This window comes from Lathyrus oleraceus, chromosome 2 (assembly GCF_024323335.1).
Source record: "Lathyrus oleraceus cultivar Zhongwan6 chromosome 2, CAAS_Psat_ZW6_1.0, whole genome shotgun sequence".
In the NCBI taxonomy this organism is placed as follows: domain Eukaryota; kingdom Viridiplantae; phylum Streptophyta; class Magnoliopsida; order Fabales; family Fabaceae; genus Lathyrus; species Lathyrus oleraceus.
The window spans coordinates 411566999-411639087 of record NC_066580.1 but is presented as its reverse complement, the minus strand read 5'-3'; positions in this window follow the sequence as shown (position 1 = coordinate 411639087).

The following is a 72089-nucleotide window of genomic DNA, read 5'->3' as shown; positions in this document are numbered from 1 at the left end:
ATTGAGTTTCTTAGAGGTCAAATCGAAGTAACTCAGTTGACACACCTCAAAATTCAACTCCTCATATCTTTCTATATATGTGGAGTTAGTTAAAATTGAGGTCATATTCGTGCTCTACGCCATTTTTTCTTTCAGATGATGTCCTCCTTTTTTATTTTAGTGATGGTTGAGGGTGGACCAGTCCGGTGAGGTCCACCGGAGAAGAAGACCGGAGCTACAACTTCGGCCATGCGTTGGCACGTCTCTCAGCCACATGATCTTGCCATTTTGTTTTAATCTGAGGCGTTGGTTTTGATTACCACGCGTGTGGCGTGCTGACTAAGTTCCATCATGGAACGCGTGTTGTAGTCCACTTGATCTGCCACCTCAATTAATGAGGGAGATCAAGTGGCTCACGTTTTTTGCTATTTTCTGATTTTCATTTTAATCCTTTTATTTTCATTAATTCATATTAATTTTAATATTGATCCAAAAGATATGAGAGTTTCACCAAAAAATTTCAAATAATTTCCTCTTTCATATTCTGAATTAAAATTACTTTTTGGATCATTATTAATATTTTTCATGATTTAATTGATTTTGTGTTTATTTTTAATTGTTTAAAAATATTTTTAAGTCTTTAAAAATTCTGAAATTTGTTCTCCAAGGTCCTTTGACCTTGTTTGACCTATGATAAAATCTCATGGCCATTTCTTTGGTGTTTTGATGAGGTTTTAGGAATTTGACAAACCATATTTAATTTAAATGCCTTATTTTAGTATTTTTAATTTGAATAAATGCCAATTAATTGTGTTGACCAATTGTGATGATTTGTTTGGGTTTGACTTGTGTTGTTGGGTCTTGGTCAAGGTTGATTTGATTTTGTCAAGTTAATATCATTAGATTTAGGGGATTGATGTACATTCCATCTCCCAAAATGAATGGATGATATTAATTTGGTAAAAGTACTCCTTTGATCAATTTGAGTTTTGATCCATTCCCCTCCCTCTTCATCTTATCCCCATTCTTTATGCATTCATCTCATTTGGCCTATGATATCTCAAAGTCATAAAGCTAGTTGATTGAAAAATTAACATGAGTATGGATGAGATTAGGCCACCTATTTTGCATATTCTTTTTTGTGTGTGGTATGTTTCATGAGCATAGTCCATTATACTATGTCTCAAACATGCATTAACACCAAAATTCTATTGTCCAACCTCAAATAGTTGTGACTTCTGCATAAGTCCAATTACGATTGCTTAACATAGCGCTAAATTTGTGACACAAAAGACATACCATTCTAGTTAGTGAGATTGTATGTCTCCCCTCTTTCATGGTATTATGTGGAAACTTGGCCTTTTTTCCTTCCTTTGGAAGATGTCTTGGCTCAAGGAGCCATGCTTGTGATAAGTGGGTTGAGTGTTCTCCAAAGAATGTCTTAAAATGAAAAGCAAAAGCAAAACAATACTAACTTCTAACTCATTAACAACTAACTTTTAATTTCAAGCCATTTACTTTAATGTCATTTAATGTTAGTCCTTATTCATTTGCCATTATTCATACAATTCTAATTTTTTATGTTAATGCAATTTTCACTTTGTCCATTTGGACCATATAGTGTGATATATCCTGTTTGTGTATACTTTGCTTGTTTGTGTGGTCTTTGACCATTAATGTACATAATAATAACAAAAACCCTAAAAAACTTTTGTGTGGACTGTTGGTTTGATCTTGGACAAATGGACTTAGAACTTAGGCAACATTCCTATGATAAAGGACTTGGCCAATGCCAAAACATTTGTGGAACCAAATGCTTGCAATTTGAACTTCATCTGATACATCATTAAAGATCCCTCTGAGTTTATTTGCCACATGATCATTCTGAAGTTGTTATTTTGAACCTATGACTTGTGAAATTCATCTGTTAGATGGGCTAATTTGAAGAAGATCATGGAATGCCTAAAGCTTGGATGTGGTTATCTTTATTAGATGCCTTTGCTCTCGAAGATAATATAATAGTGCAGTTGTGTGTTGCTTGATTATTAATGTCCAAGGGAATTCTAGGTTTCTATTGACATTCTTGTCTATTGGATTGCTACCCATTGGTCAGATCTTTTCAACTCTTAACTTTTAATTTTGTGCATAGGATTAGTCTCTTCATCTTCTCCTCATCTCTTTAATTTCAAAATATCTCCCTCCCTTTTCAAATTCTTCTTTGATTGAACTTGTTATTTTCTAAATTTTGACCATTTTGCAAAATAGAAACTTTGGCCTTATGCCATTGCATTTTCAAACTTCTTTTCTTAAATCAAACTTGTAAATAGACTTAACTATACTTGACCTAAACTTTCAAAAGCAAAAAAAAAACTAACTCATTCAAACTATTTTCAGGTCTTTGTGTCTTTCAAACTTAATTTTATTAAAAGCAATGCATCCACTTTGAAATTTGTATCACGAACTACGAGGTTTTGATCCCTCATTTTTATGTTGGTACGTAGGCACAAGTACGAAGGTCTTGTCAAACACAAAAATATAATTAATGAATTCTTTTCTCATTCCCCCATTCTATTTGTTTGTAAACATCATTTTTGTACCAAATACATATGCACACAAAAAGGGCTCCCTAGGAGTACCTAGGACACTTTGGGTGCTAACACCTTCCCTCTGTGTAACCAACCCCCTTACCTGTAATCTCTGACATTTTATTAGTTTTGATTTGAAAACTTCTTACTTTTGGGTTTTGTTTGTACTTTTTCCTTGGAAACAATAAAAGCACGGTGGTGACTCTTGTTATTTGATGTCTAGCTTATCCATAGCTTGATGATAATGAATTTACCGCTACAGAAATTAAGTTGCGACTCTGCTGGGGAGTAGTCTCCAGTGGGTTTAGCCTACTTTTTGTGTGTATATTTGTATATATGTGATGTTTGTATATATGTATGTGTGATATAATCTGTTTGTTGTGCTTGGTGATCTCTGAGTGGTGAGATAAGTTCTAACCTAAACTTGAGTGAAATTAAGATAGAAGGATGGTATAGTCATGTTCGACTTATGTGGAGTAGTCCTTAACAAGTTGGCTTGAGATCCATCTGCTTAGTGGAGACTCTTTTTGATTTGGAAATGTCACACAAGTATTTGTGGTTAGGCAATACTATCTCTAATTTGGGTCTGAGAAGCTAAGGACCGTAGAACATTTACCCCCTCTTGGCCTATTTAGGACGTATTGCAGAGACTGTTCAAGTGTAGACTTGATAACAGTTGTTATGCGATACTACACTCAGACGAGTTTCTCTTGAGAATATTATGGGTTCATGAGTCAATCATCTTAACCTGTAATATCCGATAGATGGAATTAAGACTCTGGGAACTTTTTAGAACATGATCCACAGGTTTTATCCTTAGTTCACTCCTTTGGGATGGTTCTTACCCAGACTCCATGCTCGTGACTTACAACAAACCCTTGATTCTTGGTTGATCCAATCAAGTCTTGTCAATACCAATGGAACTTTGGTGTTGATAAGGTGTAAACCCTAATCCACCAAAATGCATGATTGATCTTGACAATGACTTGATTCATCCCTTGACCTTTGTTTTTCTTGTGTGTGATCCCTTATTTGTGATTGTTGCATTCATGCATTCATGCACATCATAACATTCATCACACGAAATTTTCAAGGAACTGAGGTATTATTTGCAAATATTTTCAGACCATGGATTATGGACGAAGAAACACTAAGAAGTACAGTTTCAGATGTCCCGACTTGAAAGAGTTAAGAAAGCTAGCATCTTTTGTATTAGATCCCTTAGACTTTAAACAACGTCATGGGAAGCTTTTGTCTATCTTGTCTGATGATGTGGTTGAAGGACTTCTGAGTGTGTTAGTGCAGTTCTATGATCCTCTCTACCGTTGTTTCACTTTCCCAAATTTTAAGCTTGTGCCTACCTTGGAGGAGTATTCTCATCTTTTTGGGATACCTGTTTCTAGTAGAGTGCCTTTTAGTGGATTGGAGGAGATTCCCCGATCTAGTATTATTGCTGAAGTTCTCCACTTGAAGAAGTCTGAGATAGAGGCTCATTGGGTGAAGAAAGGAGGATTGTTTGGGTTACCGTCTGATTTCCTCATCAAGGAAGCTGCTGCCTTTGCTCAAGCCGGTAGTGTGGATGGTTTTGAAGCTATCTTTGTGTTGCTCATTTATGGATTAGCTTTGTTCCATAACGTTGACAGTTTTGTTGATGTTAACGCCATTAGACTTTTCTTGATTGGGAATCCTGTGCCTACTTTGTTGGGTGATATGTATTTTTCTTTGCATCTAAGGAATTCTAAGGGTGGGGGAACTATCGTCTGTTGCATTTCTCTTCTGTACAAGTGGTTTATTTCGCACTTGGCTCAGACACCTGCTGTTGTGGAGAACAAACAATGTCTAAGGTGGTCTCAGAGGCTTATGTCTCTCACTGATGATGATATAGTTTGGTATGACCCTTCTTTGAGCAGTTTGGAGATTATTGATAGTTGTGGTGAATTCTCTAATGTACCTCTTGTTGGTATATAAGGAGGAATTAACTACAACCCTGCTTTAGCTCATCGTCAGCTTGGGTTCCCCTTGAGAGACAAACATAATAACACTTTATTAGAAGGTATTTTCTATCAAGAGGGTAAAGATCCCCAACGTTTGAAGACGCGCTTGTCAAGATGTAAAGGAGTTGGAATACGCGCTTGTCAAGACGAAGCAAGAGAAAGATATGTGGGAAGAGCGTTTTCGTGATTTGAGCAAGAAACATGAAGAGTTGCAGTTGGAGTCTAAGGACAAAGATGCACTTATTGAGCTACTTGAAGACCGAGTGACGAAGAGACAGAGAGAGCCAGAGGTTTCATCTTCTAGCATACCTCAGCCTTCCGTTGCTTGGAAGAAGATTGTTGATCAGCTTGTCCTCGAGAAGACTCAGATGAAAGCTTCTTTTGAGGCTGAGATCCATCACATTTGAAGGAAGTATGCGCCTTCAGCTAGGGCTTCCGACATTGTTGTTAGGGATCCTTAGGATGACTAGTCTCCTTTTCTCTTGTATTTTTCATTTGGTTTCTAAAATTGTACTCAGTGTAATCCTTCCAATTATATAAATGAAAAAAGATTTTTGGTCATATAAAAATTATTGCAATTGTTGATATATATGTTTGCAAATGATATAGTAAGTTCCTTGAAAATAAAAATAAATAATCAAGCATTGCATTTCATGCATCATTTGCATAAGCAAGTTTCTCTTTTGCTAGATGTCTCATTGGTGTTTCTTCTGTGCTTTAGCCAAGCTGACTCATTGATACAACACCCGCGCCAATCATCTCAGAATTATGGAGCATCTAGAGCAAGAGAACAGAGAGCTGAAGGACGAGATCGCCCGCCTAACTGCCATGATGGAGTCAGTTCTTGCTGCTCAGAGCCAAGCTTCTCCAACGTCTGCAACTCCTCCTCCTCAAAGGACTGTTATTTCAGAGGTGGCTACCTCTACCATGCCTCCTGCTACCTCTCATTTTGCGCCCACTATGCCTGCCGGATTCCCGTGGGGAATACCGTCCAACTTTATGCTTGAAGGCTTTGCGCTTACTTTTGCTTCCATGCCGACATCTAGCCCCGTCATGTCTGTGCCACCTCCCATTGTGCACACCTTACCTCGTGTAGAGGACACCATTTATCACTCCGAGCCGTCTGAGGGTCCGGATGTCTACGAGAAAATGGATGAAATGAAAGATTTGTTTCTTGAGCTGCACAAGGAATTCAAGATGCTAAGAGGTAAGGATATGTTTGGAAAAAGTGCTACTGAGTTGTGTTTAGTGCCTAACGTCAAGATCCCGGTGAGGTTCAAAGTGCCTGACTTTGAAAAGTATAAAGGAAACACTTGTCCGCTCAGTTATTTAGTGATGTATGCTCACAAGATGTTTACTCATACAAGTAATGATATACTGTTGATTCATTATTTCCAGGACAGTTTGACCAGTGCTGCGCTCTGTTGGTATATGGGGTTGAATAGTGCTAGTGTTCGTACTTTCAATGACCTGGGAGAGGCTTTTGTCAAGCAGTATAAGTACAACATGGATATGGCGCTTGATAGAGACCAACTAAGGTCTATGTCGCAGAAAGATAAGGAGACGTTTAAAGAGTATGTGTAGAGATGGAGGGAATTCGATGCCCAAATCACTCCTCCTTTGGAGGAAAAAGAGATGACAAAGATCTTTCTGAAGACCCTGAGTTCATTTTATTACGAACGAATGATTGCTAGTTCCCCCAATGACTTCACCGAGATGGTAAACATGGGGATGAGGCTTGAGGAAGGAGTCCGAGAGGGACGTTTGTCGAAAGATGAAGCATCGTCGAGTAAGAGATATGGTAGCAATTTTGGGAAGAAGAAGGACAACAAAGTGAATGCAATAAGCAGTGGGAGGCAGAGGAGGTCTCAGATCAGAAGGAATCCAACATCCCATCAACATCATCATCAAGTATCTTTAGTTATCCATGTGTTTTCTAATAAATAAGCAACACCAGTTCAACAACCACAACGTCAACAACAACAACAACGAACAAACACCTACAACAACAACAATACCACCAACAATCATCATCAACAAAACTTTGAGAGGAAGAAGGTCTCTTTCGACCCGATTCCTATGACTTATGCAGAATTATACTCGTCTTTGGTTCTCAAGAACCTAATCCAACCAAGAAACCCGCCGCAGATTCCAGAACCACTCCCATGGTGGTACAAGCCTGAGCTCCGTTGTGCTTTTCATCAAGGAGCACCCGGACATGATATAGAGAACTGTTATCCACTCAAGTTTGAGGTTCAAAAGCTGATGAAAAGTGGAATGGCATCCTTTGAGGACCGTGCGCCGAATGTGAAAGCAAATCCATTACCAGCCCGTGGAAACTCTTCTGTGAATATGGTGGATGGTTGTCCTGGCGAGTTTAAGGTTTTTGATGTGCGTTTTATCAGGAGGTCCTTGGTGTAGATGCATAAGGATGTTTGTTTGGTAAGTGATTGTGAGCATGACCATGATGGTTGTCATGTTTGTAGTGTTAACCCGAGGGGTTGTGAAGTTGTGAAAAGGGACATCCAGCGACTGATGGATGAAGGCATGATTCAAATTGTTCAATCTCGTCATGTCAATGACGATGTGAATGTCATAGTGCCCATTTTCAAGCAGCCAGAGAGATTGGTAATTCAGTACGACAAAAACAACAATAACAATGTCAGCAATAGATCAGTATCGCCGTTGGTTATACGGTTAGCGGGTCCAGTCCTATATTCATGTGATAAAGCTGTGCCATATCAGTATAATGCTACAATGATAGAGGGTGGTCAAGAGGTCCCGTTACCTATGACTAGCTCTGTGGTGAGCATTGCAGATGTTACCAAGGTGACCCGCAGTGGTCGTGTGTTTGGGCCGGTGTTCCCAAAGGATAAGGAGGATTTAGTTGTGAGTAAGAAGGTGGAAGTGCCTGTTGTAGATCCAGTTGGTGTTTCAAAAGGTAATCTGGTGAATCCAGCAGTTTGAAGGATAACGACGATGATGAGGTACTTCGGTTAATCAAAAGGAGCGAGTTTAATATGGTGGAGCAGCTGCTCCAAACCCCCTCAAAAATCTCAGTATTGTCTTTGCTCATAAATTCTGAAGCACACAGAGAAGCACTGCAGAGAGTTTTGGAATAAGCTTTTGTAGAACACGATGTTACAATGGATCAGTTTGATCATATCGTGGCGAACATCACTGAAATTCTGGTATCAGATATGAGATGTCGAAGGTAATGTCACGACACTAATATCTGAACAATACAAACAGGATAAAAGATAAAGAACAATAATGCAAGAGACACAAGAAATTGTTAACCCAGTTCGGTGCAAACTCACCTACGTCTGGGGGCTACCAATCCAGGAAGGAAATCCACTAAATAGAATCAGTACAAAGACTCTCAGTAAACAACTTCAAGTTACAGTCTTCTCACCTAATCTCTACCTGTGTGAATTCTACCTAAGAACTCTTAGATATGAGATCCCACTCACTCCCCCTCAACCACACCAGTGATATAAAACAAGAATTACAATGAAAAGAAGACACTCTTCAAAGACACACACTTGATCTTACTTAACAACTTCAATCAAGTAGACACACACTCATGCTTAAAAGCTTAGAGTGACAAATTACAACTCAAAAATCAGACCAATTCAATCATCTATGGATGAATTGAATGGCTTACAATTCACACGAACACACAAGACTAAAACCCTTATTCTCTCTCAATATTTCGTTCATTATTTCTTGTGTATCAAATCAGGTTTTCCATGTCCTTTATATAGAAGCATTTGGCTGGGCTTGGATATCATAAAACCCTAAAACTATTTTCCATTCATATCTTCTCATGACAGTTGATTAGATCTCTTTGGAAAATAAGTTAATCTCGTTGTAATTACTGATTAATAGCGTGTTCAATCATCTCATCAATCAAACATAGATTTGCATTAAAAACGCAATCACATAATACATAACATTCAGACTGAATGTTCTGTATACAAATGTCATGACATCGGGTCTGACATCTCAGTAAAATCCTGCATAATTACATTTTAAACATCCTACAGGTACATGATATCTTATATCAAGACAACACATGTGACATCTTGTGAACACTCTAGGTTTTACCAAAATTGCTGCCAACACAAGAACCAACAAACTCCCCCTTTGGCAAATTTTGGCTAAAACATATATCAGTCCATTAGTTCACAAGAAAAAAATATCAGTAGTTAAGCAGCAGCAGAAGCAATAACCACACAATTATTACTAGCTATAATAACAACTAGTAATAAACCCACAATAACCACATATGTGCTTCTTCTCCCCCTAAGTCTGTTCAACACAGACATCTCCTTCAACAACAACTGCACCTGTAACATTCAGAACCTCCTTCTGACATCTCCTTCAACATCACCTGTACAACACAAAACATTATTCTGTTCAACATCAGCTGTCACCTGTTTAGCCTAGCTAGCTACTTCAGCATATATTAACTGCATCTCTCCACATCTCCACACATGAACTGCAACTCTCCTCATATTAACTTCTCCCCCTTTTTAGGCAAAATAGACCAAAATGACCAATTAGACAAAATAAATGTCAATTAGTCCAACAGAGAATGTCACAAAGGATGTTATAACATATAAAATGTTAAACATAAATGTCAGGTGGTACATAACCATAATTATACACAACTACATTAGCTGAGATAATCAGAAATCTAGAGAACTCATAAAGAGCCCAAAAATTACATCATGGCATAAAAAAAGACTGCAAAAAAAAAACTACAAACATCAAACAGAAAACATCAAAGAATCCAAGCATCCAAGCATCCAGAACACACATCATTATAACAGGGGGACCATCATCACCACAACTCAATCTGAGGAGCTAGCATCTTCTTCACCTTCAGATCCAGAACTGCCACTAGATTTGTCTTGAGAATCAGACCTCTCACTTGAGGTATGGGCATCTGTTTCCTTGGCTTCACCAACATTATCCATCTCTCCTTACTCCAAGCTACTAGTTAGAACCTCTAACGCCTCTTTCCTAGCCTTAGCCACCCTAATCCCAGTTTCCAACTCCTTACAGGTTTCTTTTAATTCAGCAATCATGCCACCTTGAGAGGCTGGCTTCTTCATTGCAGATGTCAAGACAATGTCATTGACATGACTGCCTTCAAATAACTTGTAATGAATTGATAATGGAGGCTTCCTTCTACTGGGGATATCACTTGTGCTTAAAATACCAGGTTGCTGGCTAAGAATAATTCCATAAATAATTGAGGGAAAGGCAATTGGCAGCTTCACTGCATTAGTGGAAGCATGTCTAACAATTTGTTCAAACATGAACCTTCCATAATCAAAGTTGAGCCTGGTTCCAATAGCATATATTATCCATCCAAGAACATTAAAGATTGTTGAGATGTGGTTTGTTGGTACCCAGTTGGCTGACCCTATCTTATGCAAGATAGCATATTTTACAGTTAATTTGCCAGCAGGGAGATGTTTTTTTTTTGCTTGGCCATTCCTTGACTTGTCCAGCAGTGATAGTCCTACAGACTTCATTGTGTGTGGCCTCTAATTCAACATCTCCTTCTGTTCCTCTCCCTAGGAACTTATTGATCACAGTAGGGGAGAACCTTACACACCTTCCTCTAACAAACACTTTGCAAAACTCTTTGATGTTCTTGTCAGCAATATCCTCCAGAATGTTCACCACAAACTCCTTCACAAGACCTTCAAAACATTGGGGTAGTTCACTAACTGTTTTCTTTAAACCAGCAGACTTGATCAACTCCATAACCTCCTTCACTTCCACAACCTCCTTCCATAGCTCCCTTTCCACAGCAACTCTCCTCTGTATCACAAATTTCCACTTGGCTGCACCATCTTCCAAATGGAAGGAAATGTTATCCAAATGCACAACAACAACCTTAGCTGGAGATTTTCTAACAGTTTGCTTTTTAACGAGAGAGATGTCTGGGACATCGTCTTCGACATCATCCTCTGAATCAGAACTTTCTCTGACCTTTCTCTTCTTAACCTCTACTTTACTCCATGACTTTAAAGGACCTACAACAGCAACCTTCTTACTAGTTCTGGCTGTCATCATCTCAGCCACAGACCTGCGTTTCCCGGTCTTCATTCTCTTTGCAACACTTGGCTTCAAGTGAGGAACCAAGGTGTCATCTTCCTCATCTGAGCTCTCTTCTTCCAAATCAATCACCTTCTCAGCAGTGTCATGCTTCTTAGACTGAGAAGCATCTACAAGTTTCTTACTAGGCACAGTTTTCCCTAAAGAACACAATCCTTCTACAACAATATCTTTCTCTGACCTAGATGAATCATCATCTTTCTCATTTTGAGGTTCCACCTCAGGTGAGGGGTCCCTTCTAGACAAAGGAGTCAAAACTCCCTTGACTGAGTGTCCTTCATTTAGGATCCTTGTGACCAGATTCCTAATTACACGATCAGTATAATGCATGTCATCCTTAGGAGGAGGGTTGTCAGAACGGTTACCTTGAGAGTTTCCTGTAGTGGAAGAAGGACCAGGGGCGTCGCCTGGGATGACTGAAAGAGGAATAACTTCCAAAACGTCTTCATCCATAAAATCCATGGAGGGAGTTCTTGCTTTGTGAGTAGGTTTAGAACCAGAAGATGAAGGATGTTGTGACATTTTGTTGAACTTGTGAAATTTTTTTTGTTGCCCTAGCAGAGATAAGGGATATAGTTTGATAAAGATGGAAGTGGCTGTGCTATGGTTGCGTGTGAAAATGATATAGATGGTAGTTCCAATACTAGGTAATGATTTACCATAAATGGGGCACTTTCTTTTAAGTGGGTAGACAATATTTTTATTAACTTTTCCACTCCAAATTAATTGGTATAAATTCTCATGAATACAAATCCCTAATTTCCCTCTTAAACATTCAAATTGATTAGCATCCAAAGCTTTTGTAAATATGTCATCTAATTGCATTTCAGTAGTAACATGCTCCAGGGCTATGATTTTCTCTTCCCCTAGTTCTCTAATAAAGTGATGACGAATAGCAATGTGCTTTGTCCTGCTGTGCTGAATAGGATTCTTAGAAATATTTATAGCACTCAGGTTGTCACAGTACAATGTCATGACATCTTGTGTGACATTGTATTCAATCAACATTTGTTTCATCCAAACCAGTTGAGAATAACTACTGCTATGTATTCAGCTTCAGCAGTGGATAGGGACACACAATTTTGTTTCTTGCTAAACCATGATATCGAGTTGTTCCCTAAGAAGAAACATCCTCCTGATGTGCTTTTCCTATCATCAGCACTTCCAGCCCAGTCAGCATCACAATATCCAGTCAACATGGATCCAGAACCATGAGTATATAACATTCCATAGTCACTGGTGCCATTGACATATTTCAGTATCCTCTTCACTTGGTTTATGTGACTGACTTTTGGTTCAGCTTGATATCTAGCACAAACACCTACAGCAAAGGCAATGTCAGGTCTACTTGTTGTGAGATATAGCATACTTCCTATCATACTTCTGTACAAACTTTGATCTACACTAACACCATTTTCATCTTTAGAGACTTTCAAATGTGTAGGAGCAGGTGTCCTTTTATGACTTGCATTCTCCATGCCAAACCTCTTAACAATGTTCTTGGCATATTTGCTTTGAGATAGAAAGATAGAATCTTCCATCTGCTTGACTTGTAGTCTAAGGAAATATGTCATCTCTCCAACAAGGCTTATCTCAAACCCAGACTGCATTTGTCTAATAAAATGTTCGACCATCTGATCTGACATCCCACCAAACACAATATCATCCACATATATTTGAGCCACCATGAGTTTTCCTCCTTCATTCTTAACAAATAGGGTTTTGTCAATACCCCCCTTCTTGTATCCATTGTTAGTGAGGAACACTGTGAGTCTCTCATACCAAGCCCTAGGAGCTTGTTTCAAACCATAGAGGGCTTTCTTCAATTTGTACACATGCTTTGGAAGATTTGGATATGTGAATCCTTTAGGTTGTTCAACATATACTTCCTCATTTAAGTAGCCATTCAAGAAGGCACTTTTTACATCCATTTGGAACAGTTTGAACTTCAGAATACATGCCACTCCAAGCAAAAGTCTAATGGACTCAAGGCGAGCTACATGAACAAATGTTTCATCAAAATCCACTCCTTCAACTTGAGTATATCCTTGTGCTACTAATCTTGCTTTGTTTTTAGTAACCACCCCTTGTTCATCAGATTTATTCTTATACACCCACTTTGTACCTATGACATTTATTCCTTCAGGTCTAGGAACCAGTTCCCATACTTCATTCCTCTTGAATTGTCCTAACTTCTCCTGCATGGCATTGATCCAGAACTCCTCAGTCAAGGCTTCCTTGACATTCCTAGGGTCAATCTTGGACACAAAGCAGCCATGTGAGATCACTTCCCTTGATCGAGTTGTGACCCATTTATTTGGGTCTCCTATAATGAGATCTTTGGGATGATCCTTCTGAATCCTGATGGAGGGACCCTTGTTGATTTTGTCATCTTCAGGTTTAGCTTGAGAAGGTTTAATCTCATTATTTTTGTCTGAGAAATCAGGTGGGGGATCATTTGGAGATGTCTCAACATCGTCTATGACATCAGTTTGTTGATCATCAACCACAACATTGATAGATTCCATCATTACTTTTGTTCTAGAATTAAAGACTCTATATGCTCTGTTGTTTGTTGAGTAGCCCAGAAATATTCCTTCATCACTTTTGGGATCCATCTTCCTTCTTTGCTCACGATCAGTCAAGATATAGCATTTACTACCAAACACATGGAAGTATTTGACTGTAGGTCTTCTCCCTTTCCAGACTTCATATAAGGCAGTAGGAGTCCCTTTCTTCAAGGTTACTCTATTGTGAACATAGCAAGTTGTGTTCATAGCTTCAGCCGAAAAATGGTAGGGCAATTTCTTAGCATGAATCATAGCTCTGGCTGATTCTTGAAGGGTTCTATTTTTCCTTTCCACCACACCATTTTGCTTAGGAGTAATGGGAGATGAGAACTCATAATGAATTCCTTCTGAAGAACAGAATTCAGCAAATTTGTTGTTCTCAAATTCCTTCCCATGACCACTTCTAATTTTGATAACTTGACTTTCCTTTTCTCTTTGTAGTTTGAGACAAAGATCTTTGAAGACTTCAAAAACCTCAGATTTTTCTCTTATAAAATTGATCCAGGTGTATCTGGAGAAGTCATCCACCACTACATATGCATACTTCTTCCCACCAAGGCTTTCCACCTGCATGGGTCCCATCAAATCCATATGGAGGAGTTCCAGAACTTTGGAAGTGGTGTCATGTCTGAGCTTCTGGTGTGACATCCTTGTCTGTTTTCCAATTTGACATTCCCCACAGACTTTTCCTTCATCAATCTTCAAGTTGGGAATTCCTCTAACAACTTCAACAGATATAATCCTCTTCATACCTTTAAGATGCAGATGGCCCAATCTTTGATGCCATATCTTCACCTCTTCTTCTTTGGCTAAAGTATACATTGAAGAATAACTAGTTTCTTGAGAACTCCACATGTAGCAGTTGTCTTTAGACCTGACTCCTTTCATGATCACTTCATTTTCTTTGTTAGTAATCACATATTCAGTTTTGGTAAAGTTTACAGTTAGACCTTGGTCACATAGTTGACTAATGCTTATTAGGTTTGCAGTCAGTCCCTTAACAAGTAGGACATTGTCAAGATTAGGCACTCCAGGGCAGCTGAGCTTACCAATTCCCTTGATTTCACCCTTTGCTCCATCACCAAAGGTTACATAGCTGGTGGCATGAGGATGAAGGCCAGTTAGCAGGTTTTTGTTTCCAGTCATGTGTCTGGAGCACCCACTGTCAAAATACCAATCTTCTTTGGCTGAAACTCTGAAGGAAGTGTGAGCTATCAAACTTGTAACATCAGTCCTAGGAACCCATTGTTTTTTGTTGATAGGTCTGTGATGTTTGGGTTTAGGTTGATGATGAGAGGGACTAGGATAACCATACAGTTTATAACAAAATGGTTTTATGTGGCCAAATTTTCCACAGTAATGACATCTCCATCTTTGATGTTTCCCTTTCTGCTGTCTTCCTTTATGATGTTGTGACATATGATGTGACATCCCTGGTTTGCTCACAGTGTGACTGTAGTCAGGTTTAGATTCATTGAACCCAATTCCAGACTTGTCTCCTGTTATTTGTCCAGTCTGGAGAATTTTGTCTAAGGTGTCAGATCCATTGTTTAGCATTCTTACATACTTGGTCATCTCATCTAGTTTGGAATTCAAGAAAACTGTTTCAGTCTTCAACTTGGAGATGGTTTCCAAATGTTTTGCCTTCTTATTCTCCAGCTGTGCTATCACTTTCTTCTGGCTTTCAACTTATTGACACACTTCTGCACTTCTATGACACAACTTTCTGTAGGTAGTGGCCAACTCATCAAAGGTTACTTCATCATCACTTGAGTCTTCATCAGCACCCCCATCTTCCAGTCAAGGCAGTCACAAGATTTGTAGACTCTTCTGTTTCACTTTCATCAGACCAAGTGGCAGGAAGACTCCTCTTCTATTTCTTGAGGTAGGTTCCACATTCAGTTCTAATGTGTCCATACCCATCACATTCATGGCACTGAACTCCTTTTCCTTCCTAGGGCTTTTCATCTGACCTTGTTCTTCTTCCAGCATTGTTGGATTTACTGATGTCAGATGAGATGTTCTTGACATTAGCCTTAGATCTTACATCCATCTTTTTCAGAAGTCTGTTGAATTGTCTTCCCAGCATTGCTACATCATTTTCCAGATCTTCATCAATATCTTGACCACTTTCCTCCTCTTCCTCCTCAGTGTTTGACATGAAGGCTATGCTTTTGACTTTCTTTTCAGATCCATCAGACATTCCCATCTCAAATGTTTGGAGGGATCCAACTAGCTCATCAACTTTCATATTAGAAATGTCTTGAGACTCTTCTATGGCTGTCACTTTCATGGCAAATCTCTTAGGGAGTGACCTGAGTATTTTCCTCACTAATTTTTCATCTGACATCTTCTCACCCAGGGCTCCTGAGGCATTAGCAATTTCAAGGATATTCATATGAAATTCATGAATATTTTCATCTTCTTTCATCCTTAAATTTTCAAACTTGGTAGTGAGCAGCTGTAGTCTAGACATCTTCACTCTAGAGGTACCTTCATGAGTGGTTTTGAGAATGTCCCAAGCATCTTTAGCCACTTCACAGTTGTTTACCAATCTGAAGATATTCTTATCTACTCCATTTAATATAGAATTCAATGCTTTAGAGTTCCCAAGGGCTAAATCATTCTCCTCCTTGGTCCATTGTTCTCCAGCCTTCTTATCTGTAGTAGCTTCTCAATCCTTAGTAATAACTGGATGTTCCCAGCCTGTTAAAACAACCTTCCAAACCTTATTATCCAGATATTTTAGGAAGGCTGCCATTCGAGGTTTCCAGTAGTCATAGTTGTATCCATCCAAAATAGGTGGTCTGTGAACAGATCTTCCATCTCTCTCCATAGTACCAGAAAGTAACGTCCCTAGATCTCACCCAGAACTAGAGCAGGATGCCAACTATGATACCAATTGAAATTCTGGTATCAGATATGAGATGTCGAAGGTAATGTCACGGCAGTAATATCTGAATAATACAAACATGATAAAAGATAAAGAACAGTAATGCAAGAGACACAAGAAATTGTTAACCCAGAGTTTTCTTATCACTACACACATACACAAGCACAACATTTTGAGACAGAGTTAAGACACCAGTCATGGTACCTGGACTCTGGATGCTCGCGACACATGACGGGAAGAAAGTATATGTTCCAAAGCCTGGAACTTAAAGATGCTGGCTTTGTAGGTTTTGGAGGAAATCAGAAAGGAAGGATCAGAGGCTACGGAACTATTGGTAATGAAACTCTTCCCTCTATATCTGATGTTCTCTATGTAGAAAGATTAATGCACAACCTGTTATCAATAAGTCAATTAAGTGATAACGGCTATGATGTAATCTTCAATCAAAAAACATGTAAGCAATTAATCAGAACAATGGAATAATCCTATTCACTAGCAAGAGGAAAAACAATATTTACAAAATAAATCTTTCAGACTTAAAATAACAAAATGTAAAATGTCTGATGTCTGTTCATGAAGAGCAATGGGTATGGCACAGACGCTTGGGCCACATTAGCATGAGAAAACTCTCTTAGCTAAATAAACTCGAGTTAGTCAGAGGTCTACCCAAGCTGAAGTATTCTTCAGATGCTCTATGTGAGGCATGTCAGAAAGGGAAATTTTCCAAAACATCTTTTAAAAAGAAAAATATTGTTTCCACCTCTAAGCCTCTGGAACTTCTTCACATTGACCTGTTTGGACCTGTTAAAACATCATCAGTCAATGGAAAGAAATATGGACTAGTTATTGTTGATGAGTTTAGTCGCTGGACATGGGTAAAATTCCTAAAGCACAAGAGTGAGTCTCATTCTGTATTCACTAGCTTCTGTTCCAAAGTGCAAAACAATTTTGACTCTAAAATCATCAGAGTCAGAAGTGACCATGGTGGAGAATTTGAAAATATTTTTTTTGAAGAACTATTCGATTCTAATGGAATATCCCATGATTTCTCCTGTCATAGAACTCCACAACAAAATGGAGTTGTAGAAAGGAAGAATAGGACACTCCAAGAGATAGCCAGAACCATGATCAATGAAACAAATATGGCTAAGCACTTTTGGGCTGAAGTAATAAATATAGCGTGCTATATTCATAATAGAATCTCTATAAGACCTATTCTGGAGAAGACTCCCTATGAACTGTGTAAGGGAAGAAAACCCTACATTTCTTATTTTCATCCTTTTGGATGCTCTTGCTTTATTCTGAATACTAAAGAACATCTGAACAAGTTTGATTCAAAAGCACAAAAAGGTATTATGTTAGGATACTCAGAACGCTCTAAAGGCTACAGAGTATACAACATAGAAACCAAAATTGTGGAAGAATCAATTCATGTGAGATTTGATGATAAGCTTGACCCTGAAAAGTCAAAGCTAGTTGAGAAACTTGCAGATCTGGAGATTACTCTTGCAGGTTCTAACGAAAAGACCAAAGCAACAAAAGTATCTGATAAACAAAGTCCAGATACAACTAAAGCCTCAACTATCCAGAAGAAATCAAGAAGCCTCCCCAACATCTCTGAAGATTTGATTATGGGAAACAAGGACGAACCTGTCCGAACTAGGTCAACATTCAAGGTACTTGAAGAAATCCCTCTAGGACTAGTATCTCTGATTGAGCCTACTTCCTGTGATGAGACACTTCAAGACGACGACTGGGTTCTAGCTATGAAAGAAGAGCTAGATCAATTCTCAAAGAATGACGTATGGGATCTTGTTCCAAAGCCTAAAGGAACTCACATTATTGGAACCAGATGGGTGTTCAGAAACAAACTGAACGAAAAAGGAGAAGTTGTCAGAAATAAAGCTCGACTGGTGGCACAAGGGTACAATCAACAAGAAGGCATTGACTACAACAAAACCTTTGCCCCAGTTGCCAAGTTAGAATCTATTCGCTTACTTATTTCATTTGCTATAAATCACTCAATCAAACTATATCAAATGGATGTCAAGAATGCATTTCTTAATGGTTATATATAAGAAGAAGTGTATGTCAATCAACCTCCAGGTTTTGAAAACTCCAGTTGTCCAGAACATGTTTTTAAACTTAAGAAATCATTATACGGTTTAAAACAAGCTCCTAGAGCTTGGTATGAAAGACTAAGCAGTTTTCTTCTGGAACATGACTTTATTAGAGGAAAAGTTGACTCTACACTCTTTTGTAAAAACATTAGTAATGACCTCATGATATGCCAGATATACATTGATGACATTATTTTTGGTTCAGCTAATCCATTTGTATGTCAAGAATTCTCTGAGCTAATGCAGGCAGAATTTGAAATGAGCTTAATGCAAGAACTAAAGTTCTTTCAAGGAATTCAAATCAATCAAGCTTCAGAAGCTACCTACGTTCATCAAAGTAAATACATAAAAGACATTCTGAAGAAATTCAAAATGGCGGAATGCAAACCTGCTAAGACACCTATGCATCCAACTTGCATTCTGGAAAAAGAAGAAGTTAGCCAGAAGGTTTGTCAGAAGCTCTATCGTGGTATGATAGGCTATATTCTCTATTTGACTGCTACATGTCCTGATATTTTGTTTAGTGTATGTCTCTGTGCCAGATTCCAATCATATCCTAGAGAATCTCATTTAACAGCTATTAAAAGAATACTCAGGTATTTGAAAGGAACCCCTAACATGGGTCTGATGTATGAGAAAACATCAGAGTATAGACTTTCTGGTTACTGTGATGCAGATTACACAGGGGACATAATGGAACGTAAAAGTACATCAGGGAATCGTCAATTCTTGGGAAAGAATCTGATATCCTGGGCCAGCAAAAGGCAATCAACCATAATTCTGTCCACTACAGAAGCAGGATATGTTTCAACATCATTATGCACCACTCAAATGCTCTGGATGAAGAGTCAACTAGAAGATCTTCAGATCTTTGAGAGTAACATTCCTATGTTTTGTGATAATACTGCCGCCATCTGTTTAAGTAAGAATCCTATTTTGCATTCCAGAGCTAAGCACATAGAAATAAAACATCATTTCATTAGAGACTATGTTCAGAAAGGGGTAATAACATTAAAATTTAGTGATACAGACCATCAATGGGCTGATATTTTTACCAAACCCCTTGATGAAGCTAAATTATCTTTTATCTTGAAAAATCTAAACATTCAAAATTGTCCAGAATGAAATATGCCTCTGAGATAGCAAAATAAGACTCTAAAGTAAACACCTGTATTTTGTATCTGATTTTGATGCTACTACCAGTTAGAAGTCATTTGAGTTAGAAATCTCCAGGATCCAACCCTTTGGTATTCCTGAAGATCAGATAAAGTAACACGTGGTACATCTTGCGTCTGACCTTGGAACTTCTAGACAGCTGTCTAGCAGTAATTAAGAAACAGACTCTTGATATCTCCTCGAGCAGTATGCTGATTTGGGGATTAGACTTCATCACGGGCTGTAATCATTCTCCTCTAAACGTGCTTACTTGGTTAACATGCTGCATTCAATTTCCTATCTGTTAAACTCAACTTTCTCTTATCGTTTTGCGTGCACCCTAAATGTGTATATATTCATTTCACAAACTACACTTGCACACTTTCACACTCACGACCTCACAAAAACCTCTCTCTCAGTTCTTAACCTCCTTCAAAGGATTTCTGCCGTTTCATTCAAAGTTCTTCAAATATTCATCATCATCTTCAACTGTTCTTCATGGATTCTCAGCAACAATCAGTCTATAATTTCTCCCAACAGATGAACTCAACAGGCAAGCATTCCAAGAACAAGGAACTACATCAGAACCTCTGGGTCTGGCTGAAGATCATCTTAAGCACCATGCATCATCGTCTTGCTTCAAACTCTTTTGGCTACATTAACACAAATCAGAAGTGCATCTTGTACTGCATTCACAAGGGTCTGAAACTCTGTCTACCTGCACTCCTTTTCAAGTACCTCAGAGATTCAGTTAAAGACACCAGAAACAACATGAAGACAAGGAACTACATCCCTCTGGGGAGACCGATATCTGATGTATTGATCGAGAGTGGCCTTGTGGACCATCTGATTCAGCTCAGACTCATGGAAGATGTCACCATTGACATTGGAAGACCTCTGAATGCTCGGAATCTGAAGAGCATGGGAATCATTGATCAAGTTAGAGCCAAACCAACACTTGATACCTCCTGGGAAGCACTCAAAGATTAGAGGGAGATTCCCAACGGACTCTACCTATTCTCCAAGATCAACCCTCCAGAGGTAATAGCCTACTATCTAGAGGATCTGTACAAGCAAGGGGTGGATATCACTGAATTCTCAGTGGACTGGCTACCTGAGCATCCACCAAACTTCATGAAGAGGATGCGAGAGCATTATGAGAAGTTCAAGAAGGCAAAGCAAGCTAAGCTGGGAGAATCATCTGGATCAAGACCCCTAGTTCCTCTGGTTGGCTCTCTAGGTAAGTCTGTATCTCTCCCTCCCTCTGTCAAAATTAAACCAATTGCTTCTTCTCTTCCCCAAACAACCCCCATATACACCTCTGCTGAAACTCCTCCCTTAACCACCAGATCTTCTAACCCCCCATCTCTGAAATTCAACCTCGCCACCACAACTTTACCTGTTTCAGAAGCAGAAATGTTGAATGAAACCACCTCACCATTGTAAGACCCCAATTTTGGCCCTAAGATCCCTCATGGCCCACATCATATCATATCATGGCCTCAAGGATCATTGCATGCCCTAGCTTCCCTCCTAGTGGGTGGTTTGCCTTGTGAGTTTGGTTCTTGATCACCAAGCATGTATTGCATTGTATGTCTTTGCTTTTCATATGTTTACTAACCAAAAGTACAAAAATATTGTCATCTAACCATGTTACTTGCAGATGAAGCAATCAACAGTTAATCAGTCAAACAGTCAAATCAGCCATTAAGCAGTGGGTGCTGGCCATTCTTGAAGAATTTGGGCACCATGATCAATAATCAAGAGTTCATATATGTTGTGATATCATTTGGAATCAAGATCTCAAGGAATTAGGGTTTTGAATTCATCAGAAGGTGGTTCAGTCAAGCAAAACCCTAGAAAGTCAACCTTTGGTCAACTGTGGATTTAATCAGTGATTTGATGATGGGAATTGGTCTGAGAGGTCTCATTCATGTCCACATAAGCCTCATATATCATGTCAAACATCATCATGGAAGAATTTGAAGTCAAACAAGAAATTTCCAAAAATAGAAACTTGACCTGTAATTGGAATTTGCCAAAAATGGAAACTTCTTGATCCTAAACTTACATCATGATACAAGCTTCAAATGAATTTTTGCTCAACATGAAAGTTGAAGATCTTGTTCTCCCATTTCCAAAAAGTCAAAGAACACTCAATTCCCATGTATGGTTGGCAAGTTATGATCAAATCATTTTCAGAAATTTTTGAACTTCAAGAGGCCATATCTCTCAAACCATTTGGCCAAATTGGGTGGGGTTTTTTGCAACAAGTCACATTTGATCCCCTCTTTCCAAAAATGTCATCATCATTCATCAAAACATCACCAATCAAAATGGCATTTTTGAACTTACATGAATTAATTTCAAGTGAGGGTGAAAAAATGGCTTTCCAAATTAACCAATTCCAACACCTCCTACCAATTGAAAACATTCAGAAATTGCATTTTGGTTGTGTTGGAAGGCCCATTTTCGAGCTGTAAGCCTTGCACCTCACCACTTAAGTGAAATTGACCAAATTAGCAAAACATGTCATTTTTAACCAAATCCCAATTACAACTTAAACTAATCATGCTCAGCTCACTAAACAGCAGATATATATCACTTTTTCTGCTCAAAGAAACCCTAGCAGCCAACACTCAAAACCAGAAAAAACCTTTGTTCTCTCATTTTGTTCTTTTTTTCCATTTTTGAAACTTTACTGAAAATTTGCAAAAGAACTCGAGCCCTGGTTCTTGGCTTCATCATTTACCATCATCTTGAACTGATTACAACACTCAATTCCCATCTGGAAGCAAGGATTTCCCAACTGTCTCAACAACCTCCATTCATGGCAGATTTGGTTTAAGGCTATTTTAAAGATTGTTGAGCTTAAAGTCTTCAAGCATTCATCATTTGGAACTCAAAGCTTCATCTGTTTCGAGCCAAACATCCAAATCCCAACTGTTTCACCATTTTCTTCAAGAACAAGTAAGAATTCGAGTCTCTCATTTCTCTAAATCATGCTATGCATTATGTAGATCTCACTTGGCTGGTCATTTTAAACTTTGAACCATTGAAAATGATTGAGTATTTTAAGAGAAATCTGGCTTTAAAGTTTCATGTTCAAACTTGTTTTTACTTATATCTCATGTGATAGCTTGAGTTGATGAAAATAAATGGTAGAATGTTGATGTGTGTTCTTAGATGTTTCGTTTGATATATTGGATTTCATTTTCTGGGCACAAAATTTCATTCACGATTTTGGAAGTGATGAAGATCTACTGTGTACAAACCCTAATGTTCATGGCTGCCCAGATTTTTCCTGTTCACGTGCATTGCATGAGTTGGGTACTGTTACATTAGCATCGACCAATCGGATTATTTCCTCCTCATGTGCAATACGCTGCGTTTTACTAAACTCCCTCCATTATTACAAAATTGCCATTCTCGTGCCATTTGTCCTATTAAGTCATGTTGTTTTCTTTTTTTATTTCATTTTGATGCATCATCTTGCAAAAATCATAGCATCTTCATTTGTAATCCAAATTTCATGAGAATTTTTGCATTGTGTTCATCTGGATCTCTAGTATTTAATCATGATTTTTCCTGATTTTTTTGATGAGTGGATTTTAAATGATGCTAGGGTTTGTGACATGTGACCATTTTTTGTACCTTTTGCCAAAACATTTGTGAAATGATGATGCATTACCCATTGGCCTTGAAATTTTTTGTGCATAAACTAGACACATTCATGGTGATTTTGGTATAGAGTTTGTGAATTTATCATGTATGGTTTGTGAGTTATGATTTTCTGAAGTAGGGTGTGACAATTTGTATCACACCATTGATGTGCAACTTCATGATTTTCAATACCATGCTTCTTGAACTCCAATTGGCTTGAATTTTTGCATGAATGAACCTATGGATGTCTAGTTTACATGTGATTTTTCTTGGAACTATTTGTGGCATTTCCTAATTGTTTGAGATTTTTCTCCCCTGTTTGGTCATATGTTGACTTTTTGTGACACATCATGCCATTTCATTTGTGAAATTCTCATACTTAATTGGATGAACATGAAATTTGACATGTGATTAGTAGACATCTTAAGCTTTGCCATGGTGTTGATCCCATTCATTTCTCATATGTTGTCACTGATTTATGATTTTTTGAAGTTGATGCATGTTTGGTTGACTTCTTTGAGCATGCTTGAAATTGTTTTGACTTTCTGATTTTCATTGACTATCTTCCCATGGTCCAATTGAGCTGAAATTTGATATGCATGTCATGCTATGGGTTATGTTTGATCATGATTTATTTTATGATTTTTGGAATTGTTTATGATTGGTTTTGAGTTAAGTCTTGCTATTGACTTCTATGAGCTTTCATATGCCATGCCTTGACCTAATTTGTTTATGAAATCATGATGATGAATGATATGAACATGAAACCAATTGAGTTTGCTTCTTGATTGTTTAAACTTGATTTTTATTGACTATCACTTGCTGTTTTGACTTTTTCATTCCTTTTTGACCCTAGGCTTGTCCTAGTGGTCCTGTTGCTCATGTTTGAGTTCATGTTTTCAGGTTAAGCAACAAATGCTTCAAAGAGACCAATACAATTTGATTGAGTTCATTTGATTATATTGGACTAACTTCTTTGTTTTGTAGGTTGCTTGGTTCACAAGCTTTGAGCCTTGTGCATTGCACCTTTTAATCAATTGTGTTGATTGTTGATCTTATCTCCTTTTGATTTAAACTTTGAGCTGTGTACTGATTCTGTTTGACTATTTCAGGTACCTTTAGTTGCTTAGTTCTTAAGAACTTGCTTTGCTTTGCTATATAGCAATTTGCATTGAGGTATAATCCCTTTTCTTCATGTAGTCTGGAAGACCTGGCCTGTTACTTGGCCAAGCAACTGTCTGAAGTCCTCCTTAAGAGGCAATGCCTGTGTGTGTTTACATTTGTCCCAAGCAGGAAAAGTCCTTCAAATAAGGCAATTGGTAGAATCCAAGAGATATGCAACCTATCTCCTACTATTCTGTGAGTCTTCTCCTTGCTCCCATTACATGGTTGTAGCATTGAGATCCAAGCCCAAGATCTATAAAGTCTTATCTGTGGAGAGAGTTCCTACTTTCTGAACTCCCACACCTTCTGATATTCAAATGCTCTCCCTGACCAGGGATAAGAGAAATGAGGCACACCCCTCATATCCTTTCATCTGCTTCACCTTAGCCCCTCAATGGCAAGGTTAAGAGCAACATTGACCCTATTCCAGTTGGCTTCAATGCCTAACCCTTTTGTATGAGCCTCCTTGTTTGGTTATAGTGTGTGCTGAATGACTTCATTGATTGATTGATTACTTCATATGCACATGTTTGTTTGTATGCTCTATGCATTTATCATCATTAATTGCTCATTATTGCATGATCATCTCATTTGTCTTTGTGACATTATCTTTGTTGTTTGCCCATTGAGGACAATTGTAAGACCATTCATTGGCCATTGTTCCTATGATATGGAAGTGAGTATAAGACCATTTCATTGGCCACTCATCTTATCTTTGCTTGATGCATTTGTTTGATTGTATGTGAGGATGCAATTATAAGTCCCTGTAAGTTGGCATTTGCTTTCCTGTGATCATTTGTTGTTTTGTTTCATTGTATGAGAGGATGCAATTGTAAGTCCCTGTAAGTTGGCATTTGCTTTCCTGTGATCATATTTTGCTTTTGTTTGTTTTATGTGAGGATACAATTGTAAGTCCGTGTAATTTGGCATTTGTGTTCCTATGATCATATGTTGGAGGTTAGAGTAAGCCCAGATAGATTGGCATCTGACACCCAAATGTTTCCTTTGTTGGAGATTGGTATAAGTCCAGATAGATTGGCATCCGGTATCCACTTTCTTTCATTTTCTTTGTTGAGGAGATTAGTATAAGTCCATTGAGTGGCCTCTGATATCCATTTCTGTTTTAGGAGATTGGTGTAAATCCATCTATTGGTATCCGGTATCCGCTTTTGTTTGTGAGATTGGAGTAAGACCATTGAGTGGCATCCGGTATCATTTGTTTGCTTACTTTATTATTGCTTATTGCCCATTCCAAAGGACACACTTGAATCATCTTCTATATGATCTCAAGAGGTGAACTTTCTAAGAAGTTTTACAATCCATCTTCATCCATTCATCCCCATTGTGTCCTAAACCTTTTCACACCTTACTTTCAAACTTGAGATAGATATTGTGCAAACACCTTCATGCTTTTCAAACTGAAAACCTGGACCCAAGTCCTTGACTTTTTTCTAACTCCATTTCATAATACTTCTTTGAATTAATCTTAACCATACTTTGACCTACTTTCATGAATACTCACAATCAATTAACTTCACCCATTCAATTGTTTTGGCTTTGTCCATTGTTAATCTTTTCATACATGAGCGATAGGTTTGATTTATCTTAGTTGGTTGATGTCAATCTCACCTATTTGTCCTTAGTTGATTGAATTGTAAGTCTTCCTTGCTTATTATAGGGTTAACCCCTCACTAGCAAGTTGAAGCTGTTCTCACATGGTGGACTTGTTGTTTGTATAAGGTTGAGTTTTCTCCCGTGGATAACGTAAGACCTTAGGGCTTGTGTTTAAAATTGAATCCACTAACTTTTGGAAATCTTTTAGCCGAACTACGGCGTTTTGATCCTTACCTTTGATGGAAGGTACGTAGGCAACGGGTCATCCGTTCAAACACAATAATAAAATTGTATATTCGTTTCTCATCATCCCAATCATGTTTGCACAATACTTATGTCATAACAAATAACAATTTTATACAACAAGTGTGAAAAGGGCTCCCTAGGAGTACCTAGGACGTGATGGGTGCCTAACACCTTCCCATTGCGTAATTTACCCCTTACCCAGACTCTCTGATCTTTTCATTAGTTTTCTACGTGTAAAACTTCTTAGGCTTTTGTTCGCTTTTTAGCCAGTCCTTTGGATAAATAAAAGTGCGGTGGCGACTCGAAAATCTTTGTATCTCTTGCTTATGATTTAATCGATAGATCATATAGCGACGAATACACCGCTACAGAAAAGTGGCGACTCTGCTGGGGACCGAACCCAGAATCTCCGGTTCCTTAGTGGTATTGCCTACTTTTCACCCTTGTTGTGCTATATTATTATTTGTTATATGACATATTTTTGTACAATTTGGGATAACTGTATTGATTGTAATGTTTGAATTGCTTGATATACAATTGCTGTTTGCTTTGGTGATCTGTGAGATGAGTTCTATACCCGAACTCGAGTGCTCTCTAGGATAGGAGAATGGCATAGTCTTGTTGACTGGTGTGGAGTATTCCTTAGCTAGTTGACTTGCGAGCCCATTCACTTGGTGGAGGTCATGTTGAATTAATAATGTCACACAAGTTATTTGTGGTTAGGCATTATTCTTTCAATCATGTTCCGCAGAAGCCAAGGACCGTAGTTTACCAAACCCATCTTGGCCTATTTTTAGGACCGTAGTGCGGAGGTCGTTCAGATGTCAGTTCTGATACGATTGTCACGCGATACTACACTCATAAGAGTTTCTCTTGAGAATATTCTTGGAATACGAGTATTCGTTCCTCCGATAATATTCGAAAGATGGAACGATGATTATGGGAACCTCTAATAGAACATGTCTGGCAGGTTTAAACCCTAGTACACTCCCTTTGGGTGGTTTTTAACCGAGACTCCATGCTCGTGACTCTCAGCAAACCCGTGATTCATGGTTGAGTCGTTCAGACACCGTTAATATCAATGGATCCCGGATCAGGTGTAAAACCTAAAATCCACCAAAGCGGCTGGTTGATATTAAGGGTGTTCGAGCCGGTTCATGTACCGTTAATATCAATGGAACTTGGGTGTTGATAAGGTGAAAACCTAAATCCACCAAAATGGATGATTGATATTAGGGATACATAGAGCTTTCCCATGACCTTTGTTTGGTGTGCTTTGCTTGATCCTTGAGTGTGTTTGTTGCATTCATACATTCATGCATTCATCTGCACTTCATGTCATCAGAAAGAGAAAATTTTCAAGGAACTTAGGAGGGTTTATTTGCAAAATTTTCAGACATGGAAAGACCAAAAAGGCATACAAAGAAGTACAGCTTTAGACAGCCTGATGTAAAAGAGTTAAGGAATCTGACATCGTATGTATTAGATCCCTTGGGTTTCAAAGCTCGCTATGGGAAGCTTCTACCTCTGCTGACTACTCAGGTGGACGAAGGGTTGATGAGTACCTTAGCTCAGTTCTACGATCCGTTGCATCACTGCTTCTTATTTCCGGACTTCCAGCTATTGCCGACTTTGGAGGAGTATTCTCATCTCATTGGGATTCCGATTCTGGATCAAGTGCCGTTCAGTGGCCTGGAGGATATTCCATCTGCTCGAGAGATTTCCGGCTTGTTGCACATAGATGAAGATTTGATTAGAGCTAATCTGACTACCAAAGGCGGAATTCAGGGTTTTCCTTCCGAGTTCCTCATTGCCCAAGCTACCTTTTATGGGAAGGCCATGAGTGAGGATGCCTTTGAGGCTCTATTTGTGCTGCTCATATATGGATTAGTGCTATTTCCCAACTTCGACAAGTTCGTGGACATGAATGCCATTAGAATCTTCTCAGTTCTTAATCTAGTTCCGACTTTGTTGGGCGATGCTTATGTCTCCTTGCATTCCAGGAATGCAAAAGGTGGAGGAGTTATTGTCTGCTGTCTACCCCTGCTGTACAGGTGGTTTATTTCGCACTTGCCGCAGACAGTTGCTTTCAAGGAGAACAAGGGATGTCTACGGTGGTCTCAGAGGCTCATGTCTCTCACCAATGATGATATCACCTGGTATGATCGAGTGTATGATACCGTCCAGATCATCGACTATTGTGGTGAATTCCCTAATGTGCCTCTTCTTGGCACATGTGGTGGGATCAGCTACAACCCTATTCTCGCACGTCGTCAGCTTGGGTTCCTCCTAAAGGATAAACCCCATAACATTCTGTTAGAAGGCGTATTCTTTCTGGAGGGTAAAGATCCCCAAGGCCTGAAAGCCAGATTTGTCCGTGCTTGGCGCAGTATTCGCAAGAAGGGTAAGAATGAGTTGGGTCCAAAGAACTGCATTGCTTTGGATCCTTACACCTCTTGGGTCAGACAGAGAGCTGCTACCTACTTGATGCCATACGACTATCCGAGACCTACACCGTTGGATGTGGCTGGGCCTTCAACCCTCCCTACCCAACGTGTAGAGGAGCTGAGAGAAGAAGACCTTTCGAGTGCTTGGATCCGTGAAAGGGAGGAATTGCTGCAGCAGCTCAAGGAGAAGGACGCTATGATTGAGTTCCTCGAGCACCGAGTGATCGACGATCCGAATGACGCTTGGACATCTCTGCTTCCTCAGTCTTCCAAATTCTGGAAGAGGAGATATGATCAACTTGCAAAGGAGAAAGCTGACATGGAAGCGGCCTATGAGAGAGAGATCAAGAAGTTGTGCACTTCTCGTCTTCCAGCATCCCGAGCTTCTAGGGATCCATAGGATGTCATTTACCTTTTCTCTTTGTAATGATTAAAGAATGCTGTACTTCTTTGTCTCAATATTTTGAATGAAATATTTTCCATGAGTAATTAAAATGCTTTAACTATTCAAAATATTGCAAATAATACCCTAAGGGTTCCTTGAAAACAAAGCATTTGCACAAGCATTTCATGCATCATTTTTGCATAAACAGGTACCCTTTGTTTCTGGTCTTCTGTTCCTAACCTCTGTTCTTCATTTATTTTGAAGACAAGCTGACTCACCGGTATTATACGCGAGTCAACTCTGCCAGAGTCATGGAGCAACTGGAACAAGAGAACCGAGAATTGAAGGAAGAGGTCGCCAGACTTGGCGCTTTGATGGAGCAACTCCTAGCTGCCTAGAATCAACCTACTCCGCCGCCCGCAACTCCTCCCCAAAGGACGGTCATCTCAGAAGTAGCCACTTCGATTGTGCCAGTCAGCGCCCATGTGCCCAATGCTATGCCGCCCGGGTTTCCTTGGGGGATGCCTCCAGGTTTTATGCCTGATCTGCCAGCTCCAACATTTGCTCATATGCCGACATCTAGCCCGGTCCCTGTTCCCGCTCCTCCTGTCGTGCATACCATGACCAGGGTAGACGACACTATTTATCACTCTGAGCCATCTGAGGGCTCAGACGTTCATGAAAAGATGGATGCTATGAACGACCAATTCCTCGAGCTGAGGAAGGAATTGAGGACTCTCCGTGGCAAAGATCTCTTCGGCAAGTCTGCAGCCGAACTCTGCTTAGTCCCCGGTGTGAAAATACCAATCAAGTTCAAGGTCCCTGACTTTGAAAAGTACAAGGGGAACACCTGTCCACTCGCTCACCTGGTCATGTACGCCAGGAAGATGTCGACTCAGACAGATAATGATCAACTCCTGATTCATTATTTTCAGGACAGCTTGTCCGGTGCAGCACTCAGATGGTACATGAGCCTGGACAGTGCCAACATCCGATCTTTCAACGACCTTGGTGAAGCTTTCGTCAAGCAATATAAGTACAATGTCGATATGGCGCCTGACCGAGATCAACTCAGGTCTATGTCGCAGAAAGACAAAGAATCGTTCAAGGAGTACGCCCAGAGATGGCGAGAGCTGGCAGCTCAAATCACTCCACCGCTGGAAGAGAAAGAAATGACCAAGATCTTTCTGAAGACTCTTGGCTCATTTTATTATGAGCGGATGGTAGCGAGCGCTCCCTCTGATTTCACCGAGATGGTGAACATGGGGATGCGTCTCGAAGAAGGTGTCCGTGAAGGACGGTTGGCTAAGGATGATAGCTCTTCCTCTAAACGATATGGGGTGTTTAAGAGGAAAGAAGGGGAAGCACACGCTGTGCAGTCTCAGCCAAAGCATAGAAGACCCTCTGTTCAGAGGAAGCCTGCACATCGTGCCGGACATCAGCATCAGGTGGCTCATATAGCACCTGTATTCAAAGATAATGCTCAGCAATATCAACATCAACAACATCAGCATCAGCAGCAATATCAGCAACCGCAATACCAACAACAACAGCAACGTCCACAGCAACAGGCTTACCAGCCTCGTGGAAGTACAACCAATCAAGCTAATGTGAATTATGATAGGAAGAAGATCAGCTTCGATCCAATTCCTATGACATATGCAGAGCTTTATCCTTCCTTGTTGGAAAGAAAATTGGTTTCTCCCAGGGATCCTCCTGCCATTCCTGCAAACCCACAATGGTGGTATAAACCAAACCAGCATTGTATCTACCATTCCGGTGCTCCGGGCCATAATGTAGAAAATTGCTACCCACTCAAGACTAAGGTTCAAGACCTTATGAGGAGTGGAATTCTGAGTTTTTAGGACTCAAGCCCGAACGTCACCAAGAACTCATTGCCTTCGCATGGGAAGTCTGTGAATATGATTCAGGAATGCCTTGGGAAGTACAAGGTCAGATATGTGAGCCATATCAGGCAGTCGTTGGTTGAATTACATCGGATGATGTGTCAGTACAGCTACTTGAAGCATAACCACGACAAGTGCCGCGTCTGCTCAGTTAACCGTTTGGGTTGCGATCAAGTACGTCAAGAACTTCAGAAGTTGTTGAATGAGGGTACCATTGAGATTCTGCAGAATCGCAATGTTGATATAGTTGAGCCTGAAGTGAATGTCATCTCACCAGTGTTTAAACTGCCTGAGCCTGTTGTTATCCGCTACAATAGCAACAAGCCTAAGGCTTCTCCTTCTTTGGTCATTAAACCTGCCGGCCCTATGCCCTATTCCTCTGATCGAGCTGTGCCATTCCGATACAATCCTGTTGCTGTCCAGGATGGGGTTGAAGTGCCTTTGCCTTCCACTTCCGTGACCACTATTGCTGATATAAGTGGGTTGACCCGAAGTGGTCGTGTATTTTCTGCACCTGCCAAAGCTCTTGTTTCTTCTGAATCTGTTGAACGTCCTGTGGGGACAGCTGCCAAAGTTCAGAATCAGGCACTTGATGTCACTAAACCATCCTCCTCCGTACAGAAGACTCCTGTTTCTTCAGTTGGCCCGAGTGGCATTATTGATGAAGAATCTGATGAGATGTTGAGGCTCATCAGAAAGAGTGAGTACAATATTGTAGACCAGCTTCTACACACGCCCTCCAAGATTTCCATTCTTTCTCTGCTACTGAATTCAGAACCCCATAGGGAGGCTCTGCAGAAAGTCTTGGACCTAGCGTATGTTGATCACGACGTCACCCTTGAGCAGTTTGATAGTATTGTTGCAAACATTACCGCTTGCAACACTTTGAGCTTTTGTGACGCTGATCTCCCTGAGGAGGGAAGAGACCACAACATGGCTTTACATATTTCCATGAATTGCAAATCAGATGCAATGTCCAATGTGCTGGTGGACACTGGATCTTCCCTTAATGTATTGCCAAAATCCACACTCTCTCGTCTGTCATACCAAGGTCCTCCTATGAGGCAGAGTGGGGTTGTTGTGAAAGCATTTGATGGGTCGCGCAAGACCGTGATTGGGGAAGTTGATCTCCCAATCAAGATAGGACCAAGTGATTTCCAAGTTACCTTCCAGGTAATGGATATCCACCCATCTTATAGCTGTCTCTTAGGCAGACCATGGATTCACGAGGCTGGCGCCGTGACATCCACCCTACACCAGAAGCTGAAGTTTGTCAAAAACAAGAAACTGGTCGTAGTAGGGGGAGAAAAGGCTCTCCTGGTTAGCCATCTGTCTTCTTTCTCGTACATTGACGCAGAGGATGAAGTTGGAACTCCATTCCAAGCTTTATCTATTGATGAACCAATCAAGAAGAAGTCTCCTTCATTCACTTCCTACCGTGATGCTAAGCTGGCCATTGAGTGTGGTGCAGTTGCTGGATTAGGGAAAGTGCTTGAACTTGAAGATAACCGATCCCGGGCTGGCATTGGCTACTGTTCTGGGGCATGCAATGAGCTAGGTTTGTTCACAAGTGGAGGATTCATCCATGCTGATCAACCTGAAGAAGCGGAAGCTGCTGCTATCATTGAAGAAGATGTAGAGGATGTGAACAATTTTGTTATTCCTGGTGGTGTCTGCCACAATTGGGTCGCTGTGGATGTTCCTACAGTTATCCATAGATCAGAGTAAATTGTTCACTTTGTTTAAAACCCTTCTCCCATGCCAAAAGGAGAAGTGATGACATTGTTGGCAAAGCATATATACAATGATGTTTTCATTCAATTTTCACATTGTTAAACATTTGTTTTTCCTTTGTTTTCACTTTTTGCTTTTCGTTATGAAATCAGTGATCACAAAAAACCATAAAAACAAAAATAAAAGCAAACATTTTTCATCTGCATAATGATTTGCTTGATTAAATTCTGAAGTTTTTCCCTAACCAAAATCATTATGCAGGTTGATCCTAAAACCCATTGAACATAATGATCCAACGCCATCTCCCAACTTTGAATTCCCTGTATTTGAGGCAAAAGAAGATGACGTTGAAGGGATTCCTGATGAGATCACCCGTCTCCTTGAGCACGAAGAGAAGATCATTCAGCCGCATCTCGAAGACTTGGAAACAATCAACTTGGGGTCTGAGGATTGTGTTCGCCTGGTGAAGATTGGGGCACTTCTTGAAGGGTCTGTTAAGGAAGATTTGATCAGCTTGCTACGGGAATATTCAGATATCTTTGCTTGGTCCTATGAAGATATGCCGGGTTTGGATACAGATATTGTGCAACATTTCCTGCCTTTGAAGCCTGAGTGCGTGCCTGTGAAGCAGAAGCTTAGAAGAACTCATCCAGATATGGCAGTGAAGATCAAAGAGGAAGTTCAGAAGCAAATTGATGCGGGGTTTCTGGTGACTTCTACATATCCTCAGTGGGTGGCCAATATTGTGCCTGTTCCTAAGAAGGACGGAAAAGTCCGTATGTGCGTTGATTATAGAGATTTGAACAAAGCTAGCCCGAAAGATGATTTTCCTCTACCACACATCGACATGTTGGTAGACAATACAGCCAAATTCAAAGTCTTTTCGTTTATGGACGGATTTTCCGGATATAATCAAATCAAGATGGCACCAGAGGATATGGAGAAGACAACATTCATCACACCTTGGGGAACATTCTGTTATCGAGTGATGCCCTTCGGTTTGAAGAACGCCGGAGCCACGTATCAACGAGCTATGACTACTTTGTTTCATGATATGATGCACAAGGAGATAGAAGTCTATGTTGATGATATGATTGCTAAGTCCCGAACGGAAGTTGAACATGTTGAGCATTTGTTGAAGTTGTTTCAGCGTTTGAGGAAGTTCCAACTCCGCCTGAATCCGAACAAATGTACATTTGGAGTCCGTTCCAGCAAGTTGTTGGGTTTTGTGGTAAGTGAAAGAGGTATTGAGGTTGATCCTGCAAAGGTCAAAGCAATACAAGAGATGCCTGCACCCAAAACCGAGAAGCAAGTCCGAGGTTTTCTTGGCCGCTTGAACTACATTTCCAGATTTATATCCCACATGACTGCCACATGTGCGCCGATATTCAAGCTCCTTCGGAAAGATCAGTCTCATGATTGGACCGAGGATTGCCAGAAAGCTTTCGACAGTATCAAAGATTATCTGTCTGAACCTCCGATATTGTCTCCGCCTGTGGAAGGAAGACCTCTGATTATGTATTTGACAGTTCTTGAAGACTCGATGGGTTGTGTACTCGGTCAACAAGATGAATCAGGGAAGAAGGAATTTGATATATACTACCTCAGTAAGAAGTTTACTGATTATGAGTCTCAGTACTCTACGCTTGAGAAGACGTGCTGTGCTTTGGCTTGGGCTGCCAAGCGTTTGCGCCAGTACATGATAAATCATACAACTTGGTTGATATCCAGAATGGATCCAATTAAGTATATCTTCAAGAAGCCTGCTTTAACTGGGAGGATTGCCCGTTGGCAGATGTTATTGTCTGAGTATGATATTGAGTAACGAGCTCAGAAACCTATCAAAGGTAGTATCTTGGCTGACCATTTAGCGCACCAGCCTATTGAAGATCATCAGTCTGTTCAGTATGACTTCCCTGACGAGGAAATTTTGTATTTGAAGATGAAAGATTGCGATGAGCCTACACTTGATGAAGGTCCAGAACCTGGTTCCAGATGGACGATGGTGTTTGATGGCGCTGTTAATCAATATGGGAATGGAATTGGGGCAGTGATCATTACTCCTCAAGGTTCGCACATTCCGTTTACAGCAAGGCTAACTTTCAAATGCACGAATAATATGGCGGAGTACGAAGCCTGTATTATGGGACTTGAAGAATGCATTGACTTGAGAATCAAGTATCTTGATGTCTATGGTGATTCGGCCCTGGTTGTCAATCAGATCAAGGGTGAATGGGAGACGAATCAGCCAGGTCTCATCCCATACAGAGATTACGCAAGGAGGATTTCAACATTCTTCACAGAAGTTGAATTTTATCATATTCCTCGAGAGGATAACCGGATGGCAGATGCCCTTGCTACGCTTGCTTCCATGATTGTGGTCAGGTGGTGGAATGATGTTCCCAACATTACTGTGATGCGCTTGGACAGACCAGCTCACATGTTTGCAATCGAAGAAGTGAAAGATGACAAGCCTTGGTATTTTGATATCAAGAATTTCCTCCAGAACCAGGTCTACCTGCCTGGGGCATCTGTGAAAGATAGGAAAACTTTGAGAAGGTTGTCAGGCAGTTTCTACCTCAGTGGTGAAGTGTTGTACAAAAGAAATTTTGATATGGTTTTGCTCAGATGCGTGTGTCGCATCGCGCGAAAAAAACCGGCGGGAAAAGAAAGAAACAACAGAGCCGCCACCGTGCGTTATTTATCCCAAAAGAGGGAAAGGAAACGCTCAGAGTAAACCTGGAAAGAACATGGTCTCGCGACCAAAGAGAATGGGTTCGGGAGTCGGTTATGCGAAGGGAAGGTATTAGCACCCCTACGCATCCGTAGTACTCTACGGGATCCACGCACAAAAGGAAGGATAAATTGGTTGCTAAACACTGCTCAAATACTCACACACACTGGCTGAAAGAGACAAAAGAAACTAACTGAAACTGACTCGGCAGGATATCGTATCCTGGGCCTACTTAGTCTATCAGGCAATAGACATCAGATTCGAAGTAGTTCGGACTGGGGAAACGACACATGCTCGCTAGGACATCGCATCCTATGCATACGTATCTTCTCGGACGAGAGAAGAATCAGAGCATTCGTAGCTCGGCTGACACGCACACAAACAAACACAAGCAAAGGCAAACGTGGAGCCTGAATGCCAATCACTGGACTTACATCAGCATCCGAACCTAAACAAAACCCACACTGGAACCCAAATGCCACTCGATGGACTTACATCGGCTTCCAAGCACACAACAAGACAACAGGTTAATAGGGAGTCGGGGACTCGAGCCTATAACTGTCAAACACACACACAAAAGAAAAGAAAAGGCGCCCGGAGAGATCAGCTCAATCTCCTGCCTACATACTTCATCTGGTATGAAGATCAGGGCGATGTAGTTCCCCTACAGAGGGACAAGGATCTAGCCTAACCAGATAACAGAGGGAGACACAACTAGGGAGACTACGACTCGAGCCTAGATGTTATCATGCAAATCATCCCTAAGTTAAGGTTTCTAGCTAAATGGCACAAGGGCCAACCTATCCTAAGCATGGCTCACACAGGAAGCAAGCCACACACACTTAACTTGCACAGGAAGCAAGCCAAGCAAAACCTAACTTGCACAGGAAGCAAGTCTAAACTAATCCTAACTTGCACAGGAAGCAAGTCAAACAATCCTATCTTGCACAGGAAGCAAGTCAAACAATCCTATCTTGCACAGGAAGCAAGTCAAACAATCCTAACTTGCACAGGAAGCAAGTCAAACAATCCTAACTTGCACAGGAAGCAAGTCAAACAATCCTACAAGCACAGATAGCACACGCTATACACAAACAAGTGGCTCAAACAAGGGTTAGGTTTTAGTCAAGGGGTCATATCAACCTCAACAAACAAACCTCTGGAATGGGGTGAGTGTTGCTCTTAACCTTGCCATTGAGGGGCTAAGGTGAAGCAGATGAAAGGAGATGAGGGGTGTGCCTCATTGCTTCTATCCCTGACCTGGGAGAGCATTTGACAAGAATGTGTGGGTTCAGAAAGTGGGAACCCTTCTACACATTTAAAACTGACTCAACTGTACAATTGTACAAGATCTTGGGTTTGTATCTGCAATGCATCAACACAGTGGTATGAGCAAAGCAGATGACACACTGAATAGTGGGGGATAAATTGCATATCCCTACCTTCCACCAATTGCCTCTTCACTTAGGAGGACTTTGACTCTATGCAAGGACAAAAGTAAACAGTCACAAACATTGCCTCTTAAGGAGGACTTCAGACAGTTGCCTGGCCAAGTAACAGGCCAGGTCTTCCAGACTACATGAAGTAAAAGAGACATACCTCAATGCAAATTGCTTATACAAGCAAAGCAAAGCAAAAAGTTCACAAGGAACTAAGCAACTAAAGCACCTGAAACAGTCAAGCAGATGTTAGTATGCAACTTCAAACAAAACAAACAGAAACAGACACCAACAGTCAATTAGAGGCACATGGATGTGCAAGGCACAAGGCTTAAGGCATGTGAGCCAAGACACCTACAAAACACACAAGTTAGTCAATGATAATCAAGCAAGCTCAATCGAAAGAATTGGTCTCAATGGCCATTTGGTGTTCCACCTGAAATCACAAACTCAAAGGTGAGTAACAGGACCACTAGGGCAAGCCTAGGGTCAAAAGTGAATGAGAAAGTCAAGACAGCAAGGGATATCCAATCAAAGTCAAGTTTAAACATTCAAGAAATACAACCAATTGGGTTCACATCCATATCAATCACTATCATCATTTCATGGACAAATCAGGTCAAGGTATGGCAAACAGAAGCTCATAGAAGTCAACAGCAAGACTTAACTCAAAAGCAAATCTTAAACATTTCCAAAAAAATCACCAAATAAATCAAGACCAATCACAACCCACAGCATGGTAAGCATGTCAAATTTCATCTCATTTGGATAAGTTTAGGAGGTCAAAAACATTTAATCGGGACTTTGTCAAAATTAAATCGAGCATTGTGTGAAAAATTACCCTAAGTGTCTAAGGGGACATGTTCCTACCCTAAATTGATTTCACACAAAAATCCTAGGTCTGAAAGATCAAAATAACCACATGAAACGCACAAGATGACATTTAATCGGTAGAACTCAAAAAAATCGGGATAAATTCACAAAATGGCCTAAAAAGTCAACAAAGTCAAACACTCATATTTTTTGTCATTTTTCATGTTCACATATTTATTTCATGTTAAGTAAAACAAAAATCAAAAATGAAAATCAAAATGGAAGTTTAAAAGGAAACATAAAAAAAAGCATTTTTTAAAAAGGCAAGAAACTCAAATGGGGGGAGGTGGGATTCGAACCCCTCCCCCTGGTAATTCAACTCAGCGCGCCCACCACTGGGCTATGTGTCAATTGGTGACACAATTTCGCTTCCAATCAAAATAAATCAAGCACAATTTTTAAACTTAAAACTTCGCGCGCCCTGGCTCCATCTTCTTCCCCAAACATAAACATATTTTTCAAACTTCAACAACATGTATCTTCCTCTACAGTGCACGAAATCAAATGAAACAAAAACCAAAATTCATCTATTTCATGTGCTTAACACAACCATGGTCATGAAATTCAAAATGGTGCACTGTGCATAAAGATACATCATGATGAACACAGAAACCCTAACCCCCTAGCAGCAAAACTCAAAATCACACACAAGAAAAATTGGATGAAAATAGGCATTCAATCATGTTCAGGGGGTTGAATATAGCATTTCTCATTCACACATTAAGACATGAAAATCCTTCTATCGAGCATTTCGAAGGCAAATTGCTAACCTGAACAGGGCAATGTTGAATGTGATGCTGGAGATGCTTTCAATGCTTGACAGGTATCCAAATAGCTTCAAAGAGTCCAAGGCAAGCTGTTTGACACCTTACTTGAACTTGGACCAAGCTGGAAATGCAGATGGCCACTGAACTGATTTTGCTTGTAGGTGAAGATGGAGATTCTATTTCAAGCACTTTTAATGGTGCTAAATGATCCCTTTAGCACCTTTGATGCTCCAGGAATGTAATGCCATTGAGAGTTTGCCTTGAAATCTCCTCAACTGTTCTGGCCAACTCAAGTTGCAAGCGTGAAAATGTGAGATTTGGATATGATGATTTAGTGATTACAGATGCGATTTTCTGTCTACAGTAGCTTCTATATGTTATATGGAAGGTGTTTGAATGGATAGTTTACAAGGAACTTGGGGGAAATGATGATTTTGAAGATTTGGATTTTGAAGTAGAAAGTGAGTTTTTCTGCAATGGTGAGTTTGGGAATTCTTGCGTGTTTTTTGGTGTTATGTTGGCTAGTTGGTTGGCAATGATGAAAAGTTGAGATGAACCAAACTGCTATGGTTGGCAAGGCAGGGTTTGGAGTTTTTTGGACTGAAAAATGAAAAAGAGCCAAGGTATGATTTTTGAGTGAATGAGTGCACAATGGTTTTTGGTATGGTGTGGCTGTCCCTACTGATCTCATGTGATGAATGGATGGACCAAATAAAAATGCAAGGCTTAGTTTTCTGGAGTTTCTTTTGGAACAGGTTTTGAAAATGCAAGAGTGAAGTATTTTGTGTGCAATCTTGGCTGCTGCTAGGTAGAGGTGACAGAAAAATGAGGAAATGATATGCTATTGGATGTTGCTTTGTGACAGGGTTTGGTCCTTCTGCTGTTGGCTGTTAGCAGGGTTTTAATTTCTTTTTTGAAGTTTTGGCAGCTTTTGGTCAAATGCATCAAAAGTGAAACTTGAGAAATGTGAGGTTGGTTAGAGGTTGCTGCTACTGTTTTTCTTATGACAGGAAATGCAGTTTTTTGATGTTCTTGTTTTAAAGCAGGGCCAGGGTTAGGTTACCTTGGAAGCCTGGGCAGAAAAGTGGAAAATGCAAAGCAAGGCCAAAATGCAGTTTTTGGATCAGTGCTTTTTTTCCTGCAATGTGTTTGATTGTGTTTGATGCTGCTAGTTTGGGGTCAGAAAATGGTGAGGAGATGTTGTGTTGAGCAGGGCCAGGCTAGGTCTTTTGTGTCTGACAGGAAATTGATAAATGCCAAGCAAGCAAGGTCATTGCAGTTCCTTTGGATGAGTGAGCATGAATGAATTAGTTCTGTTCAACTGGTTATGTTGGTTTGTGTTTGTAAGGTTTGGTAATGATGACGAGTTGATGAACAAAACTGCTATTAGAAGTAGCTTATTGTTCAAGACAGAATTTTGCAATTCCTCCAAATGCCAAATGAGAGAATCATCTCTTCTGCTGTTGGAAAGTTGCTTTCATTTGAAACAGGATCTTGCAAATTTTGAGGAGGAAAATGCCAAGTGAGAGAGGGCTTGTGTGGTTAGAGGATGCTAGTTTCAAAATGGTATTTGGATCATGGAAAAGCAATGCAAGGTTTGGTCTTTAGGGTGTTTTTGTTGACTGTTTTTGAAATGCCAAGTAAGGTGAGCTTTTTGAATGAGGATGCATAATGAGATTGCCTTGGCCAAAATGGTTTTTTTTTCATGCTGCAATTGCTGCCACCAGTGACAGAAAATTATGGCCTGGGTCTGCTATGAGCAGTACCAGGCATGGCAAGGCTCATGCTGTTGGATGTTTTGACAGCTTTTTTGGAAAAAAGGGCCAAAGTGTTTTTTTAGCATCCATGAATTTCTGTTGGTTTTGCTGTTAGTAGTGTGCTCAAAAATCACAGAAAAATTGGTGAACAAGGCTGCTACCTCATGGTACCAAAGCATGGTTTGGAAGTATGGTGAAAACATGTACTTTTTCCTCAATCCAAGCAAGCAAAGGATGGCTCTTGTTTTGCTGTTGTTTATGGGCTGCAGATCAGGTCTCAAATGACAGAAAAACAATGATGCACAATGCTGCTGTTCTTTTGAGGTACAAGGCATGGCATGGTTAGTATGGAGTGGTATGGTTGCACTTGTACTTTTCTTCCAATTCAAACAACCAAGCATGGATACATGATGGGTGCAAGTACTGCATAATTTGAGCTTGCAAACACATTCTAAATGATATTTCTGAGCTATTCCAATTGGCCAAATGTTAGAAAAATGTTTATATCAAAAAGTCAACTCTTGGTCAAACTTGCATTTAAAGGAGATAGGTCAAAAAACGCCATTTTGATTGGTGAAGTTTTGGCTCATGAAATTTATATTTTTGGAAAGAGGGGATCAAATGTGACTTGTAGGAAAAAACCCCACCAAAATTGGCCAAACGGTTTGAGAGATATGGCCTTTTGAAGTTCAAGATTTTCTGAAATCGATTCGATCATAATTTGCCAACCACACATGGGAATTGAGAGTTCTTGGACTTTTTGGAAATGGGAGAACAAGATCTTCAACTTTCATGTTGGGCAAAAATTCATTTGAGGCTTGTATCATGATGTAATTTTGAGGATCAAGACTTTCCATTTTTGGTAAGTTTCAGTTACAGGTCCAGTTTCCATTTTTGGAAATTTCTGATCTGGCTTCAAATTCTTCCATGATGGTGTTTGGCATGATATATGAAGACTATTTGGCCATGAATGAGCTCTCACAAACCAATTCCAATCATCAAATCACTGATTAAATGGACAGTTGACCAACCGTTGACTTTTAGGGTTTTTGACTGTCTGTGCATGAACTGATGACCTCTGAGCCTTCAACCCTTGACTTGAACACTTCAAATGGACCTCCAAGTCATGTGAACTTGTTGGACAAACCCTAGGGCCTTGGCTCCTTAAGAAATGCACTTGCTTGCTTGGTTGACTGATCTCCTGATCAGTTTGACCTAATTCCTTGATTGGCTTGCACTTGAGGCAAAAGAGGCAATGCTATGCTATGCAATGGACCATGATATGTTATGACCTAATATGAAAATGTATGTACAATGATAGGTGCAAATTTGAGGTGCTACAGCTGCCCCTATTCAATCAGCTGGGAACCCGAATGGATGATAGCAGTGGCTGTCAGACTTTCAGGGTAAACAGGGATTGAATACCAAGAACCGTAGAATTTGCACAATACAGGGATCCACCAATGGAAACGTCCACTGGGATTTGATTTTTATTACTGGGTATATATTTTTTGGTTTTGTTTTCAAAGGGTACGGCCACATCCAGACATCGCAACGACGATGAATGGGAAAAGAAATCACAACTAGATGCCAACGGACAACTAGGAAAAACTCGACGTTTATCAAGACCAACGGAGAGGTAACCAGACATTAATGAACGACTGGGAGGGATACAACCATACATCAACGGACGAAATGGGAAAAACTCAACGTTTACCAAGACCAACGGAGAGGTAACCAAACATTAATGAATGAATGGAAGGGATACAACCATACGTCAACGGACGAAATGGGAAAAACTCGACGTTTACCAAGACCAACGGAGAGGTAAATCCACGTGGGGACAAGTACAACTAGACGTCATAGGACGAATAGGAAAAAACTCGACGTTTATCGACACCAACGGAGAGGAGGAAGCTCTACTGGGGAGAGTGAACACAACCAAATCCTCAACGGATGATCGGGAAAAACTCGACGTTTATCGACACCAACGGAGAGGAGAATACTTCACTTGGGAAGGAGGACACAACCAAATCATCAACGGATGATCGGGAAAAACTCGACGTTTATCGACACCAACGGAGAGGAGAATACTTCACTTGGGAAGGAGGACACAACCAAATCATCAACGGATGATCGGGAAAAACTCGACGTTTATCGACACCAACGGAGAGGAGAATACTTCACTTGGGAAGGAGGACACAACCAAATCATCAACAGATGATCGGGAAAAACTCGACGTTTATCGACACCAACGGAGAGGAGAATACTTCACTTGGGAAGGAGGACACAACCAAATCATCAACGGATGATCGGGAAAAACGCGACGTTTATCGACACCAACGGAGAGGAGAATGCTTCTTCGGTCTGAATACCGGAAAATTGGCTTTGTGCCATGAGTACATCGACCTGATCGTCGGAAACTCCTTCGGTCTGAATACCGGAAAATTGGCCTTGTGCCATGAGTACATCGACCTGATCGTCGGAAACTCCTTCGGTCTGAATACCGGAAAATTGGCCTTGTGCCATGAGTACATCGACCTGATCGTCGGAAACTCCTTCGGTCTGAATACCGGAAAATTGGCCTTGTGCCATGAGTACATCGACCTGATCGTCGGAAACTCCTTCGGTCTGAATACCGGAAAATTGGCCTTGTGCCATGAGTACATCGACCTGATCGTCGGAAACTCCTTCGGTCTGAATACCGGAAAATCATAAGTACATATTATCTATAGCCGTCAAAACGTAGATAATACACTCGCATGGAAGATTATCCATAACCGGGTTGTAGGTTGTTAAATGAATAATCGACCGAAAAGAAAGGCATCTGGGTACCAGACTAGGTATGCAAAAGATGACCAATCAACAGGGGATAAAGCTGCTAACTCGGAGCAAGTATCCAAAAGGAAGGGGAAGACCCAATGGGGACAATACTGCTTGATCAAGGCAAGTATCCAGAGGGAAAGAATATCAATATTACAAACCGGATACTGATAACTGCAAAGAAAAGGAATTACATCTACCGGTTTGTAGGCAGAGAAATACGGAAAAGTAACCAGTCATCATCGGGACGAGCACAAAGGGTTAATTCCAACAAGGGGAGGAAAGTGGGATTTTACAACTACCAGCTAGTGGGTAGAAAACCACAAAGATAGGACTTACAGCTACCGGTTTGGTGGTAGAGGCCAACAAATTCCGCTGAGGATGAAATGAATGAGTGCCGGTTAGTGAGCGACTATTCATTTATGCCCCAGGGCAGCACAAGAGATAGTCAACAAGAAGCCAATTTAGGATCGATCCAAAAAGGCAGACTGAATCAAGACTCATCCTAATGAGGAAAGAACTCAATAGGGAAAACCCATCCCATTAGGGAGGGAACGGAAGCAACCGTCATCCACGAGGATGTATCTCAGTGGGGAAATGGCAGGAAAAGATTGACACTTTCTGCTTAAGGGGTAGACTCTACATGGAGAGATCAGACACACCCATATTTGCTTAAGGAAAAAGACCCAAGCCGGCAAGACACTAACAATTGGGAGTAACACTGATGGGGATACCCACTCGACCGAGGAATCACTTGTTCGGAAAACACCAACCTCTCGACCATGCTGATGAACCCAATTCTGAAGCCGATCCAATGGCGCGATGCTAAACTCTTTCCAACAATCCAATCTCGGCTGGTCACCACGGCCTAGGGCTAATGGATATGCTTGCTATGTTGATGCATGAGTTTTTTCTTGTTTTACACAATGCCCCATGATCATGGAAATGCTATGCACTAATGATGCAATATGCTATGCTTATCTAAATGATGAACGCATAAACACACGTCTCCTTCAGAGACAACACCGGGGAACTCCAGGAACTGTGCTGGGAATCCTGTAACCATGTCAACTTCCATCCTGCTGGGGAAAGACAAACTTTTGCTGGGGAAGAACCATCAACACAACCTCTGCTGGGAAGACAACTTCAGACTTGGAAAACAATCACAACTCCGCTGGGGATGCCGATATCAGTCTACTACAGAAACCCGTCCAATCCACTGGTAGGATGAACTCTGCTGGAGAAATAAATGCTACTCCATTAGGGACGACCCAACCAATCCATATGTAGGAGAATCACTGCTGGAGATGTATTTCATGAGACCCGCTCCACTCGGGGAACTTGCTGAGGAAAAACCACACCATTCTGCTGAGGAGAACGATCCTAGTGGAGAGAACAACAACCGTAGCAGTGAGAGTAACAACTCTGTTGAGGATGATAACACGTCATATCATACCGGAGATGAATTCCCACAAACCTGCTTGGGATGAACACTCACGACCATACTGGAGATAACAGCATCATAAACCCAATTGTTGAGGAACACACAAACAGTCTATTGATAAACTCCACTAGAGTGCTCCCGGGGAAAATAACTGCCAGGCGCTCAGCGGGGATTCTCAACTGGGGAAATCGGCAAGCACAGGCCTGCTGGGGAGAAGCAATCCTTAGATCTGCTGGAGAAAGAAGGTACTGTCTACAGGCATCTCTGCAGGGGAAAATAATTCTGATAGCTTCAATACTGGCTTGGGCTGGGGACGTCCTCCACCCTGAGAAACATCCTGCCCCTGCCCCTGCTGGGGACGTGACAACCTTCAGGCTTGCTGAGGAGACAACGATCTCGAATCTGCCAGGGAGATCACACTCTCAATCCTCTGGGAAGATACAGCTTGTTTGACAGGGATGTCGGTCGACTCGTCGAACACTGGTATCCATCATCCACCCATAGTGTTGACCTTTCCACTTTTAAGAACTCCCAGACTCTTCTGGACTTTTCTGCTCCATCATCTTGTATTCCAAATCTCGTCCGTACTCCACGGGGATCGAGCTCCTGGTATTCATACAAACTTTCCAATCATCAGACTTTGAAGAGTCTTCTTGATTAATTTTCTAGGACTGTCGTCGTAATCCTTCACTGTCTTTTCACTGTTCAACTATCCCTTGCCCCTGATTTGGCTCTGCAGGGATCTCTTGTCAAAAAGGTTCAAATTACCGCTGGTAAGTGAATGAAGATGTCTAACTGCACTTGCACCAGAGATCGTTAGATAAAAACGTGCCCCAGGTATGCCCCATGATAAGGCTCAAACAGCACTCTACTGGGGATGCCCCACAATAGAGCTAATAGGGACTTGGAGGGAGAAATGTTGCACTACTGGGGACATGAAGATGAACAACTTCAACCAACACTGCACTGAGCAACTTCACTGAGGAGAGACCATACGAGGTTCGACAGGAGAGAGATACAGTCATGCTCGAGGTACGAACAATTATCTTACCTGTTGGTAATCATACCACCCTCGGGAGAGCACTGCGGGTCTCCTAAGTATCCTTCCATCATTGTGAAGGTTCACTTTGTTTAAGAACAATTTTTTTGAAAAATTTGTGTATTTTGAAAACAATGATACTTTATCAATTAAAACATGCAAAACGTTTGTTGAGTTGAAACAAATAAGAGTGCAAATAATTGGATGAAAAGCTCAAATTGATGTGATGGAATGGTAGTCTGCAAAGGGCGAGACTCCATAGATCTGTACAAGTTTGAAATCGGTGATATATATTGGAGAGGGCTACATTGAACATAATGACCTTTCCTCTACCATTCTGAATTTTCGATGTATTCAAAGCTTCAGTCGACGATGAATCGAGAATCCCTGACGGATGACAGATATAGAGCACAGTCTTGTCAAGATGCAGTTACTTGCCAAATCCCTAATTTTTCCCTAGATTGCCCCAGTGTGAGGTGACCAATCTAGCGGGATGCAAATTCTCTTTTTTTTTCAATGTCTCTAACTTTTGCTTGGATCGCCCTTTCGGGTTTTCAATCCACCGAGACGCTCCTTTTTGCCTAAGTCGCCCTTTGGGGTGTTCGACTTAGCGAGCTTTCGCTTTTTTTTCTTTGTTTTAGGTGAAGTATTTCTTGACTGCATCGGAATTCACAGGACGAGTGAACTTTTCCATCCATTGTTGTGAGTGTCAAAACATTGCCTGAAGAGGCTCTTTTGACAACATATGGACATTCATAGCTTAGGGGTTCACTTGCCCCTGGAATCGGGTACAAAAGACAAGACTTTCTTGAGCACAAGGTTCCTCCGAACACACGAGGCTTGATCTTCTTGTCGAATTCTTTTTCACTCTCTGCTGATATGACTGACCATGACACATGGCAGTTGATCTCTTCCTTTCGATCGGATTCAGCATCAGTCAACTTGGGACTTTGAGGGTGCTATTTTTTGTTTCTTTCTTTGTTTCTTTTTCTTTTGATTTGGATTGACTTCTCTTCTTTTTTTTTTTTTTTTTTTGATTTTGCACCCTCCTCTTTCTTTTTTCTTTTTCTCTCTTTTTTGATACGTGCCCCAGTTGGCTGTTCTGCTGATTCTCGAGATGCAGCTGAGTGATCTTCTTTTCTTGCTCAAGAAGTCGAGAAATCTCGTCAGGAATCCCTTCAACATCATCTTCTTCCGCTTCGAATACAGGGAATTCAAAATTGGGAGATGACGTCTGATCATTACGTTCAATGGGTTTGAGAAACAACCTGCATAATGATTTAGAGATGAAAAGCTCTTTGAAAATTAAACAAGACAATCGTTATGCAGATGAAAAGATTGCTTTTATTCATGTTTTTAGGGTTTTTTGTGATCACCAATTTCATGCAAAAAAGCAAAAAGGGAAAACAAATGGAAAACAAATGTTTTAACATGAATTAATTGAATGAAAATATCATTGCACAAAATGTTGCCAACAATGTCATCACTTCTCCTTTTGGCATGGGAGAAGGGTTTTTAAACAAAGTGATTGTTACAAAGACTTATGAACAACTGTAGGAAAGCCCACAGTGACCCAATTGTGATAGATCCCACCGAGGATGACAACTGTCAGTATCCTTTGCATTAGCAGCTTCTGTTTTTGAACAAACCTCTAGAAGAAAAGTCGGCGCCAGCCCAGGACTTGCTATCTTCAAGCTTGATTATCACGGGGACCCAAGTCTTCCAAAATCAGAATACCTGACCTTACAAGGTCTTGAACCTTCATCTTCAGCTGGAAACAACTATCCACATCATGACCAGGAGCACCCGAGTGATACACACAATGTTGTTCAGGCCTATACCACCACCGAGGGTTGACGGGTATGGGTGGCGGGTCTCTGGGAGTAATCAAGTTCCGCTCTATCAACGAGGGACAGAGCTCGGCGTAGGACATGGGGATTGGATCAAAATGATCTTCTTCCTCTCATTACTCGTACTGGCTTGATTACCATTGTGAGGCTGGGAAGCCTGCTGCTGAGGACGATGTTGTTGATGCCGATATTGCTGAGTTGACCTTCTCTGCTGTTGTTGAGGTTGAGTTGCTGGAATAGTCACACCAACAGCCTGACGATACTGTCCTCTGTTCACACTCCTCCGTCGGTGCACAGCATTTGTTTCAATCTCTCCCCTTTTGGGTGCCCCAGAGTATAGCTTCTTAGAACTGGAAGAACTTTGAAGAGCCAGGATGGCGAACCGGAGCGCGGGTTGCTCTGACATTAACAGTCTCTGCAGCAAGAGGCTGTTCACTGATTCTGATCCCCTTCAATTCATCTCCCACGACATGATCATTGACGAGAATAGTGACAACAGCATTCTCATGAACGGGTACACCCACTGGTGAATCACGGTGGACTGGTGGAATCATGGCTTCCAGTCTCTGGGCTAAGGCACGCAACTCCTCTTGCCCCTGAACAACTCCTTGCATCGTTGTCATGAACTGGGCCATGTTTGCCCTCATCTCGGCCAATTCTGCTTGAACCTGATCCATACTCCTCTGTTGATTGAGTCTGGTTGAGTAACGATGCGGTCGGCGGTCAGCAATCCTCTCTCAGTCAAGAACCGAAGTGAGAAGTCTCTCCAAACATGTCTGTAATGCAAGGATGCTATGTGCATGATATGCATGATATGGGTACTATTTTGTCATGAATGATCCTGATAAAGGATATGCATATGCAAGTTAACTTTTCTTTTTCATGCATTACTATTTTTTTGGAAAATAAACATGCTATGATGCAAATGATGCAACATGACTGGTCAGGCTGTGCGTCTCAAGGCACAGGGTCAAAGCTTCGGCTTGAACTCTGATCACAAACATCTGAAACCCAAAGTCAATCTGATCAACTGGCATCTGAAACCAATCTGAGGAACCAAGTCACCATAAATCCGACTTGGGGAGTTCCGAAATAAACGAAACTGGAGATTACATCACTATCATCACAGGAACATCCATTGAACGGATGACAGCCAGCTCCTCTGAACAGGTACTTTCAAATTCAACCCGGGGATCCGAAATAAACGGAACCCGCTGATAAACCACGGACAGAACTCCGGCGTCCCAGAAATAAATGTCCATAATTCACAGTCACCATCTGTACCGAGAGTCACCAACTGTACCTGTTAAAATGATCAATCCCCCCCACTCACGGGTGTCATCTAGGCCAGGGTAAGGTCGAGAGAAACGCAGCATAAATAACCTTTCGCAGAATATCATCCTGTGCACACCCGATGTATGCACCGATAATATCCCACCAGGGTCTGAACTGCTCGTGATATCAATGTTCCGCTAAGTGGCGCCATACCACCCGCTTCCCATGAATCACTCTATTCCTAGGTTTCCTAGATTTCACTCATAGCCTGGGTATTGGGCCTTTTACCTCGAGTAACTCCCACCCCAAACAGAGAAACACAGCCAGATGAACAGATGAATATGAATAAATGCAAACATTAATGCAAACAATAAATGCAAGCAGAAAATGCAAATACATACAATAAATGCAATAAATAACAGCACAAAGCAACCAAAACCCTAACCTAGAGAGCGCTAGGAGAGACTCGCTCAGGGAAGATGGACCAGCACAGGTCAACTTCTCTAGATCCCCAGCAGAGTCGCCAGCTGTCGCATCACGCGAAAAACCGGCGGGAAAAGAAAGAAACAACAGAGCCGCCACCGTGCGTTATTTATCCCAAAAGAGGGAAAGGAAACGCTCAGAGTAAACCTGGAAAGAACATGGTCTCGCGACCAAAGAGAATGGGTTCGGGAGTCGGTTATGCGAAGGGAAGGTATTAGCACCCCTACGCATCCGTAGTACTCTACGGGATCCACGCACAAAAGGAAGGATAAATTGGTTGCTAAACACTGCTCAAATACTCACACACACTGGCTGAAAGAGACAAAAGAAACTGACTGAAACTGACTCGGCAGGATATCGTATCCTGGGCCTACTTAGTCTATCAGGCAATAGACATCAGAGTCGAAGTAGTTCGGACTGGGGAAACGACACATGCTCGCTAGGACATCGCATCCTATGCATACGTATCTTCTCGGACGAGAGAAGAATCAGAGCATTCGTAGCTCGGCTGACACGCACACAAACAAACACAAGCAAAGGCAAACGTGGAGCCTGAATGCCAATCACTGGACTTACATCAGCATCCGAACCTAAACAAAACCCACACTGGAACCCAAATGCCACTCGATGGACTTACATCGGCTTCCAAGCACACAACAAGACAACAGGTTAATAGGGAGTCGGGGACTCGAGCCTATAACTGTCAAACACACACACAAAAGAAAAGAAAAGGCGCCCGGAGAGATCAGCTCAATCTCCTGCCTACATACTTCATCTGGTATGAAGATCAGGGCGATGTAGTTCCCCTACAGAGGGACAAGGATCTAGCCTAACCAGATAACAGAGGGAGACACAACTAGGGAGACTACGACTCGAGCCTAGATGTTATCATGCAAATCATCCCTAAGTTAAGGTTTCTAGCTAAATGGCACAAGGGCCAACCTATCCTAAGCATGGCTCACACAGGAAGCAAGCCACACACACTTAACTTGCACAGGAAGCAAGCCAAGCAAAACCTAACTTGCACAGGAAGCAAGTCTAAACTAATCCTAACTTGCACAGGAAGCAAGTCAAACAATCCTATCTTGCACAGGAAGCAAGTCAAACAATCCTATCTTGCACAGGAAGCAAGTCAAACAATCCTAACTTGCACAGGAAGCAAGTCAAACAATCCTAACTTGCACAGGAAGCAAGTCAAACAATCCTACAAGCACAGATAGCACACGCTATACACAAACAAGTGGCTCAAACAAGGGTTAGGTTTTAGTCAAGGGGTCATATCAACCTCAACAAACAAACCTCTGGAATGGGGTGAGTGTTGCTCTTAACCTTGCCATTGAGGGGCTAAGGTGAAGCAGATGAAAGGAGATGAGGGGTGTGCCTCATTGCTTCTATCCCTGACCTGGGAGAGCATTTGACAAGAATGTGTGGGTTCAGAAAGTGGGAACCCTTCTACACATTTAAAACTGACTCAACTGTACAATTGTACAAGATCTTGGGTTTGTATCTGCAATGCATCAACACAGTGGTATGAGCAAAGCAGATGACACACTGAATAGTGGGGGATAAATTGCATATCCCTACCTTCCACCAATTGCCTCTTCACTTAGGAGGACTTTGACTCTATGCAAGGACAAAAGTAAACAGTCACAAACATTGCCTCTTAAGGAGGACTTCAGACAGTTGCCTGGCCAAGTAACAGGCCAGGTCTTCCAGACTACATGAAGTAAAAGAGACATACCTCAATGCAAATTGCTTATACAAGCAAAGCAAAGCAAAAAGTTCACAAGGAACTAAGCAACTAAAGCACCTGAAACAGTCAAGCAGATGTTAGTATGCAACTTCAAACAAAACAAACAGAAACAGACACCAACAGTCAATTAGAGGCACATGGATGTGCAAGGCACAAGGCTTAAGGCATGTGAGCCAAGACACCTACAAAACACACAAGTTAGTCAATGATAATCAAGCAAGCTCAATCGAAAGAATTGGTCTCAATGGCCATTTGGTGTTCCACCTGAAATCACAAACTCAAAGGTGAGTAACAGGACCACTAGGGCAAGCCTAGGGTCAAAAGTGAATGAGAAAGTCAAGACAGCAAGGGATATCCAATCAAAGTCAAGTTTAAACATTCAAGAAATACAACCAATTGGGTTCACATCCATATCAATCACTATCATCATTTCATGGACAAATCAGGTCAAGGTATGGCAAACAGAAGCTCATAGAAGTCAACAGCAAGGCTTAACTCAAAAGCAAATCTTAAACATTTCCAAAAAAATCACCAAATAAATCAAGACCAATCACAACCCACAGCATGGTAAGCATGTCAAATTTCATCTCATTTGGATAAGTTTAGGAGGTCAAAAACATTTAATCGGGACTTTGTCAAAATTAAATCGAGCATTGTGTGAAAAATTACCCTAAGTGTCTAAGAGGACATGTTCCTACCCTAAATTGATTTCACACAAAAATCCTAGGTCTGAAAGATCAAAATAACCACATGAAACGCACAAGATGACATTTAATCGGTAGAACTCAAAAAAATCGGGATAAATTCACAAAATGGCCTAAAAAGTCAACAAAGTCAAACACTCATATTTTTTGTCATTTTTCATGTTCACATATTTATTTCATGTTAAGTAAAACAAAAATCAAAAATGAAAATCAAAATGGAAGTTTAAAAGGAAACATAAAAAAAAGCATTTTTTAAAAAGGCAAGAAACTCAAATGGGGGGAGGTGGGATTCGAACCCCTCCCCCTGGTAATTCAACTCAGTGCGCCCACCACTGGGCTATGTGTCAATTGGTGACACAATTTCGCTTCCAATCAAAATAAATCAAGCACAATTTTTAAACTTAAAACTTCGCGCGCCCTGGCTCCATCTTCTTCCCCAAACATAAACATATTTTTCAAACTTCAACAACATGTATCTTCCTCTACAGTGCACGAAATCAAATGAAACAAAAACCAAAATTCATCTATTTCATGTGCTTAACACAACCATGGTCATGAAATTCAAAATGGTGCACTGTGCATAAAGATACATCATGATGAACACAGAAACCCTAACCCCCTAGCAGCAAAACTCAAAATCACACACAAGCAAAATTGGATGAAAATAGGCATTCAATCATGTTCAGGGGGTTGAATATAACATTTCTCATTCACACATTAAGACATGAAAATCCTTCTATCGAGCATTTCGAAGGCAAATTGCTAACCTGAACAGGGCAATGTTGAATGTGATGCTGGAGATGCTTTCAATGCTTGACAGGTATCCAAATAGCTTCAAAGAGTCCAAGGCAAGCTGTTTGACACCTTACTTGAACTTGGACCAAGCTGGAAATGCAGATGGCCACTGAACTGATTTTGCTTGTAGGTGAAGATGGAGATTCTATTTCAAGCACTTTTAATGGTGCTAAATGATCCCTTTAGCACCTTTGATGCTCCAGGAATGTAATGCCATTGAGAGTTTGCCTTGAAACCTCCTCAACTGTTCTGGCCAACTCAAGTTGCAAGCGTGAAAATGTGAGATTTGGATATGATGATTTAGTGATTACAGATGCGATTTTCTGTCTACAGTAGCTTCTATATGTTATATGGAAGGTGTTTGAATGGATAGTTTACAAGGAACTTGGGGGAAATGATGATTTTGAAGATTTGGATTTTGAAGTAGAAAGTGAGTTTTTCTGCAATGGTGAGTTTGGGAATTCTTGCGTGTTTTTTGGTGTTATGTTGGCTAGTTGGTTGGCAATGATGAAAAGTTGAGATGAACCAAACTGCTATGGTTGGCAAGGCAGGGTTTGGAGTTTTTTGGACTGAAAAATGAAAAAGAGCCAAGGTATGATTTTTGAGTGAATGAGTGCACAATGGTTTTTGGTATGGTGTGGCTGTCCCTACTGATCTCATGTGATGAATGGATGGACCAAATAAAAATGCAAGGCTTAGTTTTCTGGAGTTTCTTTTGGAACAGGTTTTGAAAATGCAAGAGTGAAGTATTTTGTGTGCAATCTTGGCTGCTGCTAGGTAGAGGTGACAGAAAAATGAGGAAATGATATGCTATTGGATGTTGCTTTGTGACAGGGTTTGGTCCTTCTGCTGTTGGCTGTTAGCAGGGTTTTAATTTCTTTTTTGAAGTTTTGGCAGCTTTTGGTCAAATGCATCAAAAGTGAAACTTGAGAAATGTGAGGTTGGTTAGAGGTTGCTGCTACTGTTTTTCTTATGACAGGAAATGCAGTTTTTTGATGTTCTTGTTTTAAAGCAGGGCCAGGGTTAGGTTACCTTGGAAGCCTGGGCAGAAAAGTGGAAAATGCAAAGCAAGGCCAAAATGCAGTTTTTGGATCAGTGCTTTTTTTCCTGCAATGTGTTTGATTGTGTTTGATGCTGCTAGTTTGGGGTCAGAAAATGGTGAGGAGATGTTGTGTTGAGCAGGGCCAGGCTAGGTCTTTTGTGTCTGACAGGAAATTGATAAATGCCAAGCAAGCAAGGTCATTGCAGTTCCTTTGGATGAGTGAGCATGAATGAATTAGTTCTGTTCAACTGGTTATGTTGGTTTGTGTTTGTAAGGTTTGGTAATGATGACGAGTTGATGAACAAAACTGCTATTAGAAGTAGCTTATTGTTCAAGACAGAATTTTGCAATTCCTCCAAATGCCAAATGAGAGAATCATCTCTTCTGCTGTTGGAAAGTTGCTTTCATTTGAAACAGGATCTTGCAAATTTTGAGGAGGAAAATGCCAAGTGAGAGAGGGCTTGTGTGGTTAGAGGATGCTAGTTTCAAAATGGTATTTGGATCATGGAAAAGCAATGCAAGGTTTGGTCTTTAGGGTGTTTTTGTTGACTGTTTTTGAAATGCCAAGTAAGGTGAGCTTTTTGAATGAGGATGCATAATGAGATTGCCTTGGCCAAAATGGTTTTTTTTTCATGCTGCAATTGCTGCCACCAGTGACAGAAAATTATGGCCTGGGTCTGCTATGAGCAGTACCAGGCATGGCAAGGCTCATGCTGTTGGATGTTTTGACAGCTTTTTTGGAAAAAAGGGCCAAAGTGTTTTTTTAGCATCCATGAATTTCTGTTGGTTTTGCTGTTAGTAGTGTGCTCAAAAATCACAGAAAAATTGGTGAACAAGGCTGCTACCTCATGGTACCAAAGCATGGTTTGGAAGTATGGTGAAAACATGTACTTTTTCCTCAATCCAAGCAAGCAAAGGATGGCTCTTGTTTTGCTGTTGTTTATGGGCTGCAGATCAGGTCTCAAATGACAGAAAAACAATGATGCACAATGCTGCTGTTCTTTTGAGGTACAAGGCATGGCATGGTTAGTATGGAGTGGTATGGTTGCACTTGTACTTTTCTTCCAATTCAAACAACCAAGCATGGATACATGATGGGTGCAAGTACTGCATAATTTGAGCTTGCAAACACATTCTAAATGATATTTCTGAGCTATTCCAATTGGCCAAATGTTAGAAAAATGTTTATATCAAAAAGTCAACTCTTGGTCAAACTTGCATTTAAAGGAGATAGGTCAAAAAACGCCATTTTGATTGGTGAAGTTTTGGCTCATGAAATTTATATTTTTGGAAAGAGGGGATCAAATGTGACTTGTAGGAAAAAACCCCACCAAAATTGGCCAAACGGTTTGAGAGATATGGCCTTTTGAAGTTCAAGATTTTCTGAAATCGATTCGATCATAATTTGCCAACCACACATGGGAATTGAGAGTTCTTGGACTTTTTGGAAATGGGAGAACAAGATCTTCAACTTTCATGTTGGGCAAAAATTCATTTGAGGCTTGTATCATGATGTAATTTTGAGGATCAAGACTTTCCATTTTTGGTAAGTTTCAGTTACAGGTCCAGTTTCCATTTTTGGAAATTTCTGATCTGGCTTCAAATTCTTCCATGATGGTGTTTGGCATGATATATGAAGACTATTTGGCCATGAATGAGCTCTCACAAACCAATTCCAATCATCAAATCACTGATTAAATGGACAGTTGACCAACCGTTGACTTTTAGGGTTTTTGACTGTCTGTGCATGAACTGATGACCTCTGAGCCTTCAACCCTTGACTTGAACACTTCAAATGGACCTCCAAGTCATGTGAACTTGTTGGACAAACCCTAGGGCCTTGGCTCCTTAAGAAATGCACTTGCTTGCTTGGTTGACTGATCTCCTGATCAGTTTGACCTAATTCCTTGATTGGCTTGCACTTGAGGCAAAAGAGGCAATGCTATGCTATGCAATGGACCATGATATGTTATGACCTAATATGAAAATGTATGTACAATGATAGGTGCAAATTTGAGGTGCTACAGCGTGGATAGACACGAAGCAAACCTATTGATGACTGAGGTCCATGAGGGTTCATTTGGTACTCATTCCAATGGACATGCCATGGCTAAGAAGATGTTGAGAGCAAGCTACTATTGGCTGACAATGGAGTCTGATTGTTGCAAGTATGTGAAGAAATGTCACAAGTGTCAAATTTATGCGGATAAGATTCATATTCCTCCGACACTCCTGAATGTGATTTCATCACCATGGCCTTTCTCTATGTGGGGGATTGACATGATTGGCATGATTGAGCCGAAAGCGTCCAACGGACACCGGTTTATTCTCGTAGCAATTGATTACTTCACCAAATGGGTTGAAGCCGCTTCGTACGCAAATGTAACCAGGCAGGTGGTTGTGAAGTTTATCAAGAACCAGCTGATTTGCCGTTATGGTGTGCCTGAGAGGATCATTACTGATAATGGATCCAATCTGAATAACAAGATGATGGATGAGTTGTGCGTTGAGTTCAAGATTGCACACCATAATTCCTCTCCCTACAGACCTAAGATGAATGGGGCTGTTGAAGCTGCTAATAAGAATATCAAGAGGATTATCCAGAAGATGACTGTCACCTACAAAGATTGGCATGAGATGCTGCCATTTGCTTTGCATGGATATCGTACGTCTGTACGCACTTCAACAGGGGCAACCCCTTTCTCTCTTGTTTATGGCATGGAAGCTGTTCTCCCAGTAGAGGTGGAGATCCCATCAATGAGAGTCTTGATGGAAGCCAAGTTGACTGATGCTGAATGGATTCAGAGTCGTTATGACCAACTGAATTTGATCGAAGAGAAGAGATTAACTGCCATGTGCCATGGTCAGTTATATCAGCAGAGAATGAAGAAAGCATTCGATAAGAAGGTCAAGCCTCGTGTGTTCCGAGAAGGTGACCTCGTGCTCAAGAAAGTTTTGTCTTTCGCGCCCGATTCCAGGGGCAAGTGGACTCCAAACTACGAGGGTCCATATGTTGTTAAGAGAGCCTTTTCAGGCGGTGCTTTGATGCTTACAACAATGGATGGGGAGGATTTCACTCGTCCTGTGAATTCAGATGCAGTCAAGAGATACTTTGCCTAAATAAAAAAAGTATATGCAAATGAAAAAAAAAAAAACAGAATAGCTCGCTAAGTTGAAAACCCGAAAGGGCGGCTTAGGCAAAAATGAGCGTCTCGGTGGAGAACCCGCAAGGGTAACCCAGGCAAAAATTAGAGACTTGAAAAAAAGAATATATTTGCATCCCGCTAGATTGAGTACCTCACCCTGGGGCAATCTAGGCAAAAATTAGGGATCTGGCAAGTAACTGCATCCTGACAAGGCTTTCTGTTCGCCAGTCGTCATTTCGTCAGAAGATTCTCGATTCGTCGTCAACTGAAGCTTCGGATACATCGAGATTCAAATTGGTAGAGAAAGGATCATTATGTTCAATGTAGCCATCTTCCAATATATATCACTGATTTCAAATTTGTACAGATCTATGGAGTCTCGCCATTTGCAGGCTACCATTCTATCAAATTAATTTGAGCTTTTTATCCAATTATTTGCACTCTTATTTGTTTCAATTCAACAAATGTTTTGCATGTTTTAAATTGATAAAATGTCATTGTTTTAAACAATCAAATTTTTTAAAATTGTTGTTTTATACAAAGTGAACATTCACAAGATTGAAAGGATACTCAAGAATATCTCAGTGCTCTCCCGAGGGTGGCATGATCTCCAACAGGTAAGACATTTGTTCATATCCCTGGTTTGGTGGTATTTTCTTTCTTCAGACCTTTGTTGGGGTTGTTCCTCAAACAAAGTTGTTGTTGGGGTTGTTCCCCAGTATAGTCGCAAGCAGAGTGTTGTTGAAGACTTCGTTTTCTCCAGCAACAATCTTCCCTAGCATGGGTGTTTTTCTTGTAGAAGTTTCGGTGGTTGATGGTTTGTCATCTTGGTGCCCCGTCACTTTCTCCAGTGGGTCGATATTCCCAGACTTTATTTGTCTCCTCAACACAGTCACGAGTAGAGCTGTTGTTGATATCCCCATCGGAGTCGCGAGCAGAGTTGTTGTCACTCTTCCCAGTGCAGTTGCCAGCAGAATTGTCTATTTCCTCAGCACGATCGCTTTCTTTCTGAAGGTTTGGTAAGTCAGTGGTTTGATACCCGGTACTTTACCCATTTCCCCGGCGAAGTCGTCTGCGGAATTGTTGCTATCTCTCCATCAGAGTTTTTCTCTTCAGCGGAGCAGGATTTATTTTCCTACTCGTTGGTTGGTTGGGTTGACATCCCCGTATTACATCCATCTTTTCCTCAGCTTAGTCTGCAGAGTGTTTGTTGTGGCAGTTTCGCCTGTTGAATACTCTTTCAATCCCTAGTATGGTCGGATGATGGCTTTGGCCTCCAGTGAATGGATTGATTTCCTGACTGTTTATGATCCCCAGTAGAGTGGCTTATATTGCAGAATCTACTTGTTGTGATCAGTTTGCTATGTGTATTCTCCCCAAGTAGAGTGGTTTGTTGCAGAATCTACTTGTTTGATCCGTCCTCTCTCAGTGGTTTGTTCCCCAAGAGAGTAGCCGACAGTTTTCCCCAATAGAGTTGCTTATGCAGTTAGATTCTATTTGGATGATATCATTCTCCCTCAGTGGGTTGTTCCCCAGCGGAGTTATGTGGAGTTGCTCCTACAGCAGTTCGTGTGTGTGCAATGCACCTTTTGTTTCTCGGTTGACACTGAGATCCCCTGCAGATATCTTGGATTTTCCTCTTGTTCCCCGACAGATTTGTCTTGGTGGCTACTCTTGCCCGTTGTGACTTTCTGTACCCTGATTGGGTTGTTTCCTGATATCTCCGATCTTCTGCTTCTTCAGCAGTACTCGCAGATCTTTGCTTTTCAGCACATAGATCTCCGCAGATTGGCTCTCCAGTTGGTTTTTCCCCCTCTGGAAGTATAACACCGGGCGTTTGATTCCTGGACCTGTTTGTGTTAGAACTGTCTGTTTTGTCAGCATTCATCAAACATAAATCACGCATATTCATGCATACTCATAAACATTCAGATATTCGTGTTGCATTTCTTGCCACATATCCTTTATTTGTTGTTTCCTGCAATGGGTGATACAGATCTCTTTACAGATCTTCCCTTAGCAGATGTCGGGTGTTGTAGATCTCTCCATATAGAATCAGCCCCCATAAGCAGAAAATGTTTGTCTTTCCTTCTACAGTTCCCCACTGAGATATATCCTCGTGGATGACGGTTTCTTCCGTTTCCTCCCAACACATATATTGGGATGGATTTTCCTATTTGAGTTATATCCTCATTAGGACGTGTCTTGATTCAGTCTGTCTTTTCGGATTATTCCCGAATTGGCTATTTGTCAAAAGTCTTGTGCTTCCCAGTGGGTTGTTCCCCAGCGGAATTTTCGGGCCTCTACCCTCATACCGGTAGTTATAAGTCCTATTTTTCCTGGCTTCTTGGCAGAATTTGTGGTTATACACCTTTTATTCCCCAGCCAGATTTGTTGGTTTTCTACCTAATAGTCGGTAGTTGTAAATCCTACTTTCCTGCTTTCCAGCAGTTTGTGGTTTGTTATAAACCCTATTTCGGTTTCCCGTGCGGATTTGTGATTTGTTCTATCCCCACGCGGAGTTGTTGGTTTTCTACCCCGTATTCGGTAGATGTAAACCCTAAATTTGTGGTTATCTCCATCTAGTTCTCGATGTTGAGTTTCCTTTGCTCGGATAAGTTGCTCAGATAAGCACTTATATCCCCAGCAAATCTTTTGTGGATAATTGTCGTATGCTAGCAATTTTATCCCCAGTGGGTCCTTTCACCTTTTGTCAGTGATTGCGTTCCCCAGCCTGTTGTTGTGGATAATTGCTGTTTATGCAATTCAGCCCTGGATCATTGATTTTCACCAGTGAATCCTCAGCAGATTGCCTTTCATTTACCCTCTTGTTGGTAATGTCTGTTGCTCCCCTTGATTGGTCATCATTATATACCTAGTTTGGTATCCCGATGCCTTTCTTTTCGGTTGATTTATCCTTTATTAACCCAGTAACCGGTTGTGGATAATCTTCCATGCGAGTATGTTATTCACGGTCTGCCGGTAATGAATAATATATCTCATGCACTCTTCAGTCGAAGCCTTTTGTGTTTTCTTTGTTGATTAAGATTCGTTATTTCCCTTTGTGGAATCGAATATTTCTTTGTTGTCGGATAATTGCCGGATGCTTGCAATCTATCCCTTTGAGTTGTCTTTCGTTTACCCGGATGCTTGGTATCGATTGTCTCTCTTTTTGGTTAGTCACCTATTATATGCTTCGGTATCTCTAGTGTCTTTTCCTTTCGAGTATATTATTCACGGTCTGCCGGTAATGAATAATATGTCTCATGCGCTCTTTAGTTGGAATCCTTTGTTGATTTTCCCCAGCTGAGCAAGATTCGTATTCTTTGTAGAATCGAATATCCATCCTTTAACCAGTTTGTGTTCGGATGATGAGTGTATTGGCATATATACCAATTCACGTTTTTGGTAGATCACCTATTATATACCCAGTAACCGGTATCTCTGGTGTTTCTTACCATGCGAGTTTATTATCTACGTTCTGACGGTAATAGATAATATATCTCATGCGAGTATTCTTATCCACGGTCTGCCGGTAATGGATATTGTATCTCATGCACTCTTTGGGTTTGTGTCCCCAGTTGAGTAAGATTCGTTTTCCTGTTGTGGATTCGAATGTCCATCCTGTAAGTCAATTTGCTTTTTCAAGCTCTCCTTTCGGATGATGAGTGTTTTGGCATATATACCAATTCACGCTTCGGTCGGTCACCTATTATATACCTCGGTATCCTTGGTGTTCCTTCCTTTCTGCTCCCTATTATGACCCCGGTCCCTTGTGGAGTCAGATTTTCCTGAGTTCATGTACCTTTTCCAGGTCTTTCTCAGATGTTCGGTTGATTGATATCTCTCACCCTTATACCGGTCTTAGATATTCATTCTTCCTGAGCTTGTTACCCTTATACCGGTAACATCTCATTTCTTTTATACTTCCTCAATGAAGTTTCCTGTTGCTTCTCCCCAGGAGTCAGCTTGTGTCTTTCCAATGGATTTATTTTCCTTTGGAATTCTTTTCCCCAGTGTGAGTCCTTCACTCCCCAGTGAGATCTCCAGTCTGTTTTCTGTTCTTCTAATCAGAGTCGTGTCTTGTTCACGCATTTCTTTTTTCTCTTACTATCCCCAACTAGAGTCTTGTTAGAGTCTCTGTTCCTGGTGAGCGTATTACTCCGATGGACCGTCTTTTCTTCTGTGTGAACCATATTCCCCACAGAGTTTGTGTCTTTCGCATGCATACATTTGCATCATGAGGTCTCTTAGGGACCAAAATTTGTCTCATCACTGTTATTTAAGCCTATTCTACCGTGTCGAGATGAAGATTTCTAAACTTCACTTCTCCGGCTAGAATGACCTTAAATAGGGGCATCTGTAAGACCCCAATTTTGGCCCTAAGATCCCTCATGGCCCACATCATATCATATCATGGCCTCAAGGATCATTGCATGCCCTAGCTTCCCTCCTAGTGGGTGGTTTGCCTTGTGAGTTTGGTTCTTGATCACCAAGCATGTATTGCATTGTATGTCTTTGCTTTTCATATGTTTACTAACCAAAAGTACAAAAATATTGTCATCTAACCATGTTACTTGCAGATGAAGCAATCAACAGTTAATCAGTCAAATAGTCAAATCAGCCATTAAGCAGTGGGTGGTGGCCATTCTTGAAGAATTTGGGCACCATGATCAATAATCAAGAGTTCATATATGTTGTGATATCATTTTGAATCAAGATCTCAAGGAATTAGGGTTTTGAATTCATCAGAAGGTGGTTCAGTCAAGCAAAACCCTAGAAAGTCAACCTTTGGTCAACTGTGGATTTAATCAGTGATTTGATGATGGGAATTGGTCTGAGAGGTCTCATTCATGTCCACATAAGCCTCATATATCATGTCAAACATCATCATGGAAGAATTTGAAGTCAAACAAGAAATTTCCCAAAATAGAAACTTGACCTGTAATTGGAATTTGCCAAAAATGGAAACTTCTTGATCCTAAACTTACATCATGATACAAGCTTCAAATGAATTTTTGCCCAACATGAAAGTTGAAGATCTTGTTCTCCCATTTCCAAAAAGTCAAAGAACACTCAATTCCCATGTATGGTTGGCAAGTTATGATCAAATCATTTTCAGAAATTTTTGAACTTCAAGAGGCCATATCTCTCAAACCATTTGGCCAAATTGGGTGGGGTTTTTTGCAACAAGTCACATTTGATCCCCTCTTTCCAAAAATGTCATCATCATTCATCAAAACATCACCAATCAAAATGGCATTTTTGAACTTACATGAATTAATTTCAAGTGAGGGTGAAAAAATGGCTTTCCAAATTAACCAATTCCAACACCTCCTACCAATTGAAAACATTCAGAAATTGCATTTTGGTTGTGTTGGAAGGCCCATTTTCGAGCTGTAAGCCTTGCACCTCACCACTTAAGTGAAATTGACCAAATTAGCAAAACATGTCATTTTTAACCAAATCCCAATTACAACTTAAACTAATCATGCTCAGCTCACTAAACAGCAGATATATATCACTTTTTCTGCTCAAAGAAACCCTAGCAGCCAACACTCAAAACCAGAAAAAACCTTTGTTCTCTCATTTTGTTCTTTTTTTCCATTTTGAAACTTTACTGAAAATTTGCAAAAGAACTCGAGCCCTGGTTCTTGGCTTCATCATTTACCATCATCTTGAACTGATTACAACACTCAATTCCCATCTGGAAGCAAGGATTTCCCAACTGTCTCAACAACCTCCATTCATGGCAGATTTGGTTTAAGGCTATTTTAAAGATTGTTGAGCTTAAAGTCTTCAAGCATTCATCATTTGGAACTCAAAGCTTCATCTGTTTCGAGCCAAAACATCCAAATCCCAACTGTTTCACCATTTTCTTCAAGAACAAGTAAGAATTCGAGTCTCTCATTTCTCTAAATCATGCTATGCATTATGTAGATCTCACTTGGCTGGTCATTTTAAACTTTGAACCATTGAAAATGATTGAGTATTTTAAGAGAAATCTGGCTTTAAAGTGTCATGTTCAAACTTGTTTTTGCTTATATCTCATGTGATAGCTTGAGTTGATGAAAATAAATGGTAGAATGTTGATGTGTGTTCTTAGATGTTTCGTTTGATATGTTGGATTTCATTTTCTGGGCACAAAATTTCATTCACGATTTTGGAAGTGATGAAGATCTACGGTGTACAAACCCTAATGTTCATGGCTGCCCAGATTTTTCCTGTTCACGTGCATTGCATGAGTTGGGTACTGTTACATTAGCATCGACCAATCAGATTATTTCCTCCTCATGTGCAATACGCTGCGTTTTACTAAACTCCCTCCATTATTACAAAATTGCCATTCTCGTGCCATTTGTCCTATTAAGTCATGTTGTTTTCTTTTTTTATTTCATATTGATGCATCATCTTGCAAAAATCATAGCATCTTCATTTGTAATCCAAATTTCATGAGAATTTTTGCATTGTGTTCATCTGGATCTCTAGTATTTAATCATGATTTTTCCTGATTTTTTTGATGAGTGGATTTTAAATGATGCTAGGGTTTGTGACATGTGACCATTTTTTGTACCTTTTGCCAAAACATTTGTGAAATGATGATGCATTACCCATTGGCCTTGAAATTTTTTGTGCATAAACTAGACACATTCATGGTGATTTTGGTATAGAGTTTGTGAATTTATCATGTATGGTTTGTGAGTTATGATTTTCTGAAGTAGGGTGTGACAATTTGTGTCACACCATTGATGTGCAACTTCATGATTTTCAATACCATGCTTCTTAAACTCCAATTGGCTTGAATTTTTGCATGAATGAACCTATGGATGTCTAGTTTACATGTGATTTTTCTTGGAATTATTTGTGGCATTTCCTAATTGTTTGAGATTTTTCTCCCCTATTTGGTCATATGTTGACTTTTTGTGACACATCATGCCATTTCATTTGTGAAATTCTCATACTTAATTGGATGAACATGAAATTTGACATGTGATTAGTAGACATCTTAAGCTTTGCCATGGTGTTGATCCCATTCATTTCTCATATGTTGTCACTGATTTATGATTTTTTGAAGTTGATGCATGTTTGGTTGACTTCTTTGAGCATGCTTGAAATTGTTTTGACTTTCTGATTTTCATTGACTATCTTCCCATGGTCCAATTGAGCTGAAATTTGATATGCATGTCATGCTCTGGGTTATGTTTGATCATGATTTATTTTATGATTTTTGGAATTGTTTATGATTGGTTTTGAGTTAAGTCTTGCTGTTGACTTCTATGAGCTTTCATATGCCATGCCTTGACCTAATTTGTTTATGAAATCATGATGATGAATGATATGAACATGAAACCAATTGAGTTTGCTTCTTGATTGTTTAAACTTGATTTTTATTGACTATCACTTTCTGTTTTGACTTTTTCATTCCTTTTTGACCCTAGGCTTGTCCTAGTGGTCCTGTTGCTCATGTTTGAGTTCATGTTTTCAGGTTAAGCAACAAATGCTTCAAAGAGACCTATACAATTTGATTGAGTTCATTTGATTATCTTGGACTAACTTCTTTGTTTTGTAGGTTGCTTGGTTCACAAGCTTTGAGCCTTGTGCATTGCACCTTTTAATCAATTGTGTTGATTGTTGATCTTATCTCCTTTTGATTTAAACTTTGAGCTGTGTACTGATTCTGTTTGACTATTTCAGGTACCTTTAGTTGCTTAGTTCTTAAGAACTTGCTTTGCTTTGCTATATAGCAATTTGCATTGAGGTATAATCCCTTTTCTTCATGTAGTCTGGAAGACCTGGCCTGTTACTTGGCCAAGCAACTGTCTGAAGTCCTCCTTAAGAGGCAATGCCTGTGTGTGTTTACATTTGTCCCAAGCAGGAAAAGTCCTTCAAATAAGGCAATTGGTAGAATCCAAGAGATATGCAACCTATCTCCTACTATTCTGTGAGTCTTCTCCTTGCTCCCATTACATGGTTGTAGCATTGAGATCCAAGCCCAAGATCTATAGAGTCTTATCTGTGGAGAGAGTTCCTACTTTCTGAACTCCCACACCTTCTGATATTCAAATGCTCTCCCTGACCAGGGATAAGAGCAATGAGGCACACCCCTCATATCCTTTCATCTGCTTCACCTTAGCCCCTCAATGGCAAGGTTAAGAGCAACATTGACCCTATTCCAGTTGGCTTCAATGCCTAACCCTTTTGTATGAGCCTCCTTGTTTGGTTATAGTGTGTGCTGAATGACTTCATTGATTGATTGATTACTTCATATGCACATGTTTGTTTGTATGCTCTATGCATTTATCATCATTAATTGCTCATTATTGCATGATCATCTCATTTGTCTTTGTGACATTATCTTTGTTGTTTGCCCATTGAGGACAATTGTAAGACCATTCATTGGCCATTGTTCCTATGATATGGAAGTGAGTATAAGACCATTTCATTGGCCACTCATCTTATCTTTGCTTGATGCATTTGTTTGATTGTATGTGAGGATGCAATTATAAGTCCCTGTAAGTTGGCATTTGCTTTCCTGTGATCATTTGTTGTTTTGTTTCATTGTATGAGAGGATGCAATTGTAAGTCCCTGTAAGTTGGCATTTGCTTTCCTGTGATCATATTTTGCTTTTGTTTGTTTTATGTGAGGATACAATTGTAAGTCCGTGTAATTTGGCATTTGTGTTCCTATGATCATATGTTGGAGGTTAGAGTAAGCCCAGATAGATTGGCATCTGACACCCAAATGTTTCCTTTGTTGGAGATTGGTATAAGTCCAGATAGATTGGCATCCGGTATCCACTTTCTTTCATTTTCTTTGTTGAGGAGATTAGTATAAGTCCATTGAGTGGCCTCTGATATCCATTTCTGTTTTAGGAGATTGGTGTAAATCCATCTATTGGTATCCGGTATCCGCTTTTTGTTTGTGAGATTGGAGTAAGACCATTGAGTGGCATCCGGTATCATTTGTTTGCTTACTTTATTATTGCTTATTGCCCATTCCAAAGGACACACTTGAATCATCTTCTATATGATCTCAAGAGGTGAACTTTCTAAGAAGTTTTACAATCCATCTTCATCCATTCATCCCCATTGTGTCCTAAACCTTTTCACACCTTACTTTCAAACTTGAGATAGATATTGTGCAAACATCTTCATGCTTTTCAAACTGAAAACCTGGACCCAAGTCCTTGACTTTTTTCTAACTCCATTTCATAATACTTCTTTGAATTAATCTTAACCATACTTTGACCTACTTTCATGAATACTCACAATCAATTAACTTCACCCATTCAATTGTTTTGGCTTTGTCCATTGTTAATCTTTTCATACATGAGCGATAGGTTTGATTTATCTTAGTTGGTTGATGTCAATCTCACCTATTTGTCCTTAGTTGATTGAATTGTAAGTCTTCCTTGCTTATTATAGGGTTAACCCCTCACTAGCAAGTTGAAGCTATTCTCACATGGTGGACTTGCTGTTTGTATAAGGTTGAGTTTTCTCCCGTGGATAACGTAAGACCTTAGGGCTTGTGTTTAAAATTGAATCCACTAACTTTTGGAAATCTTTTAGCAGAACTACGGCGTTTTGATCCTGACCTTTGATGGAAGGTACGTAGGCAACGGGTTCATCCGTTCAAACACAATAATAAAATTGTATATTCGTTTCTCATCATCCCAATCATGTTTGCACAATACTTATGTCATAACAAATAACAATTTTATACAACAAGTGTGAAAAGGGCTCCCTAGGAGTACCTAGGACGTGATGGGTGCCTAACACCTTCCCATTGCGTAATTTACCCCTTACCCAGACTCTCTGATCTTTTCATTAGTTTTCTACGTGTAAAACTTCTTAGGCTTTTGTTCGCTTTTTAGCCAGTCCTTTGGATAAATAAAAGTGCGGTGGCGACTCGAAAATCTTTGTATCTCTTACTTATGATTTAATCGATAGATCATATAGCGAGGAATACACCGCTACAACCATCATCATCACCATCTTCTCAATCTCCATCTTACTACGAACTCTCCTCTGATACTAAACCATCTGACCCTTAATCCCCCACTCTGGCTCAGCTCCAAGCCCGTGATCTGGCCTCTCAAAAGCCATCACATGCTGAACCTGAACCTGAACCTGAAGTCACTTACCCACCTCTGGAACATCCAAATCCAACCACATCTGAACCACAACCATCTGAAACAACCCACTATGAACCACAACCAGCTGAACCAACCCATCTGACATACCACCACCCATCACATCCGCTGACCCAACAACTCCCACACTTAATCTAAGTTCCCCCATCTCACCCTCCTCACCCTCCCCAACCTCTGCGAATGAACCAGAAACTACCTTTCTTACCCTTGAAGAAGTAATCAAGGTTTTTGCAGAGTCTTCAGTTGAGAAGGTCAAGTCTCTGACCATCAACTCTGGTATTAATGATGATCCTTTTGCTGTAAGGATCCACTAGAACAGAGTGATAAGTTTGATGACCCCTGAAGCCTTCAAGTTGAAAGGCCTCTCAGAACATGTCCGCAACGACTTTATCAGAGACGCTGGGATTAGACTCCAAGAGCGACTAGCCAAAGAAGCTGAGGAACGAGCAAGGAAGGAAGCTGAAGAGAAAGCGCGTCTAGAAGAAATTCAGAGAATCGGAGAAGCTGAAGCAAAGGCTATTGTTGATGCTGTTGTTGCTGAGGCTGAGGCAAAAGCTAAAGCCGAGACTAAAGAAGCAGCTCGCATTGCTGAAGAAGCTGCTGCCAAAGCCAAAGCTGATGAATTGACTTAGGGGGAACACTCTAACTCTGGGTTCATCCCTCTGGTCCTGAAGACTCTCGAAGAACCGCAGAAAGAACAATAGATAGTTCGAGCCAGACTGGATCAACATGACTCTGTCAATGTTAACATTCAGAACACGCTGTCCCAGCTGCTCCAAAGGATGCCTCCGCCTCCAAACCCTTAGGCACCTAGGCTATTTTTCTTGTTGCTTTCTATGTTTTGTTGTTTTCTTCCTGCTTTCTGCCTTCTGACATATGTGCTTATCTGTAAATGCTTCTATATCAATATCATTTTTTGCTGCTATGTCTTTTTGATTCTGACAAAAAGGGGGAGAACTAAAACATCTCTGATGAAAACATAACTAATTCATCTCAAGCACTGCGAACATTTTTAATAAACTATTACTAAATCAATGACTAAAGGTATGCAAGAAAATAGCTAAAAGCACCAAACCAAGGAAGGTCCGGTAAGAACTTCTGAGCTATCCGAAGATCTAACTCAGGGGGAGCCCACTGCACTATCTGATCTAAGGGTTTATTTAAATGTTTCATATTTAATCTGAATAGTTTTGTCATCATCAAAAAGGGGGACATTGTAAGAACAAAGTTGGTTCTATAATATATCTCTAAGATTTTGATGATAACAAAGGATGAAACGAAAATGGTACTCTAACAAGATTTTTTCTTAGTGTGCAGGACTCTAAACATTTACGCAGGATTCTGACCATACATCATATATAAAATATTGGATGATCAGATGCCACTTATAAAGGATGCATCCAGAAGGTTCTGATTCTGATCAACGCAGATACCAGCGCAACATTAAGAAGACAGAAGCTCCGATAAAAGACTACCAAATCCAGACATTGATACTTAAGAAGTCTAAAGCACTGAGAAGCTCTGATGAAGTCATACATAATCATCCTCTAAAGACAAACTCTGATATATCAAGACTCTGACGTAGACTCACCAGTCCAGAACGCGTAACCGAAAAGAATCTTAATAGGGAAAGAAAGTATTTCAAGAAGGGAATAATGAGGAGTGGGAAACTGTTTTAGAAAGAAACAGGGAGAGTAATGACATTAATTATTCTTCAATGACCAAGATTCTATCATCAGTCCAATGGTCCGTCACAACGACTATATAAAGGACGGAATACCTCACAAGAGAACACACCTGAGACACACAAAAATCTCATTCATCCTCTCTCATTTTCACGAGCTGATGCTCTTACGTGAAAAGCTATTGCTCTTATATTTCTGTAATATTTGCCTTTGTTAGAAGCACTTTACACCTTGCTTAAACTACTTCCTCAAGTGACTCTGCACAGTCTGAATACTTGAGAGGGCTAAGAGATTATTCTCTTAGACGTTTGATTGTGTAATCTTTCAAGATTAGTGGATTAAGTCCTTTTTGAAGGCGAAATCACCTTGGCCGGGTGGACTGGAGTAGCTTTGAATTTCAAGCGAACAAGTATAAAATTCTGTGTCATTTCTTGTTTATTCTGTGTGTGTCTGATTTCTGAAAAAGTTTTTATTTCCAAAACAATTCAAACCCCCTTTCTTGTTTTTCTCAACCTTTACCACTAACCGGTAATAGATAATATATGGTACTCCTATGTTGAAGATCATTCTTCCCCAGTTGAGTTTGAGTGCGTATTCCCCTCAGTGGAATCGCCTTTCCCTGTGTGATTCGTGTATTTCAGTTTTGTTCTGATTTATCCGTTTCCCCTATAGAGTTTCCCTTATCCCCGATCGGGTTCTTCCATTGATTTATTTTCAGGGAAATTCCCCTCGTGTCTCCAACAGTTTTTAAGACGTAGCCTAGCCTACGCACAACTTCTTATCTCCCTAGAGTCTCTGTCTCCCTAGTGAGTGTTCCTTATGGAATGCAGTATACTCCTGTGGACTTCCAGTCTCTCCGGATTCTTTTTCTTTGTGGTAATATATTCCCCATAAAGATTATTTTAACATTCATATCATATGCATCATGAGGTCTTTTAGGGACCAAAATTTGTTTCTATATGTTGTTATTTAAGTCCATTCTACTGAGTTGATGCAAAGATTTTAACCTTGATATCCTCAGTTAGAATGTCCTTAAATATGGACAGTTGTAAGACCCAAATTTTGACCATAAGATCCCTCATGCTATCTCATCATATGCATTGGCTTTAGGATCACACATTGGCATCCTCCTTACCCCTCATTAATTGGTTGTGCATTATGAGAGTTAACCAAGCACATTTGATTGTATAATACTTTATTGTTTCATTATTTCCTTACCAAAATACCAAAAAAGTCTATGTATAGCTTTGTTTCTTTTGTAGGTAGTGTGTGCTTCTACCTATGCCTCACCAAGCTCATATCTAGGGTTTAAGACCCTCAATACAAGGATATTAATCAAGAGATGGTTCACATTGATTCTAGACATCATATATGGATCCCCATAATCTTCATTTATCATTTTGATCAAGAAATCATCAAGAGTTTGAAGCTTGTTTGCCTTGGAAGCCCTAATTCATCTGGGTATCTTGTGTGACTTCCTCAACAAGTTTTTTCATCATTTGATCAAATATTCCAAGGGATACTTTATTATGAATTATCTTATACATATATGATCCTCCATGATTCCAATATATCAAGAGAACTTCAAGTTTGCAAGTTGGTTCATGGTGGTTGACCAGAGAAAGTCAACTGGTCAAAACTAGGGTTCCCTAGACCCTATCTCCTACAATTTTGGTAATATGAAAAGGATTCCAAGATAAAATTTACTCCTTATGACATTAAAAACAACTTTCATGTTGAGGTGAATATCTAGTTTTTCTTGAAAAGTCATTCTTTATGGTGAAATATTATAGGTCATTTTGTCTGAGCTCTAGTTAGAAGGTCAACTCCCAAGGACCATAACTCGCTCAAGTTTTATGAGATGAAGTACATTCAAGTTTCATGATTAAATTAAATATGTACTATCCATCTTTTATTCTTTGAGAAAATTCAAATTCAACTTTCAAATACATGTGCCAAGAGGAAGCATTATAGGTCACTTGGGCCATTACCATTGAACAAGAGATTTTCCTCAACTTCTAAAATGCATTACTCCTTCATGCCAAATCTAAATGAGGTCAAATTTGTGACAAAATTTAATAGGTTTGATAGAGATACAAATTTTATGAAGTAACTCTTTCCATTTGAAGCCCATAGCAAAAATTATTCAAGGTGGAAGAAGTGAACATTTGGCTTGGTACTTAGAAAAATTTCATTTATGTTTGATTTTCTAAACTTCCACCTAAAAATTCATCATGATCAAAGATTAAAATGGAAAAGTGTTCAAATTGAAAGTTGGTCCCCTTGATCTCACCTTTCCAAAAAGTCCAAGATCATCTCATTTGGGCAAGGATTGAGGGACTTGCGCACGTGTTCTTCACAAGGTTCCATTTGGTATGATTTATGGTTAACATTCATTTCCTTTATGCATGTTAATATGACATCATTTCAGGTTGGATAACACAGAATTATGGATCATTTGGAATCATTGGATGAGTGTATCATACACCTATGCATCCATGCAAGGGAGATTTCAATTTTTGGCATTTTAAATGAAGTGTGTGAAAAGCAAATGCATAGCCTATAAATAAGACCGCTCATGCTCAGAATTGGGGACACCTTGCCCAAGATTTGAACCTACAATCCTAACCCTCACCATTAGAGGACAAACTTGAAGGTTTTCAATTGAAAATCGAGTTTCAATTTCACCTCAGTTTTGAGGTTGAAACTCCAAGAATCCAAACTTTTCCTTAATCCAATTCAACTCCTGCAAGCTTCTGAAGTCAAGCTAAGGCCAATTGGAAGCAAGATCAAGCAAGATTCAAGCTCTCTTGAAGGTGAATTTTTAGAAACTTCATCTCTTCGATTCTCTCTCAATTCTTCACCATTCTCTTTGATTTTTGGTTGGCTGAAGTCCTACCAATGTAGGCAACAAGATTGAGTTGCTTTGAGGTCAAATTGAAGTAACTCAGTTCATGATCCTCAAAATTCAAATCCTTGTATCTTTTTATATACTTGGAATTGGAGAAAATTGAGGCCAAATTCGAGATCCTGAGCATTTTCTCTTTGAAATAGTGTCCTTGTTTTTCATTTTCCACTAAGATGAAGTTGGACCAGTCCGGTGAAGGTCACAGAAGAAGAAGATCGGAGCCTTAGCTCCGGAGGTGTGTTGGTACACCTTCTGGCCATCTGATCATGGTTGAACGTTTTAATCCTGACCCTCCTTTTTGATTACCACGCGTGTACAAGCGTTGACTGCAGAACATGATGGAAGCGCGTGCTTGGCCATCAGATTTGCCACCTCAATTAAAGAGGGAGATCTAGTGGCCCTTGTTTTTTCTAATTCCTTTTTAGTTTATGAATTTTCATTTAATCCTTTTATTTTTTTAATTCATATTAATTTCATTTTTAATCCAAAAAATATAGGACTTTCACCAAAAATCTTTAAATATTTTTCTCTTCCATATTCTGAATTTACATTATTTTTTGGATTAATTTTGATATTTTACATGAATTAAATGTTTTTGTGCATATTTTTAATTGTTTAAAAATATTTCTGGATTTTCAAAAATAGTGAAATTTTTTGTCTAAGGTCCTTTGACCTTGTTTGACCTACGATAAATCCCTTGGCCACTTATGTGGTGTTTTGAAGGGATTTTAGGTTTTGAACAAATTAAAGTGCATTTTAATTCATTTTTAAATTGTTGAGCCATTTTTATGGTCTTGTGATGTTTGACTTTCTGTTTGGGCCTT